Genomic DNA, 53969 nt, shown 5'->3' on the forward strand with positions numbered 1-53969 from the left:
CGTGCTTGGATTGGTTATGGCTGTCGTAAGAGCAACTGTCATGGTCAGTGAGGAAAACGCTGTAGGTTGTAGCTGTAGGATCCAGGAGCGGTGGATAGGAGATCGAGGAATGAGAGCTTGGTTCTTGGTAGAGCAGCATGGACACGACATTCATGGTGGTACTCTTGGCTCCTCCGCCATCATTGCCTTGAAAAACTAGAAAATTGTAAAGGTTACTATTGAGCTTAGAAAAATAAAGAACAAATTAGTGAATTTGTTAGAATATCCTTAGTGTGAAGTTAAGGCTAAACTAATTTGTTAGAATATGTTCTTTATTTTTCTAAGCTCAATAGTAACATTTACAATTTTCTAGTTTTTCAAGGCTAAACTAGAATCACTCCCCTTTTCAACAAATGATAACTTGTGTAAACAAGAAGACCTCTCCAAGTAGGTTTTACAATAATTTAAGCTCACAAAGAATAAATACAAAGATATTCAATAAGACTCAATACACTATATATAAAAGAAAATGAAAATAAGAATGAAAGACTATTTTCTCTTGATCTTTAAGCTTGAATAGGTGTAGTAACTTTCTTCAAGTGTCCTTAGGTTGTTTTTATATGATAGAATGAGCTTGTGGTTGTTTCTAACCGCTGTGGATGTTTTGGAGATGTTGGAAGCTTTTAATCCCCTCAATTTTAGCATTTCTGCATAGTGGTTTCGAAACTACTAGATAGGGTTTCAAAACCCTCTTAAAAAATATGGTCGTTGAAACATGAGGTTTTGAAACTAGACAGTGGGTTTAGAAACCAGTCAGCGGTTTTGAAACCATGTATAGAGGGAGTTTCAAAACCAGTTAAGGGGTTCAAAACCTTACACCAAGAATTGAATATTTTGACTTATTTTGAGTTTTTAAACATACTCTAAGGTGTAGATCAAGTCAAAAATACTTGGAAAGTATTTTTTAAGTTTTGTGGAGCTTGAATTACTTTTGAATCATTTGAACAAATTCAATTAAGTCTAAAAATATTTTTACTCTTATTTGTTATATCAAAATATAGGTTCAACATATTTTGTTGGTTTTCGAACATATGTGTTAGACAAAACTGTGGTTAAAGGAGGATTCATTTTTCATTCGTTCACTTCGGATATTATTCAAGTTTTCCTCCTAGGGATGACAAACGGGCGGGTCGGGTGTGGATACCCCATCCCTCATCCTCATACCCACCTACTATTTTTCAATCCACCACCCGCCCACCACCCATGATGGGTACAGATTTTCAAATCTACACCTGCCCACGCGGGTACATTTTCAAATCCATCCCCACACCCACTACCCACTAGCGACATACCCATCTAGACCCGCCTGACAACAAACTAATGAGATGTTGGAGTTGGTTCCCAGACAGTTCGTGATGGGGTAGCAGCGCATGCTTCAATTTGTCAGAGGAGTGGCTCTACGAATGTTATGGAGACAGATTATAGGGAGCATGTAGTCGCAGAGTTGGATTGTTGTGTTGCTTTCGATGTTAATGCTCATAGTGCGCCTAATATGGGTTTTGAGGGGCTAAAGAACATGAAAACTGTTGTTTTTGATGTTAATGCTTATAGTACGGCTAATTTGTATTTAGATGGGCAGCATGGGCTAAAGAACATGGAAAGTGACGTGGTTAGTGGGATTATGGGTTTAATCAAAGAGCCGAATATTTCCCTAATTAAATACCAGATTAAAGACTAAATATCCTTAATATTTAGTTAAATTATATGTTATATATTATATAATATTAAAATTTATAAATTAGTCTCTAAAATTACACCTAAATTCATAATGGTCCAAAATTTAATAGATATTTAGCTGGGCGGGCAGATGTGTGGCGGACGGATGCGGGGCGGGCGGATGCGGGGCGGGTAATGTCTCAAACCCATTACCCGCCCACCACCCACGATGGGTACCACTTTATAAATCCACACCCGCCCACTACCCGCTAAAATTATACCCATCCCCGCTCTAATTGGAGCGGATACGGTGCGGAATTCACGAAACCGTACCCGTTTGCCATTTCTCCTCTATGTTTGATGTTTTGGGAAGTCGAAGTGATCTATCTCTATATGTCGTTGGTTCGATTGTTCATGTTATTACTTATCGGAACGTCAATGATCAATCACTGATATATTTCATTTACGTAGACATAAATGTATTTATCTTGTATACATATAACAAGAGGTTAATAATGTTTTATTTGATCAAGGAATATATTACTGTTGTACGTTAAAAAGAAATTATACTCTAGTAATTACTTAAAGAATATCAAACATTTTACCATTGATTAATTAATTTTTTCGTGGCTTTGTATTCCTCCGATTGGATTCACAATTTCATCTATATTCACAAGACACAGATTTTATAATTATTTAAATGGTATCAAACACTTTATCATAGACCAATCAAATGTTTATGATTTTACATCCCTTGGTTAAATTCACAATTTCATATTTACTACTAAAATGATATCACGTTTTAACATTGACCCACCAAATCTTTGCGACTTTGTGTTCTTTTCATTGAATACATAATTTTATCTATATTTATAATAATCAAACTCAAAATATCAAACATTTTATCATTGATCCACTAAACTTTTACTATGTTCCATTAACAATGTCTAAGATCGTATATATTTGAACATAGTTACATATCCGAGCAAATCGAACATGAAAGAACATCATAGGACAACATTAACAACAGCAGAAACAAAATGGCCTGAATTAAATACATATATAAATAGGCAGACACCTGAAAGATAAAACCCTCCTACTAAACTAAATTGATTCTAAACTAAACATCATGACGCAAAAGGATCAATCAGCTTTGGAGAATCCGAAACTCTCGACGCCGAATTCATATGGCGCCGTCGTTCTCGGTGGCACCTTCGACCGCTTGCACGACGGACACCGCCTCTTCCTCAAAGTAAAACTAACATACCCATATATCTTTCTCCCTGTTTTTTGATTGCTTGTGTTCTTGATCCGAATTTGAATGAGAGAAACATCTATTTTTTTTGGGAATAGTCAGCAGCGGAGCTTGCCAGGGATCGAATCGTGGTGGGTGTTTGTGATGGTCCCATGTTAACCAAAAAACAGGTTAGTTTTTTTTTGCGTACTCTGAAATTATCGAAACCCTAAACTAGGTTGATTGGTTGAAATAGATTAAGGCAAAAGACCTTTTATTAGCTGTAGTGACCCTTCTTTCATTTATATAGTTCGCTGAATTGATTCAACCCATTGAAGAAAGGATGCGTAATGTTGAGAATTACATTAAGGTATGAAATGAAACCGTGGAGTATTTTTATCAGAGAAGACCATGAAAGAGTATTGGGGTTCAGTCATTTGATGATTTTGTTTATTAATAATTTTGCTCATATTTATGCAGTCTATCAAACCAGCGCTGGTAGTTCAAGTTGAACCTATTACAGATCCCTATGGACCTTCAATCATTGATGAACATTTGGAGGCCATTGTTGTGAGGTTTGCAACTGATCATCTAAGATATAAAGGAATCAATTTTCTGAAATAAAAGAGAGTTGTTTGATAATTTAGTTCACATGAATGCTTACTTTGCTTTCTGGATCTCGTACTTTGAACTGCAAAAAATTGTGTTGTCTTTTAAAATCCCATTTCTACATTTTTCCTTGCAGTTTAAGTTTTATTTTTCATTTGAATTAACCCTGTGGTGAAATGGTGATTCATCCATGTTCGAAAAAGTGGCAACACAAGAGCTGAACTACTTTATATTTACCTTTGATAACGCTAGTGGAATCCATCTTTGCCTAACTGCAGTAATTTCTTGACAGCAAGGAGACATTACCAGGCGGAGTCTCAGTTAATAAGAAAAGAGCTGAAAGAAGCCTTTCTCAGTTAAAGGTTTGTTTTTGTCTGGTTGATTTCTATGCTGTAGGTTGGTTTTGCACTTAATTTATTTTGAAGTAGAAATAATACTAATTCTCTTTAGAATTTCACAAAGTTTGTCAAAGATTACGTCTTGAGATGGTGACGTTTTCTGCAGATTGAAGTTATAGATCTAGTTTCTGAAGGATGTAGTGGAGGCAAGTTGAGTTCAACAACATTAAGGAAGCTTGAAGCTGAGAAGACCAAAAACCAAAGTCTACCACATACATGATGATAATAAACTGATTTTCTATCAATGGCTGCAACAAAGGTTGTCATATTTTCATGTTCTTTCTTTGTGGAACTCCAACAGCAAAAATGTGAAGTATGAAAGTTTCTTCTTCTCTGAAGTATCAGTATCTTTAGATGTCTTTCGGCCAGCAATTATAGGACCACCATTTGAATGCACTTGAATGGTAAATTCCTTACATTGGCTATGATGAGAATATGTTCTGATGCTTTAACTTGTGGTTCAAAATTCCTTTTCTATAGGAGATAGATTGACGAAAGGTCAAATAAGGACCACACAAAGGAAATTTAATGATGTTCATATATATTTGAAGTTGCCAAAAACCTTATCCTCAAATATAAATTAAATTGAAGAAAGAAACTACTTTTTATCAGCCTTGTCCTAAAGTCATTGCCTTACAATAAATGACACCCATCAGTTTTTGATAGACTATATACGCCTACTACCTTCATGTTCAACACCATGATTGAAGGATACTCAGAGAACAACAAACCAGAAAAGGCGATTCTTCTACATCATCAAATGCCGTATCTTTTAGTTCCACAATTCTTACAGTTTTCCTTTCCTGCTTGAAGTGTGTTCGAGTTTGTCAGCTGTGTAAGAAACCGAGCAAATTTACCCACGTCATAAATTTCGGTTTTGGCTCAAGAGGTTTATGCTGCAAATTCCTTGCTCCATGTCTATGGATCATCCTGCAGTATTTAAGTTGTGTGTCTGATCTTCGACCAGGTCTCGGAACGAGAGACGACGTCTGTTGGAACTCAATGGTTTACACAAACGATATAATAGTTCAAGGATATCGCATCTACTATTTACTTAGTAAAGTAAATATATTGTCACATGGGAATGTTCAAACCTATCATATACAACTATCAATCGTAGAGGCTATCACCACACCGAGTCAAAATATTTTTGATAAAATCATCAATTTCATTTATGTGGGGGTGTTGGAAAATAGTGAATTTAATTGATGGATTTAATATTTATAATAAATTCATATTCCTTTTGACTATTACAAATTAAAAGATAATTTTAATTTGAATGTTAGTAGGATAATTACCCTTTGAATATGTCAATTTAAAACCATATTTGTTATCTTTTTAACATTGAATATTAATGGTAATTATATACTTTTGTATATTTCAAATTAAAATAATATATATTTAAGTTTGAATAGTAAAAGGAGTTTATCTTTTGAATATTTTAAATTAAAGGATATTGTTATCTGTTTAAAGTTAATGTTAAAAGATATTTTTTAGATTAAATCTCTCTTGAAAATCCCCTATAAATAGTGAGTTAACATGCTACGAACGCAAGTTTCACACCTAAGAATTCAATAACGTTTACTTTCTTGGAAAATATTTTCTCTTCTACTAGTTTTCCGGTGATAGTCAAAGGCACTGATAGTTCATAATCTCTTAAGGAAACTGTGTAGTGACATGCTTCAATTGTTTCTGATCGATTATCAAAATAAAAGGAGTGTTTTTATTTCTATTTATTTTTTATGTGATTATAAAAAAATTTAACTTCTTTATTTTATTTTTCTCATGATTGATTTCATCTCAAATTGTTATTTCAGATAACAATATCAAGATAGAATAAATTCATTCTATCCCTTTATTTCTTTTGATTATAATGATATTTGTTTATTATTATTTTCTATATTATTCTCGGATTATAACTTTATTTTTTCTAACAGATTTTGTTCTCTTCACTCTCAGACAACCTTCCACATTTCATGTTCAATGTCCTTCTGTTCTCCAATCGAGATGTTAGGCCACATTTATTACTATCTAAGTTTTCTTTTTTTATGTATTTGGAAGATCATATATAATCATAAAATATGTATTCGAATAACATATATTTTATGAAAGTTTCGCTTTTAGATGTTTTGATTAACCGATATCGAATAAAAAATCCTAAGTTCCTTAATAATTAGTTGATATATGCACTTGTGTGCTCCAAGCTCCGGTTAGAGGTGTTTAAACGGTTAATTCGATCACCGATCGAATTGAAATACTATTAACTGAATTAATCGAATAGAATTTGTTTTAAAATATTAACAGAACCGAATAAAGTTCGGTTATCTCAATCGATTAACCAATTTTTTTTTATAATTTTTAATTAGATTATTTTGATTATAACAAAGATATTTTTTATTGGTTTAAAATTTAATTAGGCATTGATAATTTAATGAATTTAATGCTATTAAAAAAAATAATTCGATCTTAATTCTTAATGGGTTTGAGTTTAAAATATGGATTTAATATATTTAATCATTTTAATTCATTTGGTTAATTAACCAAAATAATTTATTTCGGTCAATTAATTCAATTAAAACCGACTGTTTGAGCTTAAAATATGGATTTAATATATATAATATATAATGTAGTACCAACTGTTGATGTTCTCATGGAAACTTGAGAAGCAAGCATAGGAGATTCTAGTACGCTCTTGATTCTTTTGGTCGTACTATTACTTTGAAGCAACTCAGCATACATCAAACAAACACATACCCGTATCCGATAAGGACTATAGATTTTAAGCATATCACATATAGAACTGAATGGAAGTGGCAAAATCACAAAATTAGCTTCATGGTAAACAGATAAGAAAACTGATATCGAAAAGGGAGACAGATCCACCAGGTTCACCGAGAGAGTCGGAGAAACGACAAGAAAACTGTTAACGGCCTCCGTAATGATATCAAGAATGTTAGGTTATATCCTGATTGAACCGTCTTTTGCTTTTAATATTACCAAAGTGAGTTTGGAGATTTTCAGGCAAGTTGGGCAGCTGGCTGGGCCATTTCTGTGATTAGCTCCCACCCTTTTCACTCATCTCTATCACCTTTGTTGCCCCCTCAACAATGACTTAAAGTTTCCAACACAATGTCTCCTCTGTCATTTTCTATTCCCATCAGCCTTTTTTAGGGTAGTCTTAGTGTGGTCCTTTATGCTTTCTCTCCTTCCACAGCCAAGAAAGACATATCCATATTCATTGCATTGGGCAAACATACTGACAAGAAACATATCTTTAGTCGTTATACAATGCAAAAATAGAAAAAATTATGGCTGATGATATAGATGATATTTTATTAGAATAGTGGGACTATACATGAAGAACAAGAGTTTGTTCATCGAGTAATTTGATGGAATTTTCCTAGTAATACAGTCTTGTAAGGATTAAGATGGCGAATAATCAATAATGTCATAAAAAGACATCTTCATCTTGATACTGCAAGGGTTTCAGGAATGGTAATTATCAGAATCATTGGAATAGTGGCATTTGTAATTGTATTCCCTCTTGAAGTTTGATATGATTCCAGGAATAGTATCTGCAGAAAAACCAGTGAACAACATATTTTAGCTCATGATTAAGGAATAAATAAACTGAAAATGGCAGATGTTTTTGCTAGCTGGAAGAAGGGACAAATATGTTTTTATATATATATTATGTAATGGATTATGTTTATGTGCAAGTATGTTGCACCGCCTCTTCATCTTTCATGTAGCGTCTGTGTCGGACGTATATCCAAACACGTGTCGAGTGCGAATGTATCCAACACTTAAAATGGATTCCAAGTAACATAGATGAAAAAATAATGGAATTGGGATGGAAATCTAGTGTAAGATTGCTAGAGCTACCTGTTGATGTTGGAGGCAAAAATTAGTTGATCATCTTTAATAAAACCCCGTATTGTACATGTTGGAAAGACCTTGAGGATCCATGTTCCAAGTTGAGAATGGTTGGAGTTGCTGCAATATGAGAGGCATTTCAGAACATCATACTTGAAATCAGGAAAGAAGAGTAGTTAAAATTATAAAAGTAGGAAAATTACAGTCATGCTGGATGAGCTAGAAACAGAAGCACTGCAATTCCTTCAGTTTCTGTTTGGGGAGGAAGCATTGATTCATTTAACATGCAATTTACAGATTCTTTTTGCAATGGATTCAACTGTAAGTAGGGCAAACCGGCCATTTCCGGTAACTTATCGGCTGCTGGAAAATTGGCGACATAAGCAGGAAACTTCATTGCATGATTATTTGAGCACAAGTCAGCCATAAAAGAAGCACTTGTTATGCAGAGTGAGAAAGGACAATTCAGAGTCTGTTTTCTTACCTCTTTCATAGGTAGGTTTTCAACACTTGAATTTAGAGCAGCAATTTTCATAGACAAGAACTGCAGGTATATTAAATTACAACTTGATAAGCTTAACAGAAAGATAATGTACTAAAATATTCATGGCTAATAATATCATTAATATTCATCTTACCTCAACTTGTCTTTGGAGAGATTGAACATAGTTGATTATTTCATCAAGCATTCCAGCTTTGCCTGTGATTTTATTGCAACAAGGGACTAGATCTTGCAAGCATTTCATCTTCTTACTGATCTTTCCCTTCTGGCCTGTACATTACAGTCAAGATAAAAGGACATACCAGTTAAATACTAGTAAGTTTCCTTCAGTTATTTCAACTTGGAAACTAAAAATTCGAAAACCTTTTCGGCCTTACTCTTTCAGCCAGGCTGTGACTGTCCGTAGCCTGGCCGCGACGTGCTCTTACATGGATGTAATCCGGTTTCTGAACCTCAGAAGCCTTGGAGTTCTCCTTTGAAGAATTCCGGAAATTTCAGTACTGCATTTTGCTTTCACCTCAGATTCCCCTTCCCCTTTAATCCTCTTATCTTGCTTTTGTGGTCTGCAACAGCCTGTACATCAAGAGACAAGGCATTGATGACACTATATAGGATTGCTTTAATCTAGTAATTAGCAGGACTTGCACAAAGCAAATCTTTACCACAGTTCATAACCTTGGTATCATAATGATCAAATTTATACAGAAGTTCACATTCATAATAACCAGAAACTTGAAAGAAAACGAGAATAAATTTGGAGGAAAGACAAAGTAACAAACCTCAGCTTTTCTCTTGTTCAAGCTCTCTCTGCCACTGCCAGTGGCGGATTCTATTTTCTCTAGAATCAAATCCTCTCTTTCCTCTTCCATAACAGCAGTATTGAGAGCTGTCATCTGACGTCTAGAAGTCCGAGAAATACAGTAATCTGCCGCAGCCTCAGGCAGCACCAAATCCAACTTTTCACTGTCACCAACTCTGGTCCAACTACCGGAAAGTTCGCACATTCCTGAAATCAACACTACCCAGAAAAACTTGTGGCCTTTTCAGCTCAATCATTTGTGCACTACCTAAATTGCTCCCAATCAGACCCTGAAAGTGAAGCACTGAGCTTGCACATAGTTCAACAGATTGTTGTTTTGGACCACATAGTTTTGCTGCTGCCATTTCAACCTTGCTTCCATCCCGCTATTGTACAGCTTTCTAAGGACTCCAGCCTATGTAACATCTTTGGTCAATTCACCAAGGAGGAGAAATGAGATTCGTTTTGCTTCCCTTTTGAAACTTTTCAAGACCCTTTTTTCCCCCAGAGAAACAAGAAACTGCTATGGTGAAGATGAATTCGCAAAGGATATATAATCATATTTATAAAGAAAAAGGATTTGGATAGAAGAGTGGCAAAAAATCACAAAGAATGTAAGCCATTAACGAGAGCTAGTGGCCAATGGGACCCAGTGACATAAACTCCATGTGAGAATGTCAGTTTTTAATAGAAAACGAGAGGCTTCAAAACATGGTCGGGTGTTTCGGGTTCGGGTTCTGGTTCTGGTTGAGGTTGAGGTTAACATTTTCAAGGCTTGGTGAAGGTGATTCAAATGAATCTGTGATATTTGGAGGCTCCCACCTGCAGATTAAACTTTTAATTTTGGTGAGCTTTCATCGTCAAAAAGACTTTATCTCTAAACAAACGATCAAATCGAGTTGTTTGATTAACCTTCGAGTTTTCTAACATATCAAAGCAACCAGCATGCATAGATACTCTGCAACATCCTGTGACTGATTCAGGGACAAACTTGTTACATATACACACTTTCACAGGTATTTATTAATACTAGTTTTTTATATAGCTTAAGGCCCCACTACAAGAATTTAGAATTTTAGTGATCATTTAATTATGATACTAAAGAATATCGTTAAAAATTGTATTATTTATGATAAAAATTATTTTTGTCACTTTTAAAGTGAGTAATTGTGACTTATTTCTATATGGTTTTTTTTAGATAATAATTGTGATAATTTTAAAGTTCATCACAAGTAATTCGTTATTAATAGTGTTTTATTGTAACAAAAATAAGTTGTCATTATCAATTAGTCACTAATATAATATTTAAATTGACGTTAACTTATTTTTTGCGAGAAATATTATAATAGTGACAATATATTAAGCGGTCACTATTGTTATTCATAATTGTGACGAAAATATTGTCACTGCTCTTAATTGGTGATTTATGATGACAGTTATTTTTGTCACTATTGAAGTGAATATTTGTGTTCAACTTCTAAATGATCACTAATAAAATTAGTGTGTTCAAACAATTATTATTCAAAATTGTGAAAATTACATTTTTCACTAGTAAGTTTACCATCTTATAATAGTATATCTGTTACAGTCTTAAATTATGTCACAAGTATCACTACAAGAATAAAAGTTTTTACTGACAATTGATAGTGACTATTAATAATTTTTTCACAAATATTAAGCTTTTAGTGATAAAAAATTTGTATGACACTATTAATAAAAATAATTGTAATATATTTTTTTTTGTCACTGTTATAAAATAATTATTTTCTTGCTGAAAAATGATATGACAGCGACGACATATAAAGTAATCACTAATATTTGATACTTATTGTAACAATAAAGTTTTGTGTCACTTAAAATTTTATTTTTTGTTGTGATAAATATTGACATCAATAAAAAATAAAATTATGTTAAGATAAATTAGTTTGTCAAAAGGTAAACTTTATTAGCACATTATTTTTTTAATTTAGGGCTTCCACTACAAGGGTTAATATACTGTCAATATTTTTATTTTATTTTTAATATAATTTAAGGACACTCGATCTATTTTAGGTTCAATCTTAATATTTATATGTTTATATTAAAAATCAACCTAATTATTTATTTATATTAATCTTCCATGAAAGTACTTTAGATGAGTAATCATAGAAAATTTAATTAAATTATTATAATAATTAATATATATATTAAAATAAATAAAATTAATTTTAATTATATTTTAACCTAAATTTTATTTTTTTTATTAATAACAAATATTTCTTCTTAGTGTGATTAGAAATTGCACTCTATCCCTAAATGTCCCAAGTTTGATCATCTTAAAAGTCATGCATCGGTTAGTCACTAACGAATAACTAACTGATGATAACTGATTTTATAATAAATCCTAATTAATCAATTTAATTATATAGTTGTGATAAAATATTGTCCCTAATAAGGATAATATTAGTGTTTAAATTTTCGTTAATGTTATTAGTCTTTTTGTGTCAAAAACGTAGTCACAAAATACTTTCAGAACAAATTTATCACAATTTTTATTGATAGTAGTATCAAACATTTGGTCACTAAAAATACTAAGTATGACAATATTGATGGTCACAAATATATTTTTAGTGTCAAATAATTCAATACAATTTATATTAATAATTGTGTCGAATAGATGGTCACAAAAACGAACAACTGTGACAATTTTTAAAATATTTGTCACATATATAATAGTGACAGAGTTATTAACGACGACTTAAAATTTTTATCGCTGTACATTTTATTGTTTAATTTATTGTTTTTAGTGACCAACATTGTCACTAAAAGTACATAAGGGGATTCATAAAAAGCTCTTGATTTCCCGGGACAAGAATATTTGCATGGAGATATTGAATGGATTATATGAGTGACCCACCGGCAATGTGCGACAATTTAAGGCAGCAAATTCCCCCCAGCCAGCTTTTCTTCTGATCTAAGAATCATTAATCACATAACATGATACATGACAGCATTCTCCATGTTCTATTCTCAATAAATTAAAGATTGTAAGATAAGTTTCAACTTTTTACATACCCATGTACTTAGGTTATATTATACTTATTTTTTCGTGTATGATAAACCCTGAGCATCCTAGAAGTTCTTTCAAGGCTAATTTCCTTCCTAAGCACTATTTAAGGACTTCTCTCATATAAGGTCTCTCTTATACTTAGTTTAGCTTAGTTTCGTTCTTGAAGACCACTTTTATACTTGAAATGATGAACAAGTAATGTATAAAGTTGATGAAATTAGGAGGGGAACAAATCTAAAATGATGAAAATTGTAAATATGAAGGGTTAAATTTATTGAATTATTTTGAATTAATATCAAACTGATAGATTGTATAAGTATTGAGGATTAAAAGTATTATTATATCACTCATATCAATAATCTCGTTTAATATTTATTGTTATTAACTTATTTAAACTAGTACTGTAATTGAATGACATATTTATAACTTATACGAGAAATGACCATCTATTATCAAACGGCTAAACTCACGATATAATGCACTCAAAATAAATAAATCACGATCTGATGCATTCCTATATTATTTGCTGAAATAGGGCGAAATCACAGTGGTCGTAGGTCGCCATGCCTTCCGGGCGACCTACTACGTGCCATGGCTTCCTGGGATAGATAATGGACGTTTGCATGGCACATGCACGTCCCGAACAGGTCGCCATGCATTCCCCAACACCCTACAAGGTCGCCAAGCACTCCCACGACCTACAAGGTCGCCATGCACTCCCAGCGACCTTGTAGGTCGCCAGCAGTCCCGACGACCAAGCTTCACATGCCCCTCTGCTCCCATGCTCCTCTCCTGCTCGTGAAATCACCTGCTTCATGCAGCAATGCATGCATGTGAAGTGTGAAGCCGTGAATTATTGGTTCAATTATTGAACCATTGCAGCGTGAAATCAGCGATATACGTTCCTATATCAACGACATCCTTCCCCATCCGACAACAGGTTTTAGTTTCGCAGCTCGTTTGTTTAGTAATTAATTTACAATAATGAAATCATCTAATGTTGATCATGTTGGATAGATTTGTGTTTTGGAGGGTCATGGGAAAATGTTCATGGTGTTTTACAATATATGCCTTTACCCATGAATCTTCAACTAAACTGTCATTAAAAAAGTTAACTTATGAAACTCTAATGTTACGTGTTGCAAATAATTGAATTTAGAGCCCCTAAGTAGATTTAGGCTATCTTATCAGAGAAATGGTAAAGTTTATTTGTTAACCGACAATGAAGATGTTGAACGATTTATTGCTTACATTAGTGTTTCAAGTGATGATGTTACATTGTATGTTATTGAACCTAGAAGTAGTGAAGTTGGGTCCCAGTTTATGGTGCTCAAATTTAATGGTTCCACACAATTTCATCACCCAAGCAATATTGTTCACCACATTTCCAATACCAAACACAATCTCAAAACCCACAACCTTTCCCTAATCCAAATCCCAATCAACTTTCAGCACCAAATTCCGGTTTTCGTATGGACCAGTTAGACGACGATGAGCCAACAAAAAATTGTGAGTACTAGTCAGTATTCGAAATTTGATCTTGGTCAATACCAGGACTTTGATCTTGGTCAATATTCGGATTTTGATGAGTTTTCAGAAGAAGAAACAGACCCTGCGTGTAATGATTTTGATATTGGTTAATACCTAATTTTGATGATGAAACAGCCGTTGCCGAGGAAGATGTTGATGATAATGAGGAGGAAGTTACGACTGTAAATGAACATGTTGAACATCCATTCTGTAATTCATATAACACTGAAGAAGAAAGAAAAAGAGAAATCCCCAAAGAAAAGTCCCCGAAGAAAATGCCACGGGAGTAACTGGAATATGCCAGAATTACTTCAGATACAGGAAGAAGAGTTGGTAAAGATAGCATTGATTGTTACACAAAATTATTCGTATCAAGAAAGATGATTGTTTTGAATCAAATGAAGACTTGAAGATACCTTTGTATACGAAATGTGGAAGATTGCTATCAACTAAAAGTTAACAAATCAAGCAAAGATCGTTTCGAACAAGGTGTATGATTACAAAAACTGTACGTGGCGTATGATTGCAAAGAGATAAAAGATGCGAAATGTTTCAAGTTAGGACTTTTATTGATAAACATACATGTTCAAGAACCCAAGTTTTTCCTCACCATAGACAGGCAAACAAAAAGGTGTTGGTGGTTTTCTGGCTGAGTTAATGTTTTTGAATGGCATGGTATATCAGGGACATGAAATTATGACTGACATGAATGCTCGTTCAAGATTAGTATCTCATATTCTCAAGCTTGGAGAGCCAAATGTTATGCCTTGGAATTGTAAGGGGGTCGCCAGAAGCATCGTTGCCCAACTGCTGCTTATTGTCACAATTTAAAGCTGAAAAATCCTGGGTCGATAACTCATAAAACATATAGATGGACGCTTGAGTTGCTGTTTATCGCCATTGGTGCTGCGGTTAGTAAATCAATATTTTGTTGTGACTCATTTTTGTTAGTTACATGTATTTCACATTTAAATGATTATATTTCTTGTGTATATGATTTTGTAGATTCGTTCGTTTATTACTTGCATGGCGCCCAGTTATTATAGTTGACGGAGCACATTTAAAAGGTTGATACCTTGGAGTAAACTTATTAGCAGTAGCCAGGTGCTAACAATGGATACTGCCAATAGCTTACGGGTTGGCAAATCTGAAACCCTCTGATTCATGACATGGTTTATGGGGCATCTTAGGGATTGCATAGGTCATATAGCAATCTGATAATCATATCCGATAGGCAAACTCAATTGAACGCTGTTAGAAGGTGTTTCCCATGCTTTTCATGGACTTTGTGGTGTTCATTTGTATAGAAATCTAAAATCAAGGTCTGCTGGTATAAAAATCACAAATGGACATACTGGAAGGCTGTAAAAGCTTATCGGGAAGTGGATTTTAATATAAAACTGTTTAAGACGTGTTTTGCCTCAGTGTCAAACACTAGAAGATGTCGGGTTGAAAGATGGTAAAGAGTACATCAACTTGGAGCAAGATATGGTTTCATGACGTCTAATAGTGCAGAATCACTCAACGCTAAGTCGTCATTCCCGAAAATTACCCATTACTATGTTAATGGAGTTTTTTCGAGCCTCTATTCAACAGTGTACTACAAGAAAAGAACCATGCATGTATTATTCTTTAAATTCGTAACTTATCATATATTTTACAAAGTATTATTTATTTAAATTTACAGGAACATTGGAACATCGTGTTACACCATGGACTGAAAAAAGATAACGAAACGTGTTGTGAAGTCAACGTCATGGAGAGTTGAACCATGTTCAAACATTTTGTTTGAAGTACTGGATAATAATTTTAAATGGGCTTGTCGATCTAAATGCAAAGACGTGTAGTTGAAATGTCAAACATCTGGTTATCCGTGTGGCCATGTTATAAAAGTTCTCTTCATATAAACCAAGATGATTCAAGCGCATACGCTATGGATTGCTACACTACAGAAGTATATCGACATACTTATGGCGAGATTGTCTACCCTATTCCACCTCCTTCTGAGTGGGACATACCAGATGACTTACAAACGTTTTTGCCACCAGCCATGGACAGAAGGCTACCTGGCCGCCAAAAAGTCACAATCGTATACCGTCTAAGGGTGAGAGAATAGAGATCGACATGTAGTCGGTGGCAAGGAAAGTGGTCATACAAGGTTGATATTTGGATCACCATGCCATCACAATCATCTTTTCCTCTACCAAAATATGGATCCTCATCAAAATCCCAATCACAACCGGCTTCACCTTTTGGGACTGTTAACTTAGTGATTTTTAAATGCAACGTTGTATTATGTATATTTGTGTGAACTTTTAACATTTTCAGTTAGGCATGTATTAGTAACTTGAGTTTGAACATTGTTATGATATGTTCAGTTTTATCACTTATTAGGACATTCATTTGACTATCGCAACGCGAATATGACTATCGCAACACGGAAATGACTATCGCAACGCGGAATTGACTATCGCAACGCGGAAATGACTATCGCAACGAGAGAATCGCAATGCGAAATGAAAATCGCAACGAGTGAATTGCAATGCGAAAATGAAAATCGCAATGCGAAATTAGTTTCGCGTTGCGATTTTCATTTTCGCATTGCGGTTCAATCGTTGCGATTTTCATTTCGCATTGCGATTCTCTCGTTGCGATAGTCATTTCCGCGTTGCGATAGTCTGTTTTGCATTCAACTAATGCAGATTGAAATCAACAAATCAACTATTACATTTCAATATTAAACAAGCACAATAATAATTATGTACACATCAATTAACAAATCAACATTTACAAATCATCTTTTACAAATCAATTAAACAATCAAAAATATAATATTATTATTTCCTCATCAATTTTGAATCACTTTTGCACCATACATCCATTTCACGCAGGTCACTTCAGGATAACCTGCAGAAACCAACATGAATTAACAACACTTTCTACACATCTAAAACCTATAACAGAAAATTATTGAATTCTAGCTACTTAACCAAACATTTCAAACCAAAAGAGTATATTGTTTAACAACACTTGCACTTGACTTACAAATTGTTTATGGAAACTTTCATAACGCGGATGCAGGTAGACAGCGTCTCGCATATATCGCTCTAAGCCATAAAATGTCGAACCACAGCCTACTGCACCTCTACCTATCGTGGGAGGTAGAAAATGTGTACTTCCTTTCGTCAACGCCAAGCACATGCATACGAGAGGACCACAATCCCCTCTGGCTTCCTTCGTTTGTTGTGGCGTGGTCTCATCTCTGATAACTGTAACATTGAACTTCTTTGGCTTCTTGTTTCCAGATTTAGTTCAATAATTAATTACATCCAATAATTTAGCCAAATGAGAGCTCCATCCCTTAATAATATCTCTCAAATCAGACAATGATATGTAATTTATCATGCTGTCATACTATTATCTTTAGGGATGGAAGCTGAAGCTCGACGAGAAGCCAATGAGTACGTCTAAAACAGGGATAACACCTGCATCGAAATGTAATAATTCAAATTGCGCACATTATTTATGAACACCTTTAAAATATTTAAACAAATATATTAACCTTATCGACCTCCCACCATGCAGGATAAAGTTTAGCTTGTCCATTAGCCAACACATATGATTCCTGTCATTGATTCTTCAAGTGAACTACGTGAAAAGACGTCGGCATAATTGTATATCGCGTTTTTTTTATATTTTTCTTCATTTCCTTACAATTAGAAGACGTGTCACCCATGCATCAATATGCTGTTTTACAAAAAAAAGACATATATAGTGAATTACTAAATTTAAAAAAAATTAATCAAACTGAAATATAAGAGAAATATAAGACTTACCCCCATCGAAATAGCCGTTGTCTTCAACCCCTAATAATACACCCCACCAAGACCGTTCAATCAACAAATGCATATCATCGTTGAGTTTGTATATGTCAGCGTAACACCCTTGGCTCCGCTCATGTAGATAAAAATCAACTACGGTCTTAGCCCAAATGGTATTATCCAGAATTGTTTCCAGTAGTTGTTTCATCTCTACTTCATCTGCCGGAATGGTACTGGCCGGTAACTTATACGAAAGCCAACAGTCATCCATCATGTCCGGCACGTGGGGGCTTCTCAATAAGTCGATATATTACGCCGTGTGAATCGGGCTCTAGAATGTTGGGAGGAACCTCTTCAACGATGACAGTGGCCTCTTGAACGGTGGGAGAGGACTCTTGAGAGATGATAGGGGCCTCTTGAACGATAGGGGAGGCCTCTTGAACGATGACAGGTGAGTCGGGCTTTTTCTTACGGATTCTTCGCACTATTGGGGTGAACGGAGACGTAATGGCACGTGCACACCGTCTGATGCGTGAACTCCATCTTGCAAGAAAAACCCGACGTAGAGCATACACCTTAACGGGCCGCTAAAAATAAATTAATACATAAATCAGTAAATAAACAGACATGATATTAAACAGTGAAAACAAAGACAAATATATTTCAAACTTGCACGGTATTCACCCAAATCATTATTATATCATTGTTCACAAAATGTATCAGATAACATTCCAGAAGTAATCACTTATATAAACATTTAAAAGGACAACATATAGGTTTAGTGCAGATTCAATGACAACATAAAGAGTAGTAGTTTATTCTTGAAACTTAAATTTTCAACACTGTGAAGTTAGTATTTGTCTTTTGGTTGAAGTAATGCAATTCATTCAAGTTTCAATTTGCAGAAGAAGAATAGAATCTGAAACTTAAAATCGCAACGCGAAAATGACTATCACAACGCGAAAATAACTATCGCAATGAGAGAATCGCAATGCGAAATGAAAAGCGCAACAATAAAATCGCAACGCGAAAATGACCATCGCAATACGAAAATGACTATCGCAATGCGAATTTGACTATCGCAACGAGAGAATCGCAATGCGATTTTCATTTCGCATTGCGATTCTTTCGTTGCGATAGTGAAATTCGCATTGCGATAGTCATTTTCGCATTGCGATAGTCATTTTCGCATTGCGATAGTCATTTTCGTATTGCGATTTTGTTGTTGCGATTTTCATTTCGCATTGCAATTCTCTCGTTGCGATAGTCATTTTCGCGTTGCGATAGTCATTTTCGCATTGCGATAGAAAACTATTCTTCTTCTGCAAATTGAAACTTGAATGGATTGCATTACTTCAACCAAAAGACAACCAAAAACAAATACTAACTTCACAGGGTTAAAGAATAAACAGTTAAACAGTATTGGCAGCAACTGAATGATCTAAGTGAAATTACGAGTAAATTTATCATCAAGTTAAATATGAAAAATATTAAACTTACCTCGTTGCGTAGAGTATGAACCTCGTTCTATAACGATGATACAATCTCACGTAGAGCTGCTACCTCACCACGTAAAGTAGACACCTCAACACGCCATGCACTATTGTCATCGCGTAAAGTACCGACCTCCTCACGCAAGGCATTGACCTCATTACGTAACTCCCCTAACTCATCCCGTGGAGGTGGAGAACAGGGAGATAAAAGTCGTGCATCTTTGCCGGTCGCCTATCATGAGGTTGGTGAAGAAGAGCTCGATGATGTGACAATAGGTGAACTCTCGTTGTGGAGGTGTATATTCGGGTCGATCAGGTGATGGCTTTGGGTGAGGTGATGGCTCTCGAAGTGGTGGCTGCTCATCATCCGTGCCATAAAAAAAAGCTTACTAGCTTGCCACCAATCAGTGGCAAGCTCAGCTTCCGTGGGTGTCAGCCTCTGTAATGGTGTGTTGGCCACCTAACAATATAAAAGCTCAAACAAAGTTAAACGTGTACTAGTAATAACTTGTTTATAAACATATGGTAGTATTTGTGTTAACTTACATTATTTATTGTAGTATAGGGTAGTAAATTTTCCCATTGCTGCAAGGACCGTTTCCTCTTCCAGGAAATAGCCCTAGGAATATCATTAGAAGTTTTTAATGCATATGTCTGCATGGCGGGAAAGGCATATCCAAATCTACAACATATAATAACAAACATTAGTAATTGTTAAAGAATTAATTATAATTTTGGAAACATTATATAACATTATTACTTAAAGGCCCAAATAAAGCCTGACAAAGTGTATTTGGAACCATCGCCAAGCAAACTTTTTCGATCATTAAAGGCAGACGACAACTTATTCCATATAGCTCTCCATAGATACGAACCCCACGGAAACAGGTTCCATACATTTAGGTCCTCTACCAATTTAATTAGATCATTAGAAATAGGTTGTCGGGCCTCTCTGCCTAAAAAGTCGGCTTGCAAAAGTATTAGAAGGCATACTCGGACAACATCGACGTCATCCATCCGAGTAAAACCATCTTTCTTATTCAATAATCTCGTCAAGTCTTCCACGTGTAAATTCGACTTCTCCGTTGACAGCTCAGGAAAAACCCGGGAAAACCATGATAGGCGGGTAATATGTTTAGTGTACCGATCTACATCATCGTGTCTGAAGCGTAGACCGGTGATTAAGCAAAACTCCTCCCTCCCAAAACACGTATACGCCGGTGGAAAATCAAACCATATCTCTTCATCACGACGTTGTATAGTCTCTGGTAGATCGCTAGTCATGGTTTGAAGAAACAGATGGGTCAACATAGCATCTCCACCCATATATTGTACTTTCAGCCATGGCCCGGAGCAAGTATCCTCAAATATTTTTCTTTGTGCAGGTGAAAGCTTCGACGCAATTGTTTTGGCCAGGCTTACTTTATTTCTTAAGGTCAATTGAGCTGAATAAAAGTTCTGTAAAAACAATAAACATACCAATTTAGATATACCAAAAACTACACTGTGAAGATATGAACAATAAACATAAAGAGTAGTAGTTTATTCTTCAAACTTAAATTTGCAACACTGTGAATTTAGTATTTGTTTTTTGGTTGAAGTAATGCAATTCATTCAAGTTTCAATTTCTAGAAGAAGAATAGTTTCTCAAACTTTAAATCGCAACACGAAAATGAAAATCGCAACACGAAAATGACTATCGCAACGCGAATTTGACTATCGCAACGCAAGAATCGCAACGCGAAATGAAAATCGCAACGACAGAATCGCATTGCGATAGTCATTCTCGGTTTCAAATACTAAAATTGAAAGAAACTTGAATGGATTGCATTACTTCAACCAAAATACAAAACAAAGACAAATACTAACTTCACAGGGTTAAAGACTAAACATTTTAACAGTATTGGCAGCTATCGAATGAATATAATAAGCAATCTAAGTGAAATGGTTAATCTATTATTGAAAACACCAGTAAACTTATCATCAATTTCAATATGAAAAACCTAATAATAATGCAAAAATTTCAAAAATAAAAATAATTAAAAAAACTAACCCTCGGTGGTTGATTTGGTTGATTTTCCATTTCTGACCGTGAATGATTTCGCCGGAGATGGAGACTGATATCGTCGGCGATGGGGACTGATTTCATCGGAGATGGGGACGGATGTCGCCTTAGAGAGTGAGAGATGGAGATGAGACTGAGTTGTGATTTAGGGTTTTAGGTTATGAGTTACGATTACGGGATATACTGTGGACGGTTCAGTGTTCCGATATATTAATATATTCGTGTTTGGAATTTGAAAAAAAAATACGCGTTGGATACGAATGGCGCTATGTAAATCGTATTGCGATAGTCTGATTCGCATTGCGATTTACGTAATCGCATTGCGATTTTCCAAATTCGCGTTGCGATTTATGTATTCGCATTGCGAATTAGTAAAATCGCAACCCGAATTTGGGAAATCGCAATGCGATAGTCAGAATCGCGTTGCGAATCTGGAAACTGATTTGCGATACTGGAGATCGCGTTGCGAATTATCAATCGCATTGCGATTTAGTTGGTCATTTTGGCAAATCCAAAAAAAGTTGATTAAAATCGTATATTATAAGACATTTTTGGTCACTGAGGTTATTTTCTCTATTTATAACTTATACGAGAAATGACCCATCTATTATCAAACCCATAATTAATTTAGAATATAGTTTATCAAAAAATTAAAACTCTAAAAGGAGAGTCTATTAACTCACTTACACTAATAAATCACTTCTCATCTATTAGATAAGTGGTAAAATAACTTAGACATTTCATTATATTTCTTTCTAAATAACAAATAAATGCAAATGTTTCCTAGTAAAACTTTGGACCTGTTTTGAAAATCGGATCGGACCAGCCGGTTCAACCGGTTTAATCGGGAACCGTTGCTTAGTTCGGTTCAATCTAAACCGGTTGAACCGCTATTAGTGAACCGGCCAGAACCGTTGAACCGTTCGAACCGGACCGGCTGAAAACCGGGAAAAACTGGGATTTTTTTATTTTTTTATAAAAAAATTAAACCAAACAACGTCGTTTGTTAAACGAGCCAAGTCGAACTCGAGTATTGCTGAGCTCGACTCGAACTTAAAAACTTTAAAAGTAAGCTCAACTCAACTCAAACTCACAAGCTAAAAATTATCAAGTTCAACTCAAACTCGAAATATAATATTGAAACTTGAACTCAAAAAGGCTTGAACTCAAAAAAAAATTTAGAAGCTCGATTGAAGCCTAAAATTCGAGCTTAATTGAAGTGAAAGAGTTCACTCAATGCTCACCAAAAAGACTCCATGATTTGAATGTCAATTACATCTATTATTTATAGAAGTTAGTTGTGATGCGTTTCTATGTTTCTTAGCAATGTGACATTGTTTTGTTTTCATATTTTTACTCTTTAGACTTTTGGAATGCTCTTCTATGTTTCTTAACCATGTGGGATTGTTTTTAAAAAAATTAAACCAAACAATATCATTTTATTATGATTTTTTTAACCCAAAATTTATTTTTTTAATTATAGTTATATAATTATATTTATTATTTAATATGTTTTACCTTAAATATTATGTTGTAGTTAATTTGAATCATTTTGTTTCACTTGATTTTATGGTTTTTAACTTATATATGTTATGACTTGCTTTGAATATGACTTGTGATATAAAAAATTATTTTTTATTAAATATTTTTGATATTTTTATTTAATTTTTTAAATAATTATGATATCGTCCGGTTCTTTCGACCGGTCAAATCAATTCGACCGATTGAACCAATAAAACGATAGTATAACTGATTCACTCACCGATCTAGTTCTGAAAATCATGCTTTGGACTATCATTTAATTTAATTCGTAAGGGCTTTTTCTAAAGCTCATGTGGTAGGTATAGCGCTTCTAAATCTAGGGGCCCAGCAATAGTGGGATGTAAAATCAATAGCTTCAATGATTGAGAGGATTGGCAGTTTCTTAAAGTATATTTTAATCCACAAAGAATATTCAACCTAATTGACCCATTTATCTTAACTTCTCAGGCAAAAATTTTTGTTTTGTCCCATAATGGTAGGGCAGGACTCGAGAAACATGTCATGGGTATATGGTATGTTGGAAGGACCTTCACCAGCCTCATGTGCGTATGTCTCCTCACTAACTTATGCATAACAGTTGTTAATCACGCTAACAAGACCCATCGTTATCCCAACAATAAGTTCTAAAATAAGACGTTAGATTTTTTAAATAAAATTAAAGATTATATCTTATCATTTATAAATAAAATAAATAGAACTAAAAAGATCGTTTTCCTCTATAACATCATATTTAAATTAATTAACTACTAAATCGGATGCTAGATTATAAAAAAATAACAAAACCCCCACCATTATAGGCTATTGTCCCTTGCCAACTCATTGAAGTAACCTACCAATGATCGAAAACTTGCCCATAAAACTTCTTTTTTTTAATTCTACTGCTGCAAAATGTGTTGAGGTCTATGATCGCAATGACTACCTTAGCTCTTAGTGGACCCCAATTGAAAAGGGTGGATCAATTATAATAAACTTTAAAGACAGGAAACCATGCATTCTGGATATGAACTTATCATCTCATCCGTGGAAAAGTTGAATATGCTTCGGTTTCAGCCACTAAACATTGAGAATGAGAAGTTAAAGACTCGATATATTAATTATTAGATTTAAGTAATATGAGTCTGGTAGGCTTAAAGGAGCGAAATTTGAGTGTGGGAGACAGACGGCTAAAGATATGATGATAAAGCTGGAAATGGTGCCCCTAACGACTAGACAAGTATAAAGTCGGATAAAAATTGATTCGATTTTTTCAACTAATCAAAAATCGGATTTTAAAAAAATTTGTTTAAATTTTAACCGGTTTAGAGGGTCGGATAGTATAATCGGTTTCTGTTTGAAAAAAAAATTAGATATAAAAAAACCGGTGGTAATGAGCAGCACTACTCTTATCATGTTTTCTTTGTTCTTCCTTCTTGGACAAAGCACATTCATCACTATTTCTTGCAAACTTTCATTATTTTTTACTTAATCGCATTAGATCTTCATTTAAGTTCCATTTCACGCACACCTATCACAAACCAAAAGCTAATCAAAGCACAACTATTTTAGATAAATTAGGTGTATTTATAAATATTTTATGCATGTGAAGAGCATATACACAAGACACTCATCAACGATAAATTAAAATACTTAAATATTACAATGTTAAAATTACATCGTCATCAATTGCAACAAAATTTACGATAATTGAAATTAGGGATGGCAAAAAAACCCGAACTCGACGGAGAAAACCGAATTAAACGGGGACGGGAAAAACCGTTTATGTTATACGGGGACGGGGACGGGGAAAAACCGTTTATGCTAAACGGGGACGGGTTTGGTAATCCTCGGCCCGATACCCGACCCGATAAATATTAAAAATAATTATATATATATATATATATATTATAAATTTAATTTAAATATATATATATATATAATATTTATATATTTAATTTAATATATATACCCGCCCGATACCCGGCCCGATACCCGGCCCGATTCCCATTTAAATAATCTTTTATGCTAAACGCGGATATCCCTTTTCCCAGGGTTTTCCCCGATTACCCGATGGGGATCCCCGTTTAAGGTTTTTTAAGCGGGGATGGGTATGGATTTTTTAAACGGGAACGGGGACGGGGGACCAATACCCGGCCCGAACCCGGCCTATTACCATCCCTAATTGAAATACTTGAATACTTCTAAGTTCGATAAATTCAAATACTTAAAAATTTCCAAGTTCGATAATTGAAACAAAGTTTACGATAATTGAAACAAAGTTTAAAAATAAACTACATCGCCATCTATTCTCCATCATTTTCGCCTTCTTCATTTGGAGGGGATATTCCAAGTTTCACTTCTTCAATGTGTAAGTTTGCTTCCAAATCGACATCAATTGCATCTTCTAGGGTAGTGATATGTTGTTTCCGAGCTGCTCCATCAAAATAATCCTTCAAACAAATGCATACTTCCACCGACTCGGGACTTAGTTTTGATCTCCGTTGCGATATAACCCTGCCACTAACAGAAAAAGAGAATTTCGAAGCTATCGTAGAAACTTGGACGGTTAGTAAATCACGAGTCATGGCGACTAGAATCGGAAATTGTGCTTCCTTTTCTTTCCACCAAGCCAAAATATCCAAACTTTCAAACTTTAGACAAAGTTTACAACGTGCCATCTTCAAGCCATTTGACATCTCACATAAATCGTAGTGATCCCAAATATCTTTGTTTCGAGTGTGTTCAATCACTCTCATGACTTCAAGGTTTCTCCCGACGGAAAATTCAGCCGTGTTAGGGTCAGTATTTGTAGTCACGATGAACAAAAAATTACAAAAATAAGATTTTAGATATGTTTAGGTGTTGTGTAATAAGATTTGAGAAAGTTTTAATCGACCAAATACATCCCCAACCTATTTATACATGTTTAGGGTGGTAAAATGGTGATTTTTTTAAAAAAAATGGTCACAAAAACCCCTCTAACGACTATATTAACAGCTAGCTTTTAAAACCACAGACCGAATTTTTTTTCCGGATAAAAACCGATTTTTTATCCGGGTTTTTTCAAACCTGTTTTTAATCCGGTAAAAAAACGATTGTCAAATTTTTTCCCAAACCGATTATACTATCCGGTTTTTAAATATTCGATCCGGTTTAAAAAAACTGATTTTTTCTAAATCCAATTTCAGATATTTTTTTCACAAAATCAAATATTCAAATTTTTTGTGCACATCTACTTAATACCGATGATACAACCAATTCTGCGGCCACGAATCATGCCTTCTTATTATGTCATTGGCTAAGTGTGGGTGTGGCTGTCTGAACCTCTTCCCTTCTGCGGTTATCTTATCTTGGTGTTGGTAAGTTTGATTTTTTGGACTTTTCTTGGGCCTCTGCTTCTATGGTTTATATTTTTGGGCATTGTTAGCTTCAACATCTGTATCTAACGTGTTTTAAGGCTACTTTGTATAATTTTTTGGAAAGTGACTTTTAAAAATAATTTTTAAAATATTATATAAAAATTAATTTAAAATTTAATTGTTTAGGATTGATTTAAAAAGTGAGTTGGAAAGATAAAATGTCTACTATAGATAATATATTGTAAATTAAAAATATAGCATTTAAATTATATTTACACTTATATACACGAATCATATCAATTTAAACTATAATAAATTCAAAAGATATTCTTGTATATGAATTGTATCAATTTAAATTGTAATAAAATATAATAAAATAAAAATAAAAATATAATTATAATAAAAATATATTTTATATAACTACTATAATATTTAATATATAACTCATGAATTTTATTTATTTTTAAATAATTAAAGTAAACTATTTTTCAAGGAGATTGATATTAAATTATTAAATAAAACGTAAATACATAATTGAGTAGAACCCACGTATTAGTAAGAGTAAAATTATAATTTGTTTCCAAACATAAAATGAAAAATGAAAAAGCTACAAATCGAAACTTTTACGGTTGGTTGGTTTGAAACCACCATTTCCACCGTAATTTTTTTTTTTACCCATTTAACATTACTTTAGCGTTAGAACAGATTTTTTAACTAAAAATGCTTTTAGTAAATATTACTAAACCAACCTTTAATGAAATCACTTATTGAAAAAAAATAAAAGACTATAAGTTACTTTATCCAATCAAATGTCTTTCGCATATCATTTTTGTACTTCATGTCTTTAGGAGGATTTAGAGACGCCTTTGAATCTTTGATAATTGGATAAGTTTAAAATAAACAAGTAAAATATTTTTGGAAGAATGATTAGGATATTTAAAATTTCTTAAAAATTACGAGTAGTTGATATTACTTTAATAGGTTTATGTAATTTATTATAGTCAAATTTACCGTCAATTGATCATATTCACTTAACGGGTCAGACTATACACGTAACCATAATGGCAATCGTCCTAGCAACAGCTTCAAGATTTACTATAAAATAAGGCCTCAAATAAGACCAAGAAAAGGGATTCAACCTATATGAAACCACCCCATCCTTATTCATGTATTTTCTATCCTCTTATGGAGATTGAACACTTAGACACCAATCAGGGCCGTGGCAGGGTTTTCGGAGGCCCTGTATAAATTCGTATAAAGGGGCTCCTATTTTCTAGATATATTCGATTTTGGGGCAATAATAGTGTCGTTTTCTTGACAAACGTCGCAATAAATCCATCTATAATGACGTTTTATCAATAAAGCCGCAATAATAGTGGCATTTTAAAAAAAACGTCGCAATAAGCCCATCTATAGTTGCGTTTATTGGTAAAACGCCACTATATATATATTTTTTGGGCCCCATTTTTTGGGGGGGCCCTGCGCGGTCGCGCAGTTTGCGCCCCCCAGCCACGACCCTGACGCCAACAAACTATTAACTCATTAGTGATTGTAATTCTTCGCTCATATTAAAAAGAATGGATTACTTATAACCGCTATAATTCATTTATTTTTATCGATAAAGGTAACTTATTATATTTATTTAAATATAAGAATGAATTACTTATAACCGCTATAACTATTTCTCCTTTGGTTGAACTCGATTCAATTGGAACCCAAAATCCCAAGTCCTTAACCAAAAGAGGAAGACAAGAACCTTACTTCAATATGGTAATGTTCATCTCGGGCTCTAAGTTTTTTTGAACTCATTTCAACATAATTTATGGCTTGAGTTGACTCTATATTTCCAGATTTTCAAGGTTAGGAAGAGCCCACAAAGCAAGCGTAGTTTTCCATCGTCGAAGCCTCGACATCTCCAAGTAGATACTCACATGATCTTTGACTGTTTTCTCATGGATTTGTTGATTGCAATTTCAGTTCTTATTATAATTTCATCATAAATATCTGTAAAGAATCAGTTTTATATATGTCGATATTATTCAATGATGCTTTTAAAGAGGAAAGATCGTATTAATGTTTAACAATATTCTATTTTGAATCTTTGGTTAACATGTTAACTTGTTGCTTTTGTTGCAGTATCCATGGCAGATGACATAGTAGCTTCTTGTTTCGTTGGAGTTGTGACTCAAGTCGCTGTGGATATAACCAATTATGCTACAACCAAAGTATGGAGAGAAACTTTGAATTATTATATAAAAATAAAAGTTAAAATATAAGTAAATTAATTAAAAAGCTTTATTAAGTTAAATAATATTTATTAATACACATGACATTAATTTATCGGTGAGATATATAAAAAGACAGAAGATTTTTGTTCGTCGTATTCACAAATATTTTAATCAATTTGCGTAAAGTTCGAAAAAAAATGCAATTTATTAAATGTTGGAAAAGTCTCCGATGGCAAATGATAGCCCATTTTTCTTTCCTCTGTTTCTTCAGTTGGAAATTCAGAGAGCAGCAAGAAGTTACTTCAGATTCCAGGGTCTTGGATAATTAAAAGAAGCTCCAGATCATATAGCATGAAAAGAAAGAAAAGTACCGTCTCGATTTCATATATAAGATAACACGTTACATCAGGAAAAACAGTAAACGAACAGTGCTGAAGTTTGACGATACGAAACTAAGACCATATAGACATCGACAACATCATTATCGTGAAACGTTCCAGTCTTTGCCTGCATGATCTTGACAGTCAATGAGGTGCTAGGGTTTCTTTTATCGTCTTCTTATGAATCTTGTCTTCTGAAGTCGTGGGCAAGGCTTGTTGGCCAAGAAAGAAAGGGAATGGCCAGTATCAGAATCTCAATCAAATGAACCAGAATACATTGACGGGCGATGAGAAACATGGCATTTTCTGGTTTTGCGAATGATGAACCCATGAATACATTGAAGCCGCTGCACCTGATGAGTTGCTGGCATTTGCTGCTCTTCTTTCTTCTTTCTTGAATCGAATTCCAAGCATTGCAAAGTGACTACAATTAAACAAAAGAGAACCATGAATTCATTGAAATTGTGCTTGTTTTAAAGAAACAAGCGTTTATTTGTAATATGTCTATATACCTTTGGACCTCTTGGACCGTTCCTCCAAAGTGGTGTAGAAGTGGTGTCACAGTTAGCACAACGGCGAACTAAGAGAGCGTCATTGCCCAAGATGCTACTGCTATTCCCATTGCTTCCACGGCTAGCTTTTGCACTTTGCTGCGAATAATGTATGTTCTTGTCCTGTAAACAAAAGCTAGAAGAGTGACGCTCGTGGCGGAAACGTTTGTTGTCGTTGTTTTCGCAAAGGCGAGTAGATGGAGTTCCCAACGAGAGAGTGCAATCGACGGAAGAACGATGAAGGGGACGTGAAACTGTGCATGTCCATTTCATCGAAATATTTGCGGTTCGGCATGGAAAAACTGAGAAGGAGTTGCTTTGGCTATGATGAAACACACCACATGAGCATGCACCGAACGCCATGTTTCCTGAGAATTACTGCACTTGTGCATCATTTCACAATTTTTTTCGCTCTATATGATTATTTGTCACCCTTTCATCGTTCAGAATGTTGACCAAATCAACCAAAAACTGAAAATGAGAGAGAAAATATAAGAGAGAAAAAAAGGATAGTGCAATTGTAAAAGAGAGGGGAATGTGAGTTTATAGTTAAAAGGGGAATGGAAGGGCCGTACGATCGAGCAAGTCAAACAGTGGAAACGGAGAGGGAAGTGATCAATAATATAGTGTTTGAATAATTGAAGTAAGAGAGGTTAATGATACGTACGAGAGTGAGACTGACAAGAGTTGTTGTCGTAGCTCTATAAAGCTAATAAAATGGCAAAATACCAGTCAGCTCCTGCAGTCCACCTTGTCGTCAAATGCAAATTGACAGAATATACATAATTCGTATACACCCAGAACTAAAATAAGTGGAATTATTCCAAGACAGCAAGATCTTGGAAAACTTAATACATTAAAAGGAAAAAAATCTGTTCAACTGTTGATAGAAAAAAAAAAGAACCCCAAACAAAATCAAAACCATTAATCCCTCCATTATCCGGTGACGATTACCAAAGCAGCTAGACTTGTCTAAGATTGGTCTTGTAATATTGGGTTGACACTTGGGCAAAGAATTTTAAAAAAGGTTATAGAATATGTAAGGGTAAATTACACAAATAATCATCCAATTCATTCATATAAAAATAATTTTAAATACTTGATCAACAAAAGACATGAAGAAAAAACAAGTCGAGATGCAACCATGAACAGTTTTATAATCTACCAATCATCGTCTTTTTGTCATTACTGAACACGGTTCACATGTGATAGATTAGCTTTTATTTTGATTCTAGATCACTACATCTTTTGTATCATAGTAACTGATTAATATTTATTCCCATGTAATCTTAATTTTTGTTTGAAAAAGGAAAATGCGAAACTTAGAGAAAAAAAGAAAAAAATGCACACAATGCGTTGGGATAGGGATGGTTGTTATTTATGAGGAGGACGATCAACTCTCACTTTGACTCGAAAATATGCAAGAAGATCCCTAAGCCTAGTTCTAAAACTTACGCTGTTCAGCTTCTCTCTAAGTCTTCAATGGTGAGGATTATAACAACACTAACTAATACTAAAAATAACAGTCAATTAACTCTTAACATATGTATCAGCTGTCAAGTACCTTAAACAAACATCAATAAATTTCAATCTTAGACATTCGGTTTTATTATTCCCGTTTTCATAATTTGTTGACTGGTCTTTCCCGATTTTGATCAGCTTTGCAATTTTAAAGTGTAAATTACAATTTCCACCTTGGCTTTTCTTCTATTTGCTCTGGCAAAGTAAAGCGTGACAGACGTCACTCTTTCTTTCTTTAGCATGAAACATGACAATCATTACCAGATTTCCAGTTAGATTTTGTACAGTATATATAAACACACTCTAAATTAAAAAATATATATATATATATTATATTTCACTTGTCACGATTACAAATTATAATTAAAATTATATCACCGTGAACACCCCTTTACGATAATTGATGTCAGAGAAAGAGAAGAGAGGGTCTTTGGAATCAGTCGGTCTTTTGCTGATGCAGAGCAACAGTATTCTTCTGGAACTCTTTTAGGACGATTAAGAAACTTGTCAATTGGAAGTCACATCCCTGTTTCTTCAACATGCATGGCAGCTACCAGTAGCCAGTAGGTAGATTTATTATATAGTTATGGGATTATGTAGTAGGAGTTTTATAACGGGGTAACAAATTTTATAAATATATTTGATAGGTAGATTTGATAGAATCTTATAAAAAAAATGAATACATCTTAGAGTGATGAAGGTTTTTGAAGGATTGTTATTCTCCGAAGATGCTTCGGCTTTGATATTATTTTATTTGAACAAATTATCGACAAGAGCGTAATGTTATTATAACTTATCAACTCACAATGACAGATTGACCGTATATAATTCAACAACTAATTTTAACAGCATTTGAATGTTAAAACTACCTACTTCTCCAACCAGAAGCAGATTTGGAATGAGTGTGATAGCATTTGAGGCAGCTTCTAACCTACATCATGGTTACAGTTCATCTGTTAATAAGAAAAAAATACACTGCAAAAGTGGAAAAACTGGCACCATGCACATGCTTTTCACACAAGAAAAGAGGCAAGGATAGAGAAAGAACTTGGAAATCTCTTCAACTGCTTTCATAATTTCTGATGAACTTGTTTCCACCACTTCACCTCCAAAAATCATCTCTTCCAGGAAAGTGTGTACCTCCAAAGTGTTATCGGAGATTTGAATAAAACGAAGACTAACGAGGTCGATGTCGGTGAGGAACAAAACTGACTTAGCAAAGCAAAATTAGCGGCAGATGCACTAAGTCCCTTATGGGCCAAGTGCATTCCCATTTAAGAGAAAAAGGTAAAATTTGGTTTAATATGTTAAGGGAAACTGAAAAAAAATAAAAATTTGTACATCCCCATTATTTTTAAGGAAAAATATTAAAATTTTGAACCTTCGTTCTTAAATTTGGATCCGTCACTGAGCAAAAAATATCTAAATCAGAATCTTATCATAAGAAGGCATTCTAGGGACTTCAAATCATTTTGAGGGCACAGATATGAAATTGAAATGACGTCATAAGAAGTAACTAATTGAGCTTATTCAAAAGACATTCCTTGGTTAGCAAAGCATAAAAGGCAATAATGCTCATCTTAACTAGTAACTTAAGATTGACTATAACAAGAACTATATGAGCAACCAAGTCAAAGTACCAACTCTGGCAAGACTAACTTCAAAAGTTACTCTCAGCAAGCTACATGGTGATCGAGTCAGAATACTACGTAACTTGGGCAAAGCTAACTTTCCTAAGTTACTCTAGGCAAGCTCCATGATAATTGTACCTTTTGGAACCACAAGAAGGTTTTCCCTATCTTCAACTAAGTTTGGAACCCAAGGCATACCCCATAAATGTTTTGCAACAATATCATTACTGGCAAAATTAGCTGCGCCATCCTCTTGCATTTCAAAGAACCAAACTATAAATAGAGATTGAACTTTATGTCAGCACTCAATAGATGCAGATATTAGTGATGAGAGATACAACCTTGTTGTAATTGAACACAATGTCAAGCTCGCAAACATTCTGGGAGCATTTGTCCAACTTTTCCACAAAAACTGAAGACATCTTATAGAAAGTAAGTAAAATGATCAATTTTTTTTAAAGAAAAATATAAATAATTATTGTTTACAGCTTTCTAGTCTGTAAGGAAATGCATGACAAACCTGCTAAATTGTTCTGATCAGAAAAAAGAAACAGCAATTTTAGAGCCAAGAATCCATTGAATCTTACAGTTTAAAAACAATACCATTGTTCATACAGAAAAGATGAATGGCAATCAAACCTTTCCACTTAAAAGACACCCGAGGTAAATACAACAAAGTCAGGTGACAAAACAACAGTTATAGCTGATTCCAGCACACAAAAATAAAAAAATGGTTGTCCCTTTTTTCCCATATGTATGGGGTAAGGGGGAGGTAAGATAGTAGGCTGCCCCCAACACCAGGTTGAAAGCAGCTTCCGTAGGAGACCTCCGAATTATAAAATACCCTCCATGGGACTCGATCCCACGACCTCAAGGTTAAGAACCTTGTGCTCTACCAACTGAGCTGGATGATCATTTCCCAGCACACAAAAATAAATATTCATTATTAAATGCTCAAATAACAAAATCTATTCCATAAAAAGGTGCCTCCAAACCAAGCTCAACTTATAATGATCACAAGATCATTACAAAACATGTTTATAATGATTACAAGATCATTACAAAACATGTTTATAATGATTACAAAGCATTATATCTATAATGCAACATTTAAGTATTGACTATTGAGACATCTCCAAATACTGACTAAGTTCAAATCTTGATCTGGAAAGGGCTATAACTAAGGAGAACCACATTTTATAAATTGATTAGTCCATTATAGGTAAATTCTAAAATAAAATTTCCCAAGATACCTTGTATCAAGTCAAGCACGGCTAGCTCATTTTGAGAACTATCAGACACAAACACAAAGTAAAGAGTAGAAAAATGCTTGTAGACAAGGAAACTATCCTGCAAGTGAGAGTTATGAAACAATTAAACAGAATTATCGTACTAAAGCTATATCAGTTATTGACAAGGTTCAAACAAAAGCTCTAATCAAGAGGAGAATGTTAATGGAAATTGATCGGTGTCAAGTCTTCCAAGAACAATGAGAAAAATTAGAAAATAAAATAAATTACCGGACCAAAAATTGATTCCGCATCTATGAAATTGCCTACGTTCTCAGCTCTACTGCACAAGACTGTTAAAAAGGTAAAAAAATGAAAGGGAAAAAGGAAAGACAAAAAAAAGTACAATAAGTACATATTCAAAAAGAATCAAGTAGGCATAATACCGAACAATGTTACAGAAAACGAAAACGAGGTTCAAGCGATCCAGACAGAGAAATTCAAACTAATCACAAGCTAAAGCAAGAACAAGTTGAGAGATCGGAACCTGCAAAACGCCGCGTATAAACTCCTGCTGCTTCTCCACTGGCTGATTTGAATGAAATTCGGAGCCACGTCGATTATTGCGAAGGAATTTGGATTAGTTAACGATATCGCGTACTTCAATAATGAAATGAAAAAGTAAAACAGAACTTCACCAGATATTTGTAAAATTTTGCTAGTCGAGTCTTGCCTTGAGTGATAATCACCATCACAGCCTTTATTATCTTCTCACTCTAAACTAAACAGAATTTAGGATCTATTAAAAATGTTTAAAGGGTAAACTACTCAGTTAATCACTTTCGTTTTATTTTTTAGAAAAAGGTTCGGTCACTAGATTCAAAATAGTTAATCACATGATCAATTTTATTTCATTGAGTAAGACATGATCACTTCACGTACGTTAATAAAATGATTTAATTTTTATTTTAACCTTAAACATTATATACAATTTAATTATTGATTTTTTGTAAATCTAAAACAATTTAGGGACAAGTTTACAATTTACCATTTTTTAATATTCTTTTCTTCATCATTCCCCTTGCGCGAACCTCATCTCCTCCTCCTCCAGCGATGGCAAAGCGAAATCCGATTGCCACTGATGTCAGCTCCCCAAACGCTCGGCGGTCCTTCCCGGTGTGGCCGCGTTCTGGGCTCATCTCTCGACAAGATCATCAAAAATGCCTCTTGGCGTAACACTCTGACATCGTTTCTTCATACAATCCGCCCTCGAAAAGCTCGGACACTCCATTCCAGCAAGTAAAGCAACAAAATTGAGCATTTCCCAAGTTTTTCCTATGAATAAACAACCGAGGATTCTGAAAGAGTATTAACCTAAAACCCAAGTAAAAGAAAAGCTCGTAAACACTACAATATGATACCCATGAAAATCATACATTTAAGAAACAATATTAGAACGGAATTGAAACTTTACTCCGTAGACTTCTTTGAATCATGTTTTCGCATTCATTAACGGTACATCCTTCGTATTTCTTGTGGGATTCTTCTTCCATTTTTTCAGTGTTGGAATTTGGGCAAATAATCAAGCACCCTAGCTTGTGCTTCTGGCTTTCCTTACCAAGAACTGGCAGCCGGTATTCTCTCTTGGCTACGTTCGTGGCAAGATTGACAGCTACCTCCCCAATTCGACCCTCTTCAAAATTGTCGAAAGTGTTTGTAAGGTAGGTGGCATTGGCGAGGAATCAGTAGAGCTTGCTCTGCTCCGAGTTTTTCTGTCTGCCGTTCGATACCCTTGCATTTTGGTCCGTGACAATTGCTTGCTTCTCGTCTTGAAAACTTGCTATAATGTGTATTTAAGCGGTTTAAATGGATGAAAGAAGAAGTTGGTGAGGAAGAGTTGCAGAAGAGATGAAGAAGTTGGTGACAAATCAAAATGGTAGATTGTATACTTGTCCCTAAATTGTTTTAGATTTATAAAAAACATAGTTAAATTTTATCTAAAATTCAAGCGCTAAAACAAATTAACCATTTTATTAACATGCCACATCATTAAATCATTAAACTTTTAACGGCCGTATAGGGTAAATAATCACATTTTTTGATTAAAATGAAATGAAAATGATCACATCTTAATTAAAACAAAATGAAAGTGACCACACATTAATTATTTTAGATCGAGTGACCATACGTTTAAAAAATTAAAACAAAAATGACCAACTTTGTAGTTTACCCATATTTAAATTCCAGTTATATAATAAGGATCTATTTATTATCCGATTATTTTTTAATATTAATTTTTTATTTTTTATTTTATCATTAAAAAAATAAAAACGATACAGATCTAATATTTTTTAGTTTTTCACGTCATTGCTTCTCTTAACGAGTAACTCACCAATCACCGTTTATGATTACAAAATAATAATAATATCATTCGAACTCTAATCTCAACTCTCAATAGACACAATTTAGCTATCATTAACATTATTTTAAAATTTTATTTTTGGTTCAAGTTTATTTATTTCATAATATATTATTATATAAAATTTTTAAATTATAATTACTACTGTATAACCCTATGATTTTTTATTGGGTTAATTAGATAACCAATGACGGAACTTAATGAAAGAATTTGAAGGAGTTAGTTTAAAATATTAAAAAATTCTAAGATTTGAATTAATATTTTAAAATTTGTGAAGGATTTAGTTTATATTTTTACGGGAAAAAATTAGAGTCTTTAAATTTTTTAAATTTTTTAAATTTTTGAGAGATTTATTAAGAATTTTTTAATATTATGAGAGGTGTTCAATTAAGAACATTACAAAAATTTAAAGTTTAAAGGAAAAATTAAAAAAAATTAAAATTTTTAAGAATTTAAATAATTTTTAAAATTTTGGGATGATCCCACTGTTCTTTATGTTTCACCCCTGCAGATACTCATGAAAGCAACTGTTCATATATCCCTCATCTTTCTTCCCATAAGACTACTTTCCCTTCTTTTAAGATTAACCATCATCTTTCGACCAACCCCAAGGAAGTTAGCTAACTGTCTTGCAATTTTTTTAGCAAGTGTAATCCTTTTCTCCCATTTCCATAGACTTAATTTTATGTTTTTGAATATGTATATACATGACATCACACTTTTTAGAAAATAAATTTATGTCACGCTAAGTATTCAAGTAAAAACCACATTTTATGTTTGAAAATAGGTTGCATTTTATATAAATTTGTATCATTATAAGAGTATACAAATCAGAATTTATAAAATTGTACCATGAGATGATCTTAACTTTTTGATTCAAGCTATTAATGAATATTGTCACGGGGTTAAACTTTTGCTAGCTGATTCAAAAGACATTTAGACGATTTCTAAATTGAAAGAGCGCCTAAGTCAACCTTTATAACATCCTTGTGAGACTCGGGCTCACCAAGCGACATACTAACCTACTAGGGTTAGACCAATGATGCGGAAACTAAACACCAATAGGGCTAATCTAAGCTACCAAGATTAAACAACTCTTAGAAGCACAAGCATTGTCGAACCTCTCAAAGACTTAACCCACTTTGAAACTAAAAGAACTATGAGAAAGTAAACACTCTCGAGGCTACTCGCTCTTCACGATCGACAACATAAGCCACAAAGGCCTAAGCACAAAGAGAAACAAGCCAACAAGTTTAAGTAACAAAGCCACAAATGCTAGAAAATTAGAAACAAAGGCAACGAGAAAGCAAGAAAGAACTCAAGAGTAAATGTCTTGAGTTTATTACTCTCTAAAGAGAAGACTTCTTATGGATGATTACAAATGAGGAGAAAAACTCACTATTTATAGTTAAGGCCCTAAAAAACTAACGATCTAAATCAAAATACATCAAAGGCTTACATTGAATCCAACCTTATCAAAACTATATCTAAGGAATTTAAATTCAAACAACATTATATCTTTAATTAAGTATTTATCTACTTAAATTAAAAGATAATTCTATTCATTATAAAATCTTCAAGAAGCGAGTCAAGTCTAATGGTTCTGAACAAACCCAATACTTAACTTTTCTACAAAAGTCCGCGCACATATCTCGATCCGAACCCACAAGCCTCGACTAATTTACCCCCATCAAACATATAACACACTCGTCACTTTTCTCGAACGTCGTCAAAAACCTTCAAACTCATATGTATTCTTCAAGAATTGGATTAAAATAAGCTTAACCTATGACAAACCCAAATCTGCCCACACAGAACTCCTTTTCTGAGCAATTGTACCAAAGTCTCATACCCTGAGATGAGGCTCGTGACAATAACACAATGTTAAAACTGAGTTAACCCTAATCCCAAATTTCTTAACAATAAGATTAAGTACTACTTTAACAAAATAACCCTAATTTCTTAACAATAAGATTAAGTATTACTTGACAAAATAACCCTGAACTTAATCTAGGGGGAGAAGAAAAAGCAGATCTGGATGGATTCGAACCACCAACTTCTCAAACCTCTAGTTGGGATTGAGCGCTCTGCCATTTTGAGCTACAGATCTTCCTGGACACAAGCAATAACCACGCATGAGATTTTGAGGTCAAATTTTCTATTTTCGTTCGTTTTTACCACACGGAATAAACTTTACACCACACTTGAATTCAATTAGTAATTATAAAGTCACTTACTCGATACTACAAACCTTCCCACCAAAATAGAGAACTTTTTTACCTTAGTCCATATGTTTACTCGTCATTTTCCCCTTATTACCACCAACCTTACCGTCTTCAAGAAATGTGTGAAGAACATATACTTTGTTTTTTGCTTTGGTTTTTATTTGTAAAAAGATCAGTTTTAAATAATGAAAAAATGATATAGAGAAGAGACTTCAAAGTAATCGGCTAATTCATTAGTACATATTAACGCTGCAAATGAAAATGCAAATTATATGGGGGTGTGAAAAAGAAATATGAAATAAAATAAAACTCCCATTATAAAAAAAATCTAGAAAGTCAAAATATAAAACCTTCCAGCCTTTAAGAGATCCAATTCCTTCATCAAGTTGCCTCACAGTTCAAGGTATTTCACCGAGTATAAAGTGGCACACGACCATACCTTCCAAATGCATGTATCAAACGGCAAACGAAGAATTCAAGTATGCTTTGAAATGTTTGTCATCAACATAATCGGGCAACATAAAAGCGAGAAACATGAAAAGAATAAAAAACACCACAATTAACGTGGAAAACCCCTTAAAGGGGAAAAACCACGGGACCGTAGTCCACAGAAAAATCTTCACTATGTAAAAGGAACTGGTTTACACGGTGTACATGTACCTCTTTATCAATCTTCCACAACAGAAGCTCCTCAAAACTAATCTCACTACATCACCGCATAATGACTCCAATGCTTCAACAATTGCAAAAAATCTTCACAGAATTTACCTGCCACTCTGCATTGACTGCCTCCACAGCTCAATTCCAAGTCTCCAAATGACTTCCAACATAAACCCTGAATGTCAACCAAGCTATACACAAACACTTCACCGCAAATACCTTGATTTCCTGTGTTACTCAAAAGAGAAGATCTATGGAACATGTTGGCATATTGTAAATCTAAAAATACCTCCTACCATCTTTATGGGAAGAACACTTCATCCCACATACCTTGATTTTCAGTTCCTATCAAAAAAGAAAGAGACGGCGTAACAGAATATGTAAATCCACAAATACCTCCCAGCATCGTTACTCTCACTGCAACAACCAAGTTCTTCAGAGGTAGACCTTATCCAGTATAGCTTGATTTCCGGTTTCTATAAAAAAATTAAAAGATACACAATACGGAACACGATGGAAACGCATTAATCCAAAATACCTCCAACATCATTCTCACTGCCGCGACCACAAACACCTTGATTTCCAGTTCTATGAAAAAGGAAAGAGAAGCAACGTGATGGAATAATGTAAATGCAGAAATACCTCCCAACATCCTTACGCTCATTGCCGTAACCAATCTATACCAACAAACTCTTCATCCCACAAACCTTGTTGCCAGTTTCTCAATAAAAGGTTGCACATGTAACATGAAGGAATATTGTAAATCCATAATACCTCCTAACATCATTACACGAGCTGCTGTGATATCTTCCACCAGAATCTTGTTCAGACAATGAAGGACACATGCAACTTTCAAGCTGATGCAAACAGAAACCCGTACAATGGCCAAAACAACAACAAAGAGCTACATACAAGCAAAATACATATGCTGCGTCAACTTGCATACAAAACTCCTAAGATAGTATACAGTTGCATTATGCGCTAAAAAAAGAATACTGATATACCCGAGAATGCAATTAACTAATAAAAGTGAAATGTAAATAACAAAAGAAATGGGAATTCAAGGGCATTCAGACTGAAAAAATTGAAAATTCAATTAACTGTTAAGTTGGTAGCTCGAACCTTAAATGCTTCAATTAGGTTGAGTGTAACTTCTCTGAAATGAAAGTGGAGAGCATAGCCACTGTATCCTCAATGAACTTATACAATCATTTTAAAGTTTATAAAATAGTATAATTAATTTTATATAACAATAATACAGTTAAGATCTACTATATATGAACTTACCTTACACAGGTTTATAACTCAGTTGGATTTTTCATACAATTATATGAATTAGCTCCCGAAATACTGCTTTAAATTGGACTTTCATGATAAGTAGGTTTAATAAAAGAAAATATATTAAATTTAAAATTAAAAAAAAACATTTCAATTTATGATCCTAAGATTGGGAAAAATCATTACCAAAATCAAATAATCTAAAATTAGACAGCTGATTTTAAAATAATATTCTCTACGAATAAAAATATTAAAAGAAAACCAATAATTCAGAGCTGCGAAACTTTTGACAACAAAGACTGAAGGGTAATGAATAATTTAAAAACCATGATTTTACCCTTTCACCATTCAACCTCATTAAACCCTTTAATATGTCAAAAACTAGTATTTGTTACCGTTTCTTGCCTATGTTAATGGTAAATCTACTTGCAGAAAAAAAATTAAATTTTGAAGTAAATTAGATAAGGCGGAGTCGGGTTAAAATATATAACATAATACCTTGCCGTGAGATAAGCTAGTAGTGTGGCTTGAAAGTTCATGAGCTTATTCCGACGTTCGTTGATGATGGTGTCGGATCAAGCGTCCATGCCGTATGATGCAAAAAATGGAAAGCGAGCAAGGGAAAGAGAAAAAAGAAACAAAAGTGCAGGAGACACGATACGACACCGCAGCGAGGGGAGAACCCGGGCAAACCCCGTGCGAACTCCCCTCAAAGACACCCAAAAAGATAAATTTTATTAAGTTCAGGTGACCTGCCATGCAAGCTCACCTGCCATGGCAAAGGTCTTGGACGACAAAGATAGATCAGGACTCAGTCCCCTAACAAATAAATATCATCAGTAGGACCTTTTGACCTGACATCTTACACATCCTTTCAAACACAATCAATCCCACATCGCCGGCGCAAAACATCAGATGCCCGTTAATCACCCACGACATCAGAAAACGATATGCCCACCAAAACTCAGCAGCTGATGAAACCACCCCTACAAAATTAGAAGAATAAAACATAAACAGCGAGCAAAGGCCGCCAGAGTGCTGTAGCCTTCAATTTAATCTTTGCTTCCTTGCAAGCAAAGGCCTTTAAAGGCATAGATCCACAACGTCACTCCTTTCGTCGTAAACAACATACAAAGAGCTGTTGGGCCGATGCGATCGGATGCGAAGACAGAATCCCAGGAAGGAAATACATCGATGTGAAAATCGAATCTGCAAAAACCATACGGCAAGGAAGAGAAGATAAGAAGGATTAGTCGGAATGTGAGGCTCTCCCTTGACAAAGCCTTAATTATATAGGGTATTTTGAGACGGGTGAACGGTCGAGATATAAGAAAGTCTGGGACGTTGAATGGATTATATGCGTCCACGTGTTAAGTCGGCATCTTTTTTTTAAATATTTAGAAAAGTATATTGCGGACTGGAAGGGGAAAGGAATTAGCCAATTAGGTAAAGCGACGAATTCTTACTTGGGCACCACGGCCGTGTGAAACATGAGTTGGATACAGGTCATTTTGCGGAACTGCGTTGTCTGTACGCAAGTTGGATTGTTTTTCTTAGTCTTATCGCAGGCAACTTGACCACCCCTAATAAAATATCTTTTACTTTTAATATATTAATTTAATATTATAAACTATTTTAAACTCTTTAAATATGTAATACTAACATATCTTTTAAATTGTACGGTTAACAAATATATCTTTTATATTTAACATCTTTATCGATGGATGATAAAAAGGTTAACTAATTTATATAAAATATATATTTAATTAATTTTTTATTTATTAATTTGATATAAGTATAAGTAGTATATGTTTAAATATAATTTTAATTATTTAATATTAATTTTTTATAATTTTAATATTAAAACTCAAAACTTCAAAAATAACAATCTTTAATTATTAAAATTATTTGGTCATACAATTAAATGATCTTCCCCAAATATGGAATGCAAAGAAATCCCCGCACATGGCTTAGTTAGTGACTGGAGTCCCTCCTTCAACGCAGTATTACGATTTTATGGGATAAAATAAATAAAATTACATTTGAACCGAAATAATAGAGAGGGAATCTATCCTTCACACACACAAAAAAAAAAAAAAATTTGAACTCGATATAACAAACTCAAAGAACTCCTTACACCATAAAACATAACCAAGCACGAGAGAAAATCGGAGAAATGCTCACGTGCGACACCGTAATATAAGGTTAAAATAAGATGTTACCGATTTTTTTATTATTTTAAATAAGAAATCGGTAAAAAAATGATTGAACATTATTATTTTTATCGGTTTGTTTTATTATTAATTATGATATAGGTAAAAACGCCGATAAAAATGATCGAAAACATTATTTTTTTACTGATTTTTTCTACCACGTTTACTTATTTTGATAATTAGAATCGATTAAAATTATAATATTTTTGATTATTTTCGATTCGATTTTATTATTTAAATAATAACAAAACTGATAACGCCTTATTTTAACTTTATATTAGATGTCGAACTGTAAAAATTCTGCAAAAATCGTGAAAAGGAACTCGCGTGAAATTCACTAGTGCAAGATCAACCTTGACAGTGTTGACAGTGTCAGGAAGACAGATACTAGAAAAACGACGTATGGTGGAACAGAGTGAAACTATAGAGAAGAAGTGCAAGATCAACCCTGACAGTGTCAGGAAGACAATACTAAAAAACGACGTATGGTGGATCAACGTGAAACTATAGAGAATAATGGCTATGGGCTACTCTAGAAGAATATGGTTCTATTCAACGTTGAAAGCACAAAGGGTGTTTGGTTTAAGTAATATGAGATTATTTGGTTGGCCAGTAATTTTATTATTCGGTAATCTTTATTCCCAATCGTGATATTTTTAGGGTATATAATCGGGAATGTAATTACCTCATTCTTTATATATTGTTAGATTACTTACATTTTGGACTAAAATGTCCTTTTTTTCCAAAATATATTTTTTCTTCGTTAATAATAAAAATTCTACGAAGGTTAAATTACAAATTATCCTTAAACTATTTTAGATTTACAAAAAATCAATAATTAGAATTTTATATGAAGTTCAGGGGTTAAAATTAAATTTTACCTTTTCATTAAACCTATTATCTTTTTAATTTTGTAATATATATATATATATATATAATTTTATGAATTTAAAATTTTTAAAGAAATATATAAATTATTATAGTAAATTATAGAATTCAACTTGTTAAAAATATATAATATGGACAATTTGGTAAAATATACATTCCAATAACATTTTATTCATTTAATCAAACACTGTAATTACATTCCATAACCAAACACAAAACAATATTCACAGTAATCTTATTTTGCTGATAATCCTACTCTCATTATAATCTTATATTTTTTAAACCAAACGCACCCTAAAGTCTTCAATTTGCTTGGAATGCCGGAGAGGAAATAGTTTTGGAAGCTGATTTGGCGTATGGTTCGCTAGATGTTTATGAGGGAATTGAAATCTGTGAAGGAATTGAAATATATCAGGAATTGAATCCAATTCCATATTTTGTTTGGTTCGCAGATATGTCAGATGAATTTGATTTCAGTAATATAAAATGACATAATTGCCCTTCTATTTTTTTTTTGCTTTATTTTAGTTTTGTTTTACAACTTACATGTAGTAATATATTATAAAAAATTAAAAAAATATTAAATTTTCATTTTATTGATTAATTATTCATTCAACAAAATTTTAAAAATCATGTTAATAAACATTATAAGTTAAAATCATCACAATCAAATATGTTAATAAATTACCAAAAGATAGAGCAATATTAGATACATTCCAATCGGAGTATGTTAATTAGTTACCAAAAACTATTTTTATTCAATATATGAATTAGAAACCCGACCGACCGACATGACACAAAATAATAAAAAAATATTTTATTCAATAAAAACATTGACTTAATTGAAAAAATTATATATAGAGGGGTATTATTGTAATTATTCCTAAAAATAAGGAAAATTATATTTTTTTTGGGTCGGTCCGGTTTTTTTACCCTACCCGACCCACCCGAATATCACACTTAAAAACCCGACCTGACCCGAATATCACACTTAAAAAACCGACCCGACCCTAACAAATAAAGTTTCATCCCCCCGAATATGAATTAGAAATCTGACCCACCCGACCCGAATAATAAAAAATTTTTTATTCAATAAAACAGTGATTTAATTTAAAATATATATAGATAGATATTGTAATTATTCCTAAATATATAAGGTAAAATTATATATATTTTCGGGTCGGTATTTCACCCTAAACCCGAACTCAACCCGACCCTAATATCACACTTAAAAAAACCGACCCGACCTGAAATAATAAAAAATATTTTTATTCAATATATGAATAAGTTATAGATATATTATTGTAATTATTCCTAAATATATAAGGTAAAATTATATATATTTTCGGGTCGGGTATTTTCACCCTAAACCCGAACTCAACCCGACCCGAATATCACACTTAAAAAAACCGACCCGACCTGAAATAATAAAAAAAATATTTTTATTCAATATATGAATAAGTTACCAAAAGATTGATGAGGTTAGTATGATCAAATTTCAATTCCATCCAATAAGGGAATTGAATTACATCCATTCTTGGATGGAATTCACTTTCCCTCATTTAATGGAAGGAAGGACTTCCTAACAGTATTAAAGCTGTGAAACTAGTAAAAGAAAGATCAACCAGTGGAAGGCAACTAATCATTCGCAACATATTGATATACTCATTGCGAGAAACTGAAAAGTGGAGTTTATTTGTATTCCAAGAATAGCGTACAAAGCAGCAAGTATTATGACCAAACAAGCATGGGAGATCCAGGATTCTCGAGAGTCCTCCCATCCTATTAGCGGCTATGGAAGAATAGAAATGGAGAAGCCTATTCGCAGTGATTAATTGTACCTTTTAGAACTAAAAAAACAATTTTTTACATATTATATCTTGATTTGAATTTGATCTAATTCAAAATTTCTTATTAATTCGTCTACCTCAAATCTAATTCAAATATATATTAATTTCGGTCTATTAAATTCCTTCATATTTTTCAATAAACATCGAAATTTATGATTAATATATTAACATTCTTCATTAGTATTGAAACTTGATAAAGATTTTCAAATTTATCTATTTTGACTTGATATTATAACAATCAATCAAGTTTTAACATGGATTATATGCCATAATTTGATTGATTATGAAATGTTATATGAGCAATATGTATTAATTTGAATTTTCCTCTAAACTCGGTTATCATTTTGATAAAGAAAAAGATATACAGTTAATATGTTAAATTTATATACTAGCTTGCTTATTAAGAGATATTATCTACTAAAAGCAAAAACTAAAGAGAAATGAAAACATTATTATGATATAATTGTTTATATAAAAGTATAACTCAAAAATAGATAAATATTATGTGTAGATTGTCAATTTAAATTTATTATTTAAGTCACATTATTTTGTCTATAATATATTTTTATTTTTAATCAATTCGTTTATATTACATAATTGATTCCGATGATCAATTTTTATAATATTTAAATTAGTTCGTAGTAGTATAATTAAAAAACACACCAACCCAATGGACAAAATCGAACCCATGCGAAGGACATTTTGAATAAAAAAGCCCAATTCTTGGGTGTTACAACCCAATCCATTAGTGGTTTTTTGAGTTGAGTTGTTCCATTTCTTTTCTTCACTTCATTTATAATTTTTCTACATGGAAATGCAGAATTTGGTCGTCGACTTCACAATCCGTATCAGATTTATATCATTTTCCAGAAGGGAGATAATATTCCATCTTACTACCAAGTTCATATAGGAGGCTAAAATTGCTGTTGACTGTCACAATTTCTTCCTATACATATTACATGTATATTTTTTGTACATATACGTTCACCGTATTTTTGCAACTTTACAGCTGCGATGGGATAATCGGCATTTGGTAATGTAGTTTTGAGGGATCATACCCGGACCTTATAGGTATTGGGGGTTCATTTCAACTATCTTATGGCTAAAAGTGACCCCATATCATTTTGATGAGAAACAGTGTGTTTCCATTGCCATCCGTTCATCTCAATTATGTCGATGGATAAAAGATCATGTTAAAGCTACTCTCCTCCGGATTTTCCAATATTGGGTAGAAATTAGACCTATAACCTTTAGAGACACCCCGCAATCACAGGATATGTCTCGTGTTTAACTCAATTCAGCATAATAAGAAGTGATTTAAGAGTTGGTTTTCATCAGGATGAAATGTCAGCCATTAAATCTGTACCAACAGGATACAGATTAGGCACAACCACCCCACATGCAAATTCAAAGTCATATTCCGTCCAAAAAAGACAACGAAGGAAAACGATGCAAGCTTGTAAGATATGTTGAAAGCTTTATCTCGGAGAAGAGTGAAATATAATCATGCAAGACCATTTTATGCTGATTACAACAGTTCCTATACAAGTATTTAAAACCATCTCTTTGAAATCGCAGTACTACAAATGCCAAATACAGAAAATCAGAGTTCGAACACATAGATCTAGCCTCAATCAAACACCCAACTACGGCGTCTAAAGACGGTGACGTTTTTAACCCGTTTGTTCATCGTTTTCATCAGTTTACTTGCAAGTGTCAATGTCTTGCACGTCTACTCCATAATCCTTAATACGATTATGAGTAAACACGAGTACTCTAAATCTTTGATTGAATTTAGTGTTACCACAATTATTTAAATTTATTATATGATACCTTTTTAAACACTACATTATCTAAAACTTGATGAAACTTTGGCTCAAGTGATTAGATTTACAGCTTTGAGATTTTTGAGGAATAGAGTTAATGTATCATTTTTAAATATAATTTTTTACACTTCATTTTTATGAGTATATCGAGAATACATTGTTGTTCTAAAGAGAGACTCGCTTTACCTCAGGACTACTATTACTTTATCTTTCATGGAATAAATATAATTGCTTAAAACTTTGTATAGTATGATGGAAATAAAAAATGATGAAAAAAATTGTTAAACGAAGAGTTAAGATGAGGGACGGAATGGGAAGTTAAGTTTAAAAGAAATGAAGTGTAATTAACAATAAAAATGAGGAGCAAATATTAAATAAATTAAAATTGAGGGTTCACATAGACAAATATCCCAATAAAAATTAAGGGTGTGTTTGGTTCACGAAATGTAAGATTACCAGTGGGAATAAAAGATTACCAGGGAATAGGATTACTGAGAATATTGTATTTTGTTTTTGGTTGGTTTAACAGGAATGTAAGATTACCGTGTTTGGTTAAAATAATAAAAGATTATTAGAATGTATATTTACCAAATTGTCCTTATTATATATTTGTATAATATTACAAATTGTAAAATATTTATATATTTTCTTTAAAAAATTAAATTCATAATATTTATATAATTTTTTTACAAAATTTAAAAAAATAAAAAAGATTTAATTAAATGGTAAAATTTTATTTTAATCCCTGAATTTCATATAAAATTTTAATTATAGATTTTTTTTTGTAAATCTAAAATAATTTAAGGATAAATTTATAATTTAACATTCGTAGAATTTTTATTATTCAATGACAGAAGAATAATAATTTTGAAAAAAATAAAAATTTAAGGGCATTTTAGTCCAAAACGCCGGTAATGTTACAATATCTAAGGGAATGGAGGTAATGACATTTCCGGTAATATACCCAAAAAATCCACTATTGGTAATAAAACATTACCGGGAATAACATTCACGGCCAAACCAAACGAAAAAATATAGATTACATTTCCGGGAAAATCTCACATTCCCCAAACCAAACTCCCCTAATGGTATTTCTCTATACTTTCCATGTTCCTCGGTTCTTACGGTTGATACCGGGAAAAGCATGAGAGTTCAGAAAAACTCCAACCGACAACAACATAAAAGATATGTTGGTTAAAAACAAAAGAAGATGGTTAGTTAGGGGTTCTTAGGTTTTGGATTCAGGTGTCAACTAGCACCGGAACAAGACTTGTAATGAGACAAACATAATGCGGTTGAGAAAGAAGATGAGATGTAAAGGAGACTTTCGGCTTGTAATTTATGGAGATAAAAGAAGTAATAATTTGACATCCAAAGGTAAAATCCTACCAAAATGCCATTTTATGATGGGAAAAAATTAATAATAATTTTAATTGAAAAAATGCTTTAGATACTGACCACAATGATACGATAGACAAAATACTGAAATAGCCTATTTCACCATACCAAACTGCGTAAATTTTACATTTATCCTAGAAATCTAACATTATAAGAATCAAACGCCCATAACAATGTATAATCCCCACGAATTATATTACCAGAAGTGTTAAAGGAGAGAAAAATAACCAGGTGGAAAAATTCACAACATTGATGACCTCTGAAATCATCATCAACGCCAGACGAAACTGTGAGTAGGGGCACCTCTTTCCAAGCTAATGACAGAAACCCAGTTGGGATTCAATTAGTGAATACGAGGAACTGTAATTATAATTCCACAGCAGAATTTTCGCTTGACTTATCGCGTAGTGGCTAAGGGTTACCGCTTCAAAACCAGCACTTTCCATTAAAACCCTTCCATTGCTCTTCATCTTCCATCCGCTCCCGTTGGTTTACGGCTTCGTCCGGTCCAATAATCCCCGCTATTTTCCGACCCAGTAACAGTCTTTCAACTTGTATTCTCTCCGGTGATTCGCGGGGCATGTTCGGTTCCAATGATTCGAACACGGCCGAGTAATATCGCAGAGCATTCTTGAACCGGTTCGGGAACCCAACTCGATTTAAACTCGCTTCGTACTCGCCCAATGTCACGATTTGGGGTTTAAAGATTTAACCAAACGGAGAGTTTCCTCTACAGCGACCGGAGTAGCATCTAACAAATTATACAATTGAAGCATGAAATTTACGGCCAGTACCTCATCCTCATCCACCCGGAAACAAGACTCGTTGAGTTCCTTAATCGGAGTTGGAATCGGTTCGAAATCAAAATTCAAATCTAGAAGCTTCGCAAAGTCACGTAGACGGCCACCGGTAGCATAAAGGGAAGGAGCCGGAGATGATCCCAAAATAGGGGCAGGTATACCGGAAATACGAATCTGGGTCGGTTTTCCAGCTGACCTGGTGGCTAAGGCTTGCAAAAGAGCAGGCCATTGAACTCCTTGAACAATCCCAAAGTCCACTATGTGAATCTTGCTTGCCAGCTCCGTTGCTTCGAGAATCGCTTGATTTGCCGTTAAGTGAGAAAATTTCGAATAAGGGCACGCTCGAATACAAAGCCAGACTCTTTGAGTTGGATCTGCTTCAGGCAAAGTACAAAGCCACTCTTGAGTTGGATCCCACATTCTGACACCGATTCCCAGATTCCCTCCAATGATTTAATCGCTCGTTCAGGTTCCGAGTCAGCGAGTTTAGCACAGTCGAGTAAAGCTTTAGAAGCGGGGGAGCTGACTCGATCTCGGTGAATCAACTGAGACCCCTGCGGCGTCGTTTCTGAGTGGGGACTGGCTCGGGCGGCTGCTTGCTTTGGCTTCTTCAACAGCAACTTGAGGAGCTGGAGGTGGAGGAGATGGGGACAACGTAGGTAGCTGAGGCTGAGGTTGAAGAATAGAGCTAAGATTTTTCGCTGCCTCAGCTGAGAGAATCACTCGATTCAGATCAGACGGCGTACGAAACGCAACGCTGAGACGATTGGGGAAAGCACTAAATGGATCGGCACCGTAAAGACCAAAATCAGCATTGTTTGGCCAGGCTTCACAACCAGACGGCAGATTCGAACTATCCGTTGAATCCCCACTGTTCATTAAGCAATCCATCCACTCGTCGGTGTCAAACTCACCACCCGAGCCACCACCAAAATCCGGGAACCGAAATCCACCCGGATTATGATGACCCATGTTAGGGAACTGAAACACTTCTCCAGTCTCTCCCTGAAACAGGTCAGAAAAACCCGGACTGGAAAACCCGTTCCCGAGTCCGGGCGAGCTAGAAACGGCGAGGTGACTCCAAGGGTTTAAGCCAACGGGATTCAGACCAAGAAGCTGTTGTTGCTGAAGATGGTCGTGCTCTTGTTGCTGTTTTTGCTGCTTCATAACTTGTTGAGCGATTGCCATTAGGTTTCCACTATCCGCACACATATATGCCATTCTCCGGCCAATCCTAGAGGGAATCTCTTGTGAACTGCGCTAACATTACACCCACAATAAACAAAAGATCAGTAAAAGAGTGAGTTTTCCCCCCCACTTTTAAAGCATAAAAGAAGAGGGGGAAGAAAGAGAGTATGTAGAAAATTGTAGGCCCGAGAGTAACTGAAGCAGAAGCTCTACAAACTTGGATTTTGCTTGAGCTATGGAGAGAGAAAGAAAGCGATCTGTGTAAGTGTAGCTTTAAAGAACGATGCCCAAGACAGCAGAAACAGTACGAGAGGTGAGTAAAATCACTCCAAGTGAATAATTGGGTCTTTTATACCATGAGCAGCTAACAAGTATGAAGGACAAGTGGTCCCCTCTTTAATTTTACTTATGTAGTGTTAAATACTTGATAATGATATTGGTGTACTTGTTTTACATTTTATATTATATTTTCTTCTAATTAACAGTTAATACTATTTTTTAATAAATTTATTTAAATTAATTGAATGATAATACGTCTAGTTGATTTAAATAAAATTAAAATAATAAATTTGATGCATCTAAAGGTGAAGAGAAATTGAATTAGTGATTCATTGAGTGATTTTTTTTAATTATTAAGTTTAAAATTCAGTATAATGCCACAAAAAATATATTTGAACTTCAACCTATGTCTCAAATGTTAAGTACTTGACATTTATAATTTTGTTTTGAACTTTTTATTAGAGTTATATATAATGTAACTATCACAACTTAATTATTATTTTTTGGATAAGTAATTTATATTCATCCAAAGAAAAACAACATAGCTGCTACAAGGAACAATCAACAACTAGATCAGACCCCAATTAGTAAACAAAAACCTATTGGCCTCATCAATCCTATGAATACGGAACCTATACAGCTTGATTTTTACAGCCTCTTTAATTCTATATACAACTGTGTCAACTGAACAAGCATGTCCCCTAAAACATCTATGGTTACGCTCCTTCCAAATGAAGTATAAGAAACCCGTCCAAGCCAGCTTGAGGATCTGCACTCTGAGGGATTTGCATTTCAGGTTAGCAACCAACCAACTGAGTCAGTCATCCCAGTTTTGCACATCATGACAAACCCCACATGAGGCTAAGATAGTCCTCCAGACTTCTTTAGCAAAGAAGCAAGCAATAAAGAGATGATCACGAGATTCAGGGTCCGAACCACACAAAACACAGACAGTATCCGCAACCAAGCCAAATCTGGCCAACCTAACCTTAGTAGGTAGCCTATTGAGAAGAACCATCCACGAGATAAGGGAAAACTTGGGGACATGTCCAGGGAACCAAACAATTATGTGCCAATTAACCTTCTCCCTGCGAACTCTGATGTTATCCCAAATCCAGCTACTTGTAATGTTGCACCAGGGAGTACCAGGAGAAAACAGCCTCCTTGCCTCATCTCTTAGCCCCAGCAGCTTCCTCACAATCCAGCTGAAGTGGCTTTTACAGTCGACATCCCAGAAATTAACATTTTTAAAACAATACTCACCCAACCATGCAATCCAAAGAGAGCCATTGTTAGCCAGAATATTCTTAATAAGCAGCAAACAACAAGTTTTATTCCAAACGGTTAGGTCTCTGAGTCCCAAACCACCCTCTGATTTCAGAGAACATATCTTACTCCACCCCACACGCGCTCCTCTAACAGGGGAGTCACAGCCTTTCCAGAAAAAGCGCATGCAGATTCTCTCAATATCCTGAATAATCCCCTTAGGAAGAACGAGCTGCCTGCTCCAATAGTTAAAGATACTAAAGAGGACAGACTTAATAAGTTGCAGTCTTCCACCATAGCTAAGCATCTTAGAGGGCCACTGACTAAGCTTCCCTTTGATTCTCTCCAAAAGAGCAACACAATCCTTACTCGTGAGCTTACGAGTGACCAAGGGAACCCCAAGATATCTAACTGAAAGATGCGCCACCCTAAATCCAGTAACTGAGTGAATCTGATTAAGAGCACTATCATTCAAGCCACAAGCATAAAGCTCGGTCTTCATTGCATTCAACTTAAGACCAGATAAAACATAAAATTCCTCCAAAATGCTCAGAACACCCAAAACAGAATCAATGGAGCCATGACAGAACACTAGCAAGTCATCTGCGAAGCAAAGATGGGTAAGTGAGAGTCTCTTACATTTTGGATGGAATCTGAAGATTCTTTGTTTGGCAGCAGCGTTCAAGAGCGAGGAAAGAATGTTCATCACAATAACAAAAAGATAAGGGGATAAAGGGTCCCCTTGTCTAATTCCCCTTACTCCCTTAAAAAAACCCACCAAGCTACCATTTAAACAAACCGAGAATATAGGGGTAGTAATACAGACTTTGATCCAATTACAAAACACAGAGGGTAGCCCCATGGCCTCAAGAACAGAAAGCAAGAAGACCAATTAACAGAGTCGAAAGCCTTATGCAAATCAATCTTGATTGCACATCTAGGAGAAAGACTCCTCCTAGAGTAGCCTTTCATAATCTCTTGAGCTAAAAGGGTATTATCAACAATGTTCCTTCCTTTGACAAAGGCTGACTGGTTATGAGAAATCATGCCAGGGAAATAAAGAGTGAGCCTATTAACAAGAACTCTAGTGATAGTTTTGTATACCACTGAACAACACGAAATAGGTCTAAATTCCTTGGCCAAACATGCATTTAAGGATTTAGGGACCAGAACTAAGGCAGTAGCATTAAAAGCAGGCAGCAAATAAGATGTTTGGAAGAAATACCTTACAGTAGCAATGAAATCACTGCCTACAATGTCCCAAGCAGTTTTGAAGAAGCCAGAGGTGAACCCATCAGGGCCTGGACTCTTGTCTTTCCCTTGCCTAAACAGGGCCTCTTTGATCTCATCATCACTCACATCCCTAATAAGGCAAGTAGCAGCATCCACAGGGAGAGAAAAGTTCAGCAGATTTTTCAAGTTATCAACAGAACAACCTTTAACTAATGGGTCAGGAGTGCCTATGAGATTAGTGAAATAATCCACTAACACAGCGGCCACTCCCTCAAAAGAGTCATAGCTCTGCCCAGCCTCGTCTTTAATAATTCTGATCGTATTATATTTCTTGTTTGATTGGACTCTCTGGTGAAAGAACTTAGTGTTCAAATCACCATCCTTCAGCCAATGTACTTTGGCCTTCTGTCTGAAAAAATCAGATTCAACAATCTCCAAGTCAACTAACTCAGCATGGATTCTTCTTTCTTCCTCAAAGCTACCCTGATTCATATGGATTAGATTATGAATCTGCATACGCTCCAAATCACCCCTCTTGGCTCTGACCCTACCAGAAATATCAAAGAAATATTCCAGATTGAACTCCTTGAGAAGAGGTTTGAGTCTTCTCATCTTGTTGAATAAACAACTCATAGCAGACCCATTACAGTGATTCTGCCAAGAAGCCCTGACCGTATTTAAAAACTGATCATGCCCAATCCAGCAATTAAAAAACTTGAAAGGACGTGGTTTCCTGGCTAAGGCTCCCTTATGGGTCCATAGAATTCCAAGGCAATGATCGGAAACACCCTGGGCCTTGAACTCCACAAAAGATTCAGGAAAATCTAGAAGCCATTGGTCATTAACCAAAATTCTATCCATTTTACGGGCTAAGAAGGCATTCTCTTGTTTGTTTGACCAAGTGAATAGAGGCCCAAGAAAAGGATGGTCAATAAGGTCAAGCTCCTCTAAACAATCT

General features: G+C 34.2%; 1 protein-coding gene and 4 pseudogenes across 1 annotated transcript; 1 reads left to right on the plus strand and 4 right to left on the minus strand.

Annotated features, from left to right (window-relative positions):
- The first annotated feature begins 2804 nt into the window (after nucleotides 1-2804).
- Nucleotides 2805-4297, plus strand: LOC120152286 (phosphopantetheine adenylyltransferase-like). Its single transcript, XM_039164543.1, has 6 exons — nucleotides 2805-2947; nucleotides 3049-3120; nucleotides 3240-3299; nucleotides 3410-3504; nucleotides 3831-3900; nucleotides 4043-4297. The coding sequence occupies exons 1-6, from the start codon at nucleotides 2825-2827 to the stop codon at nucleotides 4154-4156; spliced, it is 534 nt and encodes a 177-aa protein (XP_039020474.1). The 5' UTR covers nucleotides 2805-2824; the 3' UTR covers nucleotides 4157-4297.
- Nucleotides 4298-7248: 2951 nt separating this feature from the next.
- Nucleotides 7249-9754, minus strand: LOC120152287 (annotated as a pseudogene).
- Nucleotides 9755-28734: 18980 nt separating this feature from the next.
- On the minus strand, nucleotides 28735-29502 carry LOC120152368 (annotated as a pseudogene).
- Nucleotides 29503-31493: 1991 nt separating this feature from the next.
- Nucleotides 31494-34687, minus strand: LOC120152369 (annotated as a pseudogene).
- A 13640-nt stretch (nucleotides 34688-48327) lies between these two features.
- LOC120152250 lies at nucleotides 48328-50454 on the minus strand (annotated as a pseudogene).
- Between the last annotated feature and the right edge of the window lie 3515 nt (nucleotides 50455-53969).

This window comes from Hibiscus syriacus, unplaced genomic scaffold (assembly GCF_006381635.1).
Source record: "Hibiscus syriacus cultivar Baekdansim isolate YM2019G1 unplaced genomic scaffold, ASM638163v2 tig00111088_pilon, whole genome shotgun sequence".
Classification (NCBI taxonomy): Eukaryota; Viridiplantae; Streptophyta; class Magnoliopsida; order Malvales; family Malvaceae; genus Hibiscus; species Hibiscus syriacus.

What these genes read in the sequence shown, in the direction of transcription:
- LOC120152286 (XM_039164543.1), top strand. Translation starts at nt 2,825, where the DNA reads ATGACGCAAAAGGATCAATCAGCTTTGGAGAATCCGAAACTCTCGACG. An exon ending in CCATGTTAACCAAAAAACAG is followed by an intron (nt 3,121 to 3,239) that starts GTTAGTTTTTTT and finishes TCATTTATATAG; the next exon opens with TTCGCTGAATTGATTCAACC. An exon ending in GAAGCCTTTCTCAGTTAAAG is followed by an intron (nt 3,901 to 4,042) that starts GTTTGTTTTTGT and finishes CGTTTTCTGCAG; the next exon opens with ATTGAAGTTATAGATCTAGT.